This window comes from Amphiura filiformis, chromosome 11 (genome assembly GCF_039555335.1).
Source record: "Amphiura filiformis chromosome 11, Afil_fr2py, whole genome shotgun sequence".
NCBI lineage: Eukaryota > Metazoa > Echinodermata > Ophiuroidea > Amphilepidida > Amphiuridae > Amphiura > Amphiura filiformis.
Genome location: NC_092638.1, coordinates 24,590,355 through 24,646,825, shown reverse-complemented (window position 1 = coordinate 24,646,825; position 56,471 = coordinate 24,590,355). Strand labels below are relative to the sequence as shown.

The window sequence follows — 56,471 nt, the reverse complement described above, 5'->3', positions numbered from 1 at the left end:
TAGGTTTTATCATGCTAATCAATGGAAGCATGCTACTAGTTCTCTTGTTCGAGAACACTTTGTGTTCAAATCAGTAGGGCATGCAATGGAGCAAACTGCAACTTTTTAATTGGCATCTTCCTTGGATTTTTGGATCATTGTGCCTTTATTTCTTGAATGATTTCAACAAATGAGGTCTTACATTTGAGCTGAAAGATGCAGCTATTGGCTGCTGGTTACAATGATGACATATCTGTCTTTGTTTAGAAGATACAATAGGTGAACATAACTGGTACCTTTATTCTTTTGCTTACTGTAATTAAGCCGAACTTATGTTTAAACAACAGTTTTCTACTTGTACTTTTACTATAGCGGTCACCCGTCTTTCACGGTCACCGTCTTTCACAGTCACTGTCTTTTGCGGAACTGAAATTTGATATATATATTTTTTAAATGTTGCAGTAGTTTCAGTAATCCGTGTTTCAGTAATCCGTGTTCTATTTAATTATGGTAGTTTAAATGAAGTAAAGTAAATTGTCCTTCTACACTTAACATGTAAAAGTAAAAATTTCATCAGGTTGATGAAATTGTTATGTCAGCTTCAATTTTATGACAAAAAATAAATTTTTGTATGCACTATATTATGCACTCCTACCCGAAATCATTGTTATATGCACCAATATATTTTTGTACAATTTGTTTTAATAAGTAGCCCTATAGCTTCATATTATAACTTATATGTGATTTTTTACTTGAAATTTTAAATTTAAAGTAATTATAAGCCTGTCATCAAAATAAAGACCTTTGTGATAGTACCATAAACTAAAGGGATGCAGACCAATTATCAACAGGCAAAGACCCAGCATCATCTGTTAATGAGGGCCAATCATTCCATGAAGTGCAAAAGATGAAACTGATTCACATGCCGCATATTTGTACAGTCTTTCGCGTAAACGCAATCGCATATTACACAAAGGTATGTAATGCTGTCATGATTTGTTAGACGCACACATGATTGAACGATTAGCCCTCATGAATGTGTCTGTATATTTTTCGTCTATAGAATCCGTTGGTCGACATGACGTTGCTTGCGATAGATCGCTTCTTGCCATTGGTTACTTTTGCCGAGATTTGCTGTTCCATCTTGCCCCCTCAGACACGAAGGGAACACTTACTGTTGCACTCAATGGGGGTAATCACAAAATAAATACCTCTTGTCAGGGAAAACAACTTTAATAATTACCAAAGACAAGGCAAATTGGCATTTTCTGTGCTGAGAAAATTTACTTGAACTGAAAGGCCCTGTACAAACCAATAGGGATTTAGTGAAGGTGTCCCCTTTGTCAGATGTGAGAAGTGGGTAAGTGCAATAGATGGCACAACTGGACTGAGAGAATTGTATTGAGTCCTCAGGGAGGGGGTGTTCTTGATTTTGGAATGGCAGGGAATATATATATATATAGCTGGGTTTCAGAAAACGTACCCTTGACAATTTTAACAACAAAAAAAGGAACAGCAAATTCTAACCTCAATTATTTTTGTTCAAAATGTTACAAATTACAATGTTACGGCGACAAAAAGCAAAATTTTTCTTAAATTTGCAACCCAATCTAAACCTACTTGCCTGAAAATACAACCAGAATATGCCGCACATCACTGTACCTACGTTTCCACTAAGAACACCACCTCCCCTGGATACCGAGTGTTTCAGCAAGAGATTAAGAGCCAAAAGCGTGAAGCTCACATTTGACAAAGACATATTCCCACACCCTGCCCATGTTTGTATTTTAAAACCAGTTTCAGTAGTGTAGCCAGAACTTTTTCAGAGGGGGTAAGGGGGATGAGGGGAGCAAGGCAACTTTCAAGGCGGGGGGGTGGGGATTTGACCAAAATGGCAAAAAAGGCATGAAATAGTACATATCAGAACAGCCAGGAATCTCACAGGGGGAGCAAAAGAGGACAAGACTTTTAACAGGGGGAGCTGCTCCATCCCCCCCCCCCCGCTTTTTCAGAATGTGGTACAGATTTGCTACTATATGTAATGGTAATGCTTCATAAAATAGCAGTGGCACAACCATGAGGGGCACAGGTGGGGAGAACTGCCCCCTTTGAAATATTTTTAGGTAAAATTAGGGCAGAAAACATGAAGAATTGTATGAAATCAGCTCTTTCCCTTGTGATCTGGACCATTGGCATGCCAGGCTTTTACGTCTTAATAAGCTGAGGCTGATTAAATTATGTGCCTTAAAAGTAGTCAGCGACATATGCCCTATGATTTTTGACCCCTCGGTAAATGGATAAACTATGTCTTAAATGCACCAACCTTGCAGAGAACAAAGAGATTTTATTTAGTAATTATATGTTTGTGGGGATGTTTGAGTATGGGTATATGTTTTCAGTGATACAATGTTTTTGAGTGTTTGTTTTCAGTGATACAATATGTCATAAAGTTATATTTTTATAAGAAGAAACTAGATAAATGAATAAGACAAGTTTGAATAGTATTTGACTTTGTACGAGGGTTAGTCAGTATGTTTTAAGAGTTGACTTGTGACGTCATATGTGGATTTAATAGGCCCGCCTTTTTGCGTGATTTGGCAGTGTCCCTATAGTCTATTGATTTTATGCTAATGCTGTTACGTAATCATGTGCATGATATAATTTTTACATGTGTTGTTTGAAAGACAAAGGTACAGTGTTTATGTAATCATTGAGAAATGCCATAAAAACAATCCACATATGACGTCACAAGTCAACTCTTAAAACATACTGACTGACCTCGTATTTCTTATCACATATCTTGTATTCAAACCAAATGGAAACACAGGTGAAGTGTTGGTTAAAATGCACAAAATTGTTCTGATTTATCTATGTTAATTTGTTTGTATGTATGTCTGTTTTTATACTCTGTTATTCGAGCTAAAGTTTGTCCGGTTTATAATTGGTGACAATTATTTGGTTTTTGTTATTGCCCCGTCAATAAAGTCCAAAGTATAACTTACATTTGAGTAAATTAACATAAGCATGTGCCAGTTACGCATTATGCAATGCACAGCCAGCATATGTGCCCGAGCTCAACAGTGTGCACGCCATCTGTATCAATACACAATGTTCCGAGTCTCATTTTTTTGCCAATTATAAGCTGAACAAACTTTATATTACTGATATCATGAAAGGATATAAATTAATTCTGTAAGGCTAAAACAAATTATAAAATAAGGTATTGATAAAAACCATGATCTGAATCTCCCTCCCTCCCTGAAACATTGTGAAATATTGAAAATTCCAACCCAAAAGAATCAACTTTTGACTGATATTTTAACTAGCCTAGTTTTTGACAAACATGGTTGGAATTTCTTACCCCCCTCCCCCCTTAATAAAAGAACTTTCGTGTATAGGACATCATAAAACTTTTGGGTTATTTCCTAAACAAAGTTGATGAGAAAATATGTTGGAAATGTTCGTCTTATGGACTTTGTGCATGAAAAAAATAATTTTATTGGACTCTTTAAATAAATAAATGAAATGCAGTGAACAAACATTTTTTATTTTAGAGTAATTTGCAGACATTCCTTCATATAACTTGCAATATCTTTATCTTATAAAATATGAAATTTATGTGATTTTGATACTGGTTGTTATAAAATATTACATTTATGTGATTTTGATACGGGATTGTTTGTTTGTTGAATTCCATCGTCTCTATATTATTTTGTTATGCTGTAAACATAATGTGTACTTTAAGGGTTATTAACTGTCAACATCTTGTTGATTCATATATTTTAACATATCATAATATATATTAATTATATAAGGTTTATTAAAACAGTTTTATGTTTTATATTGTTACTGTTGAGATTAAATTCATATCATTAATTAACATCAAAAATCTGTAGTTTCATTTTTTCTCATTTATTCAATAATGAATTAATAGTGATTGAAATCATTCATTCATTCATTCATTCATTCATTAATCTATTCATCTTATTCTTCATGCATTAACTTATTCATTCATTCAAAAATTCATTCATTCAAATTCATTCATCCAAAAATCCATTAATTTAATTCTTTTATTCTTCATGCGTTAACTCATCCATTTGTTCGTTTGTTCATTCATTCAAAATTCATTCATTCAAAATTTATGGTCATGTTTTTTCTGATTTTCTGCACCTAACCAGGAACGTTGACCCCATTTTATACAAAAAACAATAGGGGATGCACTCTCATATCGCTCATTCTACAAAATCCGGTGCCAATGGCCTTTTTTCCATTCTTTGGTCCACAAACAATTTGTCGAGCATTTAGGGCATCAAATATGTTGTTTTTCTGGTAGAACTCAACGAGATCTACACGGACATATATAGTTTTCCATACTTTAAATGCTTTCTTCAGCCTGATTAACCCTTGCAAAGGCTAAAAAATTGCTAAAAATGCGTTTCCACTGCTCAAGTGTCACATCCAACCCTGAATATTTTCTTTGAATAAATGCGATTTCTTTACATATTTGTTGTTTTTTAATTAGATAACGCACCATCATATTGTTTATCAACATTATTTTTTAGTGATTAAAACGTCTTTGTGTAATTCTAAAATAAATTGCACTTTCCACCAAAACGCTGTGAGCTACGTTACCCCTTTTTAACACACGTTATTGGAAAGAAGTAAAACAGAGGTATCAATGTAATTTGCGGTTTTTGAAAGGAAACACTCATAGGTTTTTAAAAATCACAGTAAAAATTGTGATGCTGTAGCATTTTTGGCATAGAAATGTTGTAAACATTGAAATTTCGACCGACCATGTTAAGATTGGTGAGCTACGTTACCAGGATTCTATATGCACTTGTATTACATGTACTTCCTTAAATATGTGAAAGCTACCAGTGGTCGAACCCCATTTATATTAGAATTAACTGACATAACGTTCTACCGTTCGCAAATCACATTAAAAACATTCAAAACCAGTGAACTACGTTACTGTGAGCTACGTTACACACTCATTTACGCATCTTCAAAACTTCTATGAAATGGTGAAATCTGTTTTACATTTCACTCAAGTGATCTTTAGTTTGCTTTTTATGACCTTGGATTGAGTAAAACCAGCCCATTTTGTAGTCGGTAACGTACATGTAGCTCATATTACATTGAGTTTTAGTGTTAAAAAACATCATGACTTCTTGAAAGAAAAATATGCAAGTGGTGTTGGCAATTTTTTACATCTGAAAGTAGTGATACATTTACTCTTAAAAAACACAAAAAGCAGGTCTTTTTGAACAACTTTTATTTTTTCAATTTTTATAGTGGATTGGCACCGGATTTTGTAGAATGAGCGATATGCATTTTTAGGCTGTTTGCAATCAATTGCACATCTTAGCTAAAGGGGGACATTCCTCGGTTGCAGCAGTGTCCATGGCTGAAATGTGAAATTTCATAAAAATGTCCTCATTTGACGTCACACACACACCCCTACACAAAACAACATGTTGTCCTGCAAATCTAATGTGAAATTTCAGGAGTTCAACTTGCGAATTCCTCCCTCAGAATGCCCCCGCAGAAAAATAATGTGTATGCCTCCACTGGTTCTCCTTACATCCCAAGCCTGTTAACATGATTTCTCATTAGGTTAAGCGTGGTAGCAGCACCAGATATTTTTTCAGGGGCAGGGGAGGTGTGGTCACAATCAATGAATTTTGCACAAAATGTTGCAAAAAGTGAAAATTTTCATAATTTTGGGTTAAATGGTGGTAGGTGGAGTTCCGACTTGGGGAGCATTTACCCACCATTGCCCCCTTTTGCCGATACGCCAGAGGTACACTATATGATGTCCATGAGCGGCAATCCAAAATGGTGGATTTACCCCGGATTTACCATAGCACCGGCCATAGCAATATACATGTGGCAATTTTAAGTCATTATTCTTTGGGTATAACTCTTTGGTTTAATTCATTTAACCTTTTTCCTTTTTGGCATGCATGAATGACATGCAAAAGGCAAAGGAAACGCAATAGAATTTGACACACAATTTTTCTAAAACCATTTATTCGTAATGAAAACAATATGCATGCTGATATATATTAATTAAATTCACCTTGTTGGAATCAAACTGCGAGTCATAATTTACATTCATTACACGTTTGTTACCATGGTTATAACTACATTTTAGACAACAAAAAGAAGTGTGAAAATAGACATCTCACAAAAAAAGTAAATCATATTTTCAGGCAAGTATATAAAATACAATGGTGACTGGATTTGAACAAAAGAGACAAGGTCATTCTATAATCTAGTCCCCAGAAAGGCAAAGAGCTTCAAGTCCAAAGTCATTTGAAGTTATGAAGAAAAGTTTTGAAATTGGTAAGTACAAATTACCGTTTTTCCTATTTTTATGTATTGCTTTTTCACTAGAATCTGACCTGTAGGCTTAATAATATGGTGTGTACTCTTACTTGGTCCAAAGACATTTTTGTCTGTTTATGTGTGGGGGTGTCTGTGTGTCTGTATCTAGAATTGTTTGTAATGGTGCATGAAAAGCTATTTGTGTTTGTGTGTATTTATGCGTGAATTTGTGTGTACTGTCTGGATTTACCAGATACATATTGTACAAATGCATGCCTAACAAGAAATGGTGGGGGGTGGCAGAGGGCGCTACCCTTAGGGGGCGCCCAATTGACCAATTCAGCATCGATTCTGCACCCCTCCAAGCGATGAAAGTCAAAATTTTTGCGCGCTTCCCACGTATTTCAGCACAAAATCAATTGAAAGAACATTTTAAGACTGATTCAACTTCTACATGGTCTAGTAACCAAAATTAATTAGTGGTATAGGCCTTATTTGTCCACAATTTTTGGCGCCACAACCCCTAGCTACGCCACTGCCCGCTTTGAAGATATTATCGGGTGGGGGGTAGGAGTGGCCATTTTGTTTCTTGCCCCGGGCGCTATCAACCCTATTTACGCCACTGATATGAGATCAGGCCCGTAGCCAGGATTTTTTTTTTTTGGGGGAGATTGCTGATTTTGAAAAAGTGGACTTTTTTCCCAGGAGGGAGGCAATTTTGTGAAAAGTGTACTTTCTTTCCCAAATTTGGACCTTTTTTGACCAAAAAAGCTTTTAAAATCTGTACAACATTTTAACATTAAAATAAATGTCAAAGGTCTACTTTTAGACATATGAATTGCTGAACATTAATGGGAAGTTACATTTATGCCCAATATAATTCACATAATCATCATTTTCCCGATATCCATATCTTGATAAATTTGAGATCAACATCTGTCACTATGTAAAACATAACTATGTAAAAACGGTTTTGACACTTGCCACTGATAATATACACCCGACAAAATATTAGTTCTTCCTATAATTTTGGGGTTTAACTAGCGGGCATCTGATGGGTGTATAATTTCCAAGAAATCAGGAGATTATTGTTTCACCTTCAAAATTTGTGTGTTGACATATAATTCAAATATAAAATTGCATCAGAAATTGTTTTAATTTTATTTTTCATTTATACTTTTTTTTATAGCTTCCTGGCCACAAGACTAGTCGTAATGAAATATATTAACTACATCATAAATCCAAGTGTACTTTTTGGCGCCCTCTACGGAGGCGCCAACATATAGGCATGACTTTGTGATTCTTTGTGAAAAGCTTCTAATTTCACTCTTGCTAGATTGACTTCGCAATTGTTTTGCTAAAATTATGCCCAGCTCAGAAATAAAACCACAATTTGCTTGGATTTTATTTTATTATTGTTTTCTGATATGCACAGGATAAAATGGTGAGCGTATATTCTTTGTTTAAAATACAAAATTAGGATTTATAAAACACCAAATAAATCCTGACCTTTGTATGGGTTCAACCAGTTTACCGTGTGCCTTAGAAACCCGATAGACGGTGACATTTGACCATACACTAGCATCCACAACATGCTCATCTATCATGGGAACAGTTCTTAAGCCCTAATACATTTGTAGGCCTACTTTCATCCTTTGAAAATTTGGGTACACAAACTCATACTCTGCAACTTGAGGTCAAATTTTGCACTATGATTATGTAATTGAGGTTATTGGACTATGCCATTGGGATGAGACTATTGTGGTCCATAGTGATAAGATCAATTAACGAGGACTCTACTGATGGCTTTTGTTTGCTAATTACCATAGAATCTATATAGCGGTTATTGCCAAAGTTGCAATATGGTGGCACAATTGGGCGGAAAACTGTATGCAAACAACACGGCATATTAATTATACATGTTCTACATTGTTGTATTTTAAAACACTGAAGACCAAAATTGACGTTATTGCCATGATTGGATCATGGAGGTAGTAAGCCTACTACAACTCTGGCGGAAATTCGTTGCCACACCAGGGCCACACCAGCACGTTCTGGTGTTAAAAGCACCCAATCGAAGTTAAATATGGGATAGTTCCGTACTATTTTGTATAATAGTTGCAAATGCACATTCAGATTACACTTGCCCTTCCCCACCCCCCCACCCCCATTTTCCAATGTTGGGAGACTGTAATGTAGAAATGATGACGATTTTGTCCAAATCAACATTGCAATAGGGGAGCGGGAAGGATGTTGGCCAATTAACGCTCAGGTGTGGCAACATTTTTCGCCAAGGTTGTAGCTATACTACCTCCATGATTGGATTAAGTAAATAACTAAATCCTGTTATCTACCCAGCAATGCTTGCTTATCATAATAATTGTAACAAACTGTAGACAGAAAAGGCAAACAGACAGAAATTTAGAGTTTTAAATTAGAGAGTTGACAGGAAGTTGTAAGAGTTAAATTGTTATGGATATGATTGGTGTAAGAACGAAAAAGTTGAATGTCAGATCAAAGTCATCCGAGGTGAATTAAGTAATGTCAATCACAAATTGTTACAGGTCATTTGAGGTGGACTAAGTTTATATTTGGATTGTCAGAACACCTTCCCCAATCAGACACATTTCTCTTGTTTGGCTTGACTTTGCAAAGAGCGTCTAATTTCGGTCTTGCTAGATTTACTTCGCAACTGTTTTGCTTAAAAGTATGCCCAGCTTAGAAATAAAACCACAATTTGCTTGGATTTTATTTTATTATTGTTTTCTGATATGTTAGGGATAAAATGTTGTGCGTATATTCTTTGTTTAAAATACAAAATTAATGGACTTCTTTCTATGCTAATATTACATTATTGTTTTAAAGAGAAAAAAAAAGTATCCAAACAGTTGGGCGCCCATTCCTTTTTTAAAGGAATTTTTATTTGTTCTGTTTTGGTTTGCTTGGTTTGTTTTCTTTTTTCACATAGGGCCAAAACAGAATTCCATTTCTTTTGCATTCTATAAATGTTAATTATCTTTATAATGACAAGTTCAAATTATGATAATTTAACCTTTTTGTGGAAATTGTGTTGTTTTACCAGTGCCGCTGAGAGCCATTATGGGCCCGGGGGCAATGTGAACGCACGGGCCCTTTGATCAGTGATGACGGTGCAGGACTCCATAAGTGTGTGTGTGTGGGGGGGAGGTTGGTGTAAATTCCTTGAACATATGTTCTAGCGGAGCGAAAGTAGCATGTTTAGCTGCCAATAATCAAATATGAACATTGAAGGAGACAAATGCGTGCGAAGTGCGCACAAATTTGCAATTTGAACGGCATTTGCTCCCAGATTATTAGTTTCTCTTAAGGGGAATAATACCCTGATTTTCATCAGTACCCCTCTTCTTTTTTTTCTTGCAAATTTATGAACTACATAAATATGTTCATCATCTCATGTCCTAAACTTATAAAATATCTCTACCTACAAAGTGATTTTAAACCATTTTAGAAAATCATTTTAGCCCTATATATTTTTTTGTTTACTGTAACCTATTAACTGAGATGTGTGTTCATAACAAACCATAATTTATTCTATTGAACATGTCCAAGTAGAATACATGAATAGAATACATTAAATCCTTTGTTATACTATCTATAGAAATGTACTCACTGATTATAATACTGAATAAATTAAATAGGCCTAATCTCTTCCACATAGACAATTTAATACTACACAATGTATGTATCTTCCATAATATGTTGTTAGGAAAAGAGATTAAAAAAGGCTATAAGGTCATCAAAGGTCAGGTTATAGGTCAATTGGTTCAGGTCAAATTCAGGCATCAATTCTGAATACATGTGATAGTCTGTGATATCATACATGTCATAATGAGGCATCAATTTTGATATTTTGTATGTTACTGGATATATAATGGAAATGTGTGAGGTGGATATACTAAAATACCTTGGGATGTAAATGGTGAGTACAATTTAGATTGCCTAGTTGAGATGGATTGGGCAAATAAATATAAAATAGTTACCAAAATCACAACAATGAAGCTTACGGAAAACTACCTAATATGGTGGTATAGGTGACAAAATACAATCTTTTTCAACATTGCTGTAGTGTGGTTGTGATAACCTGTTACCTATGGCTTAATTAAGTTTCAGTGAAATAGTGTTGCAAGTTCAAAATACAAAATATAGCTCAACATTGAAAATAGAAGCATTTTAACCGGTTCGTTTTTTTGATAGTTGTGGAGCACCAAGTTCATGAAGTCATAAAAGAAATCAGGGACCACTTATTCCCATTTTACATATCAACATTATTTCCCTAATGTGTTAGCAACACATATCCACAATTTTAACGAAATCCGTTGATAGTAAGCTTTCCAAAATGAAGTGAATTTAAAACATCAGTGATGTACCACTTTGTGGCTTATACCATTAGAAGCATGTACGCGTCATTGATACTGATGCCACCAATTGAGCGAGAAGATTTGCCCCTTCATTTTGCATACCACTTTGTCCAATTTCTTTTTATCATTTCTTCTCAAAATGCAAAAAAATGCAAAAAAATGCAATGGGTGTAGTACCCCCTTAACAACTTCCACGCGAAGTGCAAATAATTTGCCAATTTAAAGCCAATTTGAAGCTGAAATGATCCAAGTATGAACCGTTGAATTGGAAAAATGCGTGCAAAGCATGCGAAAATTTGTGATTCGAACTTAGTGACTTTTGCTCCCAGACTGGACTTATTGAAACAAACTCCGTGCGAAGCTCGGAAAAAATTGCCAATTTTAAGGTAAATGATCAAAATTAATAATTTATTGAAGGGCACAATGCGCGTGAAGCGCACGCAAATTTGCAATTTGTATTTCCCACAATTAAGCTGCACTCCCCTGATTTCTCAAATATTTCATTATATCGAGGATGGTCGTTTTGGCAAAAGCAAACAGTAAATTCAAGTGAAATATTTATTAAGAGTGTGTGCTTCAAAGGCTATCTTGTATTGTTTGATAAAATGTACATCTTTTTTCTTTGTTTTTACGGGCCGCTACTTTTGTTTGCTTTTTATGGGCCGTAAAAGTGGAAAGAAAGCAGACCTTATAATGGACCCGTAAAGGAAAAGAAAAGAGACAGTAGCCCATAAAAAGCAAAGAAAAGATACCATAGGCCCATAAAGGAAAGAAAAGAGACCTAAGTGGGGATGATGTAAAAAAGCTCAATACCTTAATGGACCCATAAAAAGAAAAAAAGAGACATCGGAGGGCCCGTAAAAAGCAAAGAAGAGATATACCTTAAGCCTAATGGACAAGAAAAGAGACCTTTGTTGGTCCATACAGTAAAGCAAAGAAAATATGCCTTAATTGCAAGGTAACCTTTTACCATGTTTACGGGCCCCTGAGGTCCGTTTTCGTTACTTTTACTGCCCCATAATAAAGTATCTTTTCTTCACTTGTTATGGGCCCCCCTAGGACCCCGGGCCCCGGGGTAACGCCCCCGATTACTCCCCCTTGTTGGCGGCACTGTGTTTTACCCCCTAAAATTCACTTCCCCCTCATTCTCCCCTCCCTTTTGTGCTGCTCCCATTCATTGCTCTCACTATGGTCTTAGCTCTGCTACCATAGGCGTAGATCCCGGGGGGATGGGGGGATTTATCCCCCCAATATTTTGCCAGGGGGGATGCTCCATACAATCATCCCCCCCAATGTTGACGCCTGAATATAGGTTTCTGACCAAATGTATCTCATATTTGCCCATTTTAGCCCCCAAAGTGCAAATGTTATTCCACTTTTGCACCATATTACATCAGTTTAGCTTCAAAATAGCAAAATTTTTCGCGCGCATTTGTAACATCAACTTATTCTGTCGCCAAAAGGTGCTGGATTCACTTTATTTTTTTTTTTTTTTTTTTCACAATGATCCCCCCCAATGTCAAAAAGAAATCTACGCCACTGTCTGCTACCCAATAGTGAAAATTGTTTTTGTCACAATATGCTTGGAAATAATAAAAATATGTTGTTTGTTGACAAGCAGATTTCAATACATTTATTTGTTTATTTTTTGATGTGTTCATTTACAGATTCACAGCTGCAAAGAGATTTATTGCCTTTGAAATAGACCCAGCACAATATTAAAATAAAAATAAATATAAAAATAATTCATTGGCGATGCAATTAGGTTTTGATTTTGAATTTGCATGATGGATAATAGTACACAGGACAAGCGCATGTACACACAGCCATATGGGTTCAACAGTGATGAATCACTAACTCCAACACTAGGTGATGATATATATACCAGGAGCAGATGATGCAGTAGTGGTAGGGAGGACAGAACAGGAGGCAAGAGATGTAACAAGTGTCAAATTTCACCAAGAAAGGTAAGATCAGGGGCAGTGCTGCTGAGAGCCATTACTGGCACGGGGTATAATGGCCCGTGGGGGGGGGGCTCAACTGTAGAAGTAACAGGGACCGAGTCTGTGCCTATTCCAAAATAGGGGCCTATTGGAGCTTATTGGTACAAAACATTGTTTTAAAAAGGGGGGGGGGGCATTGAGTACAAACAAAAGGGGGTCATTGGGTATAAAATGTCAAAAATGGGTAATCGGGTACCAAAATTCTATTTCTTGTCTCAAATTCCCCAAATTTACAATATGAATTTGCTGAAATAAGAGAATTTGAAAGTTTCTGCATTATTTTGTGGCATTTTGATGATCAAATTTTAGAGAAAAAAGGACATTGTATAGCCGACCTAAAAAAAAGGGGAAAGGGGTCATTGGTTATGACTTTTAAAAAAGGGGTCATCGGGTATATTTGTCTTCAAAAAAGGGGGTTACATTGACAGGCATATACGTCACTTCAAAAGTTGAATCCTCTCCCCCGGCTCATGGCCACAGGGCCCTTTGATTAGCATTTATGTGCAGGATTTCATAAGTGGGTCAAAATGTCCAAGTCCCATCACTGCCGGCAGATTCTAAAAAGGTGGGGAGATTCTCCAAGGTCTCACCCCTAATCTTAGTCTCCTTATCATTTCAATGAGATACTGTGAGGGACTTTAATTTGTACCCATGGATGAAATTCCAGTCATCAAATATTCTGATACCTATAATTTTTAATGTATGTGTGGATGGCTGTAGACAGGCCCGTACGCAGGATTTTTTTTGGGGGGGGGTGCTGATTTTGTGAGAAGTGGACTTTCTTCCCCAAATTTGGACCTTTTTTGACCAAAAATGCGTAAAAAACCTGATTTTTATGCTCGCTTCGCTTGCAAATTCTGAAATTTTGGGACTTTTTGTATACTTTTTGCACCCCGCACCCCCCCTGCGTACGGGCCTGGCTGTAGATTATAACATTCCATTCTTTTGAGAATTCAAATTCAATTGGTATGATTCACCATAGAAGTGATGATGTAACAGGATTAACTACCATAGCAATAGGTTAAAACAAGTTTTGGCACATGAGTACATTCACATAGTACCTCTGCATTGAACCATATCATGTTGATCACTCCCACCTGTAGGATTAGTATCTTTGAAAAGAGCAGTATTGTATTCAATCTATGATTGCAGGCATACTCATGTGATGAGTGCAACCTGCTTGTGACATCAAAAGGATTTCTCTGCTGCTTCATCTAAGGCCCTTGGAACTCGATTTCTTGTTTCCCGTCACCCGCTATGAAATCTCGCCCGCGTTTATGAACCAAGAATCCAAACAAATTCATTATTTAGTAAAATTGCGCACTTTGTGTATTTCATTTGTGTTTATGTCTTATTAATTTGTCTCTGCATGAAGCTTTGTAAAGCTCTATTAAATAACGGTCAGCAGATGACATGCATTAGTAATAAATATCATCATCATCAGTCGGCTGCGGAGCAGGCAAATACAAGCTTTCTCAAACTATTGCGATCTTGGGCAAGCGAAACAATTTTGTTTGGCTGCAGCATGCCTTCAGTATCTCCCAGGATGTGCTGGACATATTGTAAGTACAGTGTATGCAGCCGTCCCAGTTTTCCTCTTCCCGTGTGGTATATTCTTTCACAGGCTCGTCATCTTCAAGACGCAGTATATGGCCGACAAATTTGAGTTGATGAATCTTGACTCTGGCAACCAGTGGAGTGGTGTTGGTCAGATTGTAGATGGTTTCATTTGGAATCCGATCCACACGCTTGATGTTTAACATGACATAATAAGGCTCTGAATGTAGTAGCAATTTTCCTTGTTTTTCCTCATTCATTTGTTTGGCTCAAAATTAAAAGGGGAAATCTGATAGTGCAAACCAACAGTTTGTGGAAACATTTAAAAATCAAATTAGAAATCATACATAATTACTTTTATCATATTACAGAAATGGACATATGATTACCATGGTAACACCTGATGATAAAATGATTGGAATGACTGAAATAAATAGTGGCAGTAGTGATGGTAAGATACATACTATTATTCAACCTTCTGTTGATTGATTGTTTGATTGATTCATTCATCCGTCCATGATGCTGTCCAGCCCCGTTCATTCATTCATTCATTCATTCATTCATTCCAGGGTTTGTACCGGTCATGGAAAACCTGGAAAGTCAGGGAATTTGGAGTTTGCCTATTCCTGGCCTTGAAAGTCAGGGAATTCCATAAAACTTCGGGGAAAATCAGGGAATTTTTTAATGTCCTATATTATTTTTCCTGTGGTTAAAATGTTTGTAAAACTTTTAAACTTTCCGACTTAAACAATGTTTGGCATAATACGTTCAACGCCATGATTCATGGAACGATAGGTGTTTGTCATTTGAAACTCATGTTGAATCTTTTGATGAAAAGATCTGCTTTAAAAATAACAGGAAATGCCATTTCAATGATTTAAGGAGCATGTATGGTGAATGGATCATAACGGCATAATTAGGCTATTTAATAGGCCTACAGATGGTGACTTTCAGATGGTGCATGCACATTAATATTTTTCATTAACCATCTAAACGGTACCCCTTCTGAAGGTATTTAGTTAACTATAAATACAGACCTGTCAACTGTTCTGCCTTTTGCGTGATTCCGAAGTTAAAACCCTGAAAATGTGCAATGTCCCATATTTCTGTCCATCATCCTTTTGCACCAATAGAGCTAAATAGTTAACATAGCATACGTAGCAGTTAGATGGTTAATAAAAAAATTTAGCATTCACAATCCGAAAGGCAGGAGGAATTATATCTGAAACCATCTTAATATTTTTCACAAAAACCATCTAACTGCTATGCTGTATCTTCTGAAGGTATTAAGTTAACTATTTAGCTCTATTGGTGCATGTAAAAGAATAAGCCTACAAGATTGTTTCTGACATTGTTTTCTCCCGACTGATATTAATATTTTCTCCTCACTAACATTAAATATTCTTCTTTAACCATTTATGCAGTGCATGATAGGCCGACAATATGGTTCAGGACATTATTTTACTTGCATGTAACTGCTATACATACCCAGTACAGAGTCTTCTATCTAACATTGGCACTAAACTTTTTTTTATTTTTAAACATGCCCTTAGACACCAAAACCCGATGTTAGGCCCATGTATAACAGCAGCGGACTGGTACGATAATGATGTTAATGATGTATCGATCAATGATTTTCTGAACTGCTTTATGCATGATTTGAGATGTTTTCCAAGGGTATTTTACCCCCTTTTGATGTAGAGTTCGCCCCAACCTCAGATTGGCTCTTAGTCGACCTGATAACCGACTAGCAGTGTTTCCTCATCAAGCCATTACCTTACATATCTATTAATTATTTTTTATTTATATTGCATACGTTTGCATTTTTATATTTGGATAAAATAAAACTGAATTAAACTACATGTAGGCACTACCTTTTGAATTCATGAATTAAATGTTATCATTGTGTTTATTATAGTTCAATCAATCAAATCTGTTCACAGATGAATTTACTTTACTATTCACAGATAAATTTACTGTAGAACAAGCCATTGATCAAATAGGATTTGGACGATTCCAAGTGAGAATATCTCTTATCACTGCTGCACTGTCGGTAAGTTACAAAATATAAACCAGCATAAATTATAATGACTGCTGCATAAAAATGTGATTAGTTACAAATATAGACTTGCAAAAAATGGCAATAATAAGGCTTATTAATTGTATTGTGTTATTCACAATCAGCCAGATGTGTTGGGGTCAGTGAATGTGGAGCTGACTATTCCAATCACTGTTAAAGCCATAATGTACAATTTCTGTCATATTTTGATTTTATTATTCTTTACTCAAAATGCTGAAATGATATTAGTAATAACTGCCAGGAAGGGTTTCTGTCCATATGAAGCTGAAATGAGGCAAAGTGAAAGGCGCTTTATAAATCAAAAATTTAATTTAATTTTAATATTGTATCGAAAGCTTTGTGCATAACTCTAAACCTGTGGCCTGTTAAACCTTGCTGGAACTTATATATTTACTTGTATCTCACACGAGATCCAGGCGCTCTCTCCGGCTTGTTGATGTTGCAGTGCATCTGTTGTTCGCGTGAAAAGTGACCTGATTAGCATAATCTGAAAAGTGACCTGGTTAGCATAATCTGAAAAGTGACCTGGTTAGCATAATCTGAAAAGTGACTGGGTTAGCATAATCTGAAAAGTGACTGGGTTAGCATAATCTGAACATGACCTGGTTAGCATACTTTGAAAAGTGACCTAGTTAGCATATTTGAAAAGTGACCTGGTTAGCATAATTTGAAGTGACCGGGTTAACATAATCAGACAGTGATGTGAACTGAGATATTTAAGTTTAAGAGTACAATTCTATAATTTTCTCCAATTTGTACCCAGAAAGCTATAATTTTTCTGATTATGTATACAAATTTTTAATATATAGTTAATCAAAACAGCTGAAGATAGTGCTCGATACTATTAGATTGTAGAGCGTGTAATAAAATACATAAAACAGCGTAATTATGTTATAACAGCATGATCATCAGATAAATAGCTGAACACTGAACTGTAACAAATTTTTACATATAATTGCTGTGGTGTGTTATCTTCACGAGATATTTGGTTGAAAATTTATTTATTATTTGGCGACTTTGTCCATTCTTGACCCAAAATAATTTTTTCACACGATGTAAAAAATTACCAGTAGTTATATGGTTGCATTTAAGAATTTTTTGCCTCTTTCTGCAACAACCATGATCACATGCATTGATTTGTTTGCTCTGATTTGATTTGATTTGATTTGATTTGATTTGATTTGATTTCATATGATTTGATTTGTTTTGTTTCTCACTTCAGATGACAGATGCAGGGGAATTGATGTTGCTAAGTATTCTCAGCCCGGAACTACAGTGCAAGTGGCATCTAGCAAAATGGCAACAAGCCCTCATAACCACGATAGTCACAGGGGTTGATGTACGTAGACCGCTTGATCACTTGTTCAAAAAAGTTCAAAAAAAGATAACTAAGTCGAAGCCAACCAATTTGCATGTACTATATGAACGATAATTGTACAAGGATTACTTGGCGACTTCAAAATTTGAAGAAAAAATTCGCCTCGACTTAAAAATCCGGTAAAACTTGAAAATTTATGCAAATTCAGCCCAAAATCCAAGATGGCGGCCGTAAAGTGAAAATTGTCAGAAGAAGAAAACTAAATCGAAGCCAAGCCATTAACATGTCTCACATGATAGGTAATTGCATACAGATTAATTGGGGACTTTAAAAAATGAAGAAAAAATTGGTCTTTGGTTTCAAAATGCACAAAATGGCAAAAATCCAAAATGGCGGATATACGAACAAATGATCAGGGCCAACACCTGTGTAGTGTTTGTTGGATATCTTATCGGCTCACCGCTGTGGGGCAAATTTGCTGATGTTTATGGAAGGAAAACGGTAGGTCTTTAGGAAATTTATGTATTTCTGTAAAAATTGAATTCTGTTCTATTAAAAATCAAAGTGGTAAAGGTATTTAAATGCATCCATGCAGTTTATTGTATCAATTATATATGGACCAAAATATTACACTTTCAGCCCAGTAGCCCTTGTAGCTCTTCAGAAAGGAAAATAATGAACTGAGGCACTGGAGCATGCTATTTTGAGGTAGAAAATAGTTTTGTATAAGCTTAACGCTCTGCATGATTCAACATAATAAGGGAGCGATCGTTATTTATGGCAGGGGGGAATGGGTAAATTTAGGGGGAACACGAAATTTTTAGTGGTCTTGAGGGGGAACCTGAAATTTTTAGTTGAACCAGGAGGGGGGATTGTTAAATTTTAAATGGAGAAAACTTGGGAAAACAAGGGGGAACGCGAAAATTTTGAGCGGATGCGAGGGGGGAACGCGAAATTTGTTGTCGATATTTTTGCCAAAACACCCATTCCCCCCCCTGCCGTAAATAACGATCGGTCCCTAAGTTCAAGTTTTGACATATTTTCTCAAATTATCAAGAGCTATCTCAAGAGCCATCTCAAGAGTCATTTTAATGTATTTTCATGCTGATTCCAAATATGGTCATGATAATTTACAATTTTGAAATTTCTGAATTAAAAAAAAAAATATTGAAACTTGTCATCTGCAGTTAATATCCACATGGAGAGAGATAAACATTCCTGCGAAGCTATGTCTCTATGCCCCCATCAGAGCTGCTAAAACAAGCCTGTATAACCCATGCTGTTTGGTTTTTGGCTCTTAGCGGAGCTAATGGGCCTAAGGAGTCCAGCTCGATGGTAGCCATATTTTACCTCATTTTTCGGCAACTTCCGGCGCTGCTTTTTTATACTAAGGCTTTTTTTGTGTGTGATATTTAGATATCAAATTGGGTTCTAAGCTTTGCCGAGTTATTTTTCAATCGATTGCACTCCTTTAGAGGTGAATTTGGGGTGAGGAAAGTACTTATTTTGAAGTGAGAAAAGTCAAAAGTCGTCACGAGAAACAAGTCATTTCTATCTTTTGCTTGGTTCCCTGTATGCGCTAGAGATTATTTTGGTCTGAGTAATTTAAGTTGCGAGATCATGGCGGGAATTGACGGATTGCACTATTTTTCTTTGGGAAAGTGACCTTTTATGAATTTTTGCGGTGATCTCACGTGGCTAGAAACGTGATTGGATGATTCCTTTGTCCAGATTGTTTATTGAGTTCTCGGGAGTTTCGTCACCATGGGACAACACTTCAAAATATTTAGAGACCAGTGGCGTAGTAATTTAGTTAAATTAACGCTAAATAACCAGGGTTGCCAAAAAAAATTCAGCCCAAATCAAATAATCGAAAAGTCGCCCAATTTTTTTCTTTACCCTTTGTATTCTATGGGGCAGGAAATTGTCCCGGTTAAAATCTTCAAAAGTCGCCCAATTGGGTTACCAAATCGCGGGTTTGACAACCCTGAAAACAACGTCTCGCCAGCGAAGGTCACAGCTGGCATTGTTTGTGCGGCACGCTTTCTACCAGCGTGGGGTTGGGAATTCTGAAAATCTGTAAAAAGGGTGGGGGTTAAAATTTTGTGGAATAAATGGTGGGTTTCTAAAAAGCGTGGGAGCAATATATAAAGCGTGTGGGTAACGCTACCAATTGAAAAAATATATATAATAAAGTAATTTGATGATCTGTTGAAAAACATTCATATTTTCTTCATAAATCTCGAAAGAAAATCTTGGAAATTAATTTGCTGCTGTTTTCAATTCGTACGACGTCACCCATATAGTAGAATCGACGCGCCGTGAATTTTATGAATGAATCAGGAATGAATATAATTTTCAGTCTCTACACCAGCCGCTTTGGTCCGCTCGCTCCACACTAGAAGTGAAGGGACCGGAACCACAGCGGCTGTGTAGAGAGTGATGAGCATGACGTAATGCAATTAATTCAGGATGTCAGCCCTCTACCATTCGCACATGTGTTCACAATAAACAATTCTAATGGCGAAAGTCGTAGTTTTTGGAAAGATTAAATTGCAGTGATTCAGTTGTGCAAATAATGTCGCAAATGTTTCAGATGAAGAAGAAAATCATGAGTATTTGTTAGATGAGGATAAATTCTGCATCAATTCGGATTCTGAAATGGATCAATGGTGCAGATATTGATAAAATGGACCCGGAAGTGACTGTTCAGTCTTCCGAATTTGATTAAAGTAATGTTGTAAATGTAAGCATAAGCTTTGGATACAAACACTGCAAAAGAGTGAGGGTTTGATTTTTGTCTCGTCTGAACTATGTTTATATCTGGTCTCATGTACCGATACCTCGTTCAGGATGGGCCTTAGTAATCACTATTTCTGTCTGTCCGTGTGTGTGGGGGGAGGGGGGTGTGTGTCCGTCCGGAGCTGTATCTGGGGAACCGTAAGACCTGCGGGGGCGTTACTTGGTGGGAGGAAGCATATCCAAGTTTGCTCCGTAACCGTATGTTTTCGGTGAATGCGAAAATCAGCATAAATTGATAGCAAGATCTGAAGATCCGTTGGGCGCATGGTAACGAAACCTGGTGGCAGGAACGATCAGGGGTATATAGCGCTAGGTTGCTTTTTGGGGTCCCGGACCCACCAAAATAGAGTTCGGACCACCTATTTTTACATTTTCTGCAAGATCAGGGGTCCCTGCAGATCCCCAGTTTTTTCAATCTAGCGCTATTGCAGGCATATTTATGCTGCATTTGTGCAAATCGGACTCGCCAAACTCTACCTCCGGACCCCTACTTTTAATTTTCTGCAAGTTCGGGGTCCCTGCGACACTGGAGTGTTTAGTTCTAGCGCTACCCCTGGGAGCGATACACACCTGCTGATCACCTGGTTAGTTTTTTGGCAAAGATTATGCGCATTTAGTTGTTAATTTGCATAATTTATGCGGAACACTTCTATAAATATGGTTGGAAATCTGAAGAAATCCGCCTTGTGGAGCTGTATATGGGGATCCATAAGAACCCTTAGCGATATGATGATGTAACTTGATAGGGGTAGCATGACTAGAGGGTCTCGACCTGATTCGATTTTGAGCACAAAGTATGGTTATGAAATACTTAATTTGCATAATTTGTGCATTACAGGCGAAAACCTATTTTCTCAGAGACTGGGGGTCACACATTCTTCAAACTTGGTTGGTGGGTGCATCTTGACCCCAGACAAAACAAGTGTGTATTGTTTCGTGGGTTAAGGTCACCCGAGGTCATCCAGGGGTCATCTGAGGTCAAATTACTAAAAACTGCCGTATGGGCATGAAACTTGGTGGGTACAGTCAACATTTAGAGTCACATTTTTGGAAAGTCATTTCGGGGTCAACCAAGGTCATCCAGGGGTCATCTGAGGTCAAATTTCTAAAAACTGTCGTATGGGCATGAAACTTGGTGGGTACAGTCAACATTAAGAGGCAAATTTTCGGAAGGTCATTTCAGGGTCATCCGAGGTCACCAAAGGGTCATCTGAGGTCAAATCACTAAAAACTTGTATATGGGCATGAAACTTGGTGGGTACAGTCAACATTTAGAGTCAAATTTTCAGAAGGTCATTTCAGGGTCATTCAAGGTCACCCATGGGTCATCTGAAGTCAAATTGCTAAAAACTGTTATATTGCCATGAAACTTGTTGGGTACAGTCAACATTTAGAGTCAAATTTATGGAAGGTCATCCAAGGTCACCCAGGGGTTATCTGAGGTCAAATTACTAAAAACTGTCATATGGCCATGAAACTTGGTAGGTACAGTCAACATTTAGAGTTAAATTTTCGGATGCTCATTTCGGGGTCATTCGAGGTCACCCAGGGGTCATCTGAGGTCAAATTACTAAAAACTGTCGTATGGACATGAAACTGGGTACAGTCAACATTTGGAGCCAAATTTTGTGGGGTAGCAATACCGTAGCATGTTCCTCAAACTTGGTGGGTGCAAGAACAATTAAGTTTGTATTGGTTAGTGGGTCAAGGTCAACTGAGGTCATCCAGGGGTTATCTGAGGTCAAATGAGCAAAAACTGTCGTATGGGCATGAAACTTGGTGGGTACAGTCAACATTTGGGGTCAAATTTTTGGAAGGTCATTTCGGGGTCATCTGGTGTCACCTAGGGGTCAGCTACCAACCTGTTGCGCATTCGACTTCAAGAACAATCGCTTTCCCACCAAAGAAGCGTAGAGCCACAGTACCATTGGTGCTCTTGTTGATTTTGATTTTAAAATATATTCACTTTGAGGAAGGAGTCATGACTTTTTTACATCCAAACAATGAGGCTGACTACACACACCCCTGAGAAGCTCTGATATATAAATATTTTGAATGTTTGCAGTGATTTCATTTTGTGGTCATATTCCCCATTCCATACAGGCTCTGATCATGATAGGACTTTGGCTTTTTGTGTTTGGTCTTCTCAGCAGTTTCTCACCCAACTATATATGGATGCTGTTGTTGCGAGGTCTGGTAGGATTTGGGATTGGAGGTACAGCGCAAACGTAAGCTTTTCTATCCATGTGATTCTAATTTTCCAGAATTTGACCATGCATTGGTATCACTTTTCAGTTCTTTTTGATGACTGTAAAACACACTAGCGACCAAAACATGCCATGAAGACCTTAAACAGGGCCTTATTGACAAAACATGGCATGTCGAGTGCATGCAGAAATCGTAGACTCCAAGTGTATAGCAGGACCCCGCCCCAGTAAGAATAGCTCCAAAATAAGGCTGGATTTGCATGTTTTAGGCATAGATCCTGGGACACACACCCTTTGCACCCCTGATGGACCTTACACACAGTCAGTACTTGAATATTATCCTCAAGTTGCACTGGGAAACTAAACATATTGGGGTGTGTGTGTGTGTGTTAATTAAGGGAAAAATATACCAGAGTTTGATCCGGGCTCTACAATTTGGGCTTATCCATTTATCCTAACAATGCATTAAAAACAATATAAATATTGAATTTGATGTAATTGCTGTAAATTCATTTTATTTACAGAGTTGTCCTCTACTCCGAGTTTCTACCTTCCACAGTGCGTGGATTTTGGATGACTCTTGTTTCGGTAAGACTCAATTTTATTATTGTATTGTATTCTATTGTTATGTTATGTTCTTTTCTTCCATTGTATTGTTCTGATATGTTCCAGGCGCGTGCCGGGGGAGGGGCTTTGGGGGCTGCAGCCCCGGTCTTCAAAAAAGGAAACAAAAAGAGAAAGAGGAAAGAGAAGGAGAAGGAAGAGAGAGGGAGGGAGAGGGAGTGAGAGTGGCATATCCAGTGGGGGAAGGGGGGTGTAGTACCTCCTAAAATCAAAAGGGGGAGAAAAAGGCACCCAAAAGTGGATCCATAGGCCTATTTCACAAATTTTGAATGGAATTTGAACGCATTTTATACCCACTTTTTCAGTCAAATTCTCATTCAAAAATCCTATAAATAGATGCATATAAAAGGCCTATGCTCCAAAATAACCAATAATATTAAATGTAAAAATGTTGCACCAAATGCCTTCATTGAGGCTTGATTGCGAGTTATTGAGCATGCATGTTCATATTAAACTAAAATTTGCGGCTCAGTTGGAATTCTGGTAAAATATATGCTCCGAAAATAACCTACAAATGTGTAAAAATGTTGCATCAAATGGCTCCATTGGGGCTTTCACTTTCAAAAATTTTCTAATTCACCCCCTGTCGCGCATGCGCGTCTGCGGCGCTGACGCGCTGATGTTAAACCTTTCAACATTTTGCGTTCAGACTTCAGCCCCCCGGGTCCCGGTTTCTGGGCATGCCCCTGTGTTCCATATTCTGTTCATTAATGTGACCCACACGCATAAACCAGGAATATAGTTACCAGCAGGTATAGGTTTATACAGATAACAGAGCCATCAAAAATGTTTCAATTCTAATTTCACGGTATGCAACTGAGGGACTAAGTGGATGTTTCAAATCCTTGAAAGTACTTATTAAAGAGAGGAATCTGTAATTCACAGTTGTGCCATGTTAAGGGATGTGGTTATAGGAATAAAGACCAAACAAACAAATTCTTGTTTAAGCCTAATATTGTAGTCTTTCAACCCTTTCACAACTTCAGCTGTGTAACTTACGAAAAATCCAGCTAAAAAGTGGTTCTTTTAATTTTAGAAAATACATTAAAAATCGCATTGGACTTTTTGTACTGATCGTACTATCAATAACCACCAGCCTATAATGTTCTGATCACACATAGACTGGGATTACATGTGACGTCATTGCCAGACAATTGGTCTCTATTGTTCCTTGCCCAGAAATATGCCCACGCAGTCATCTTGTGTTCAGGGACCGTGCTTTTAAAACGCCCGCCAGATCACAATAAAGCCATTGAACTGTGTATTGTAAAAAAGTGCGTGGGCGGAAATGACCATGAACTTGGGTCACCGAAACAAATGTTTATATTGGTGTCAGGCCTTTCATAGTGATACAACAATTAGCCCCCAATATTGGCTTTCATTTGAACCGTTATTTGTTAAACTGCGATTTTTACTTTTTGAGAAATCAATGAACGTATCAAAAAACTTTTCGCAACTCGATTTTAAATTGCCCGTACCGTTAATACCTATTCGACCTTGTGTAAAGCAGGAAAGTAATTGGTCCATTTCTCAGAATATCAATGCAGCAAAAATATCCAAGGGATCATTTACAAAATAAACTGCACTTAGTAAATACATTTGGGACTTAAAAGACAAGAAAGTAAAATTCAGCATAAAGTGGTCAATACAAAAGAAAACCAACTCATACACCAATGTTTCTAAAAGGTGCCATCTCTGCTTATGGGAAAAGTATTTTATCATCACTGCGGACAAATCCACTGCATTAAATTCTAAATCGGAACTCATCAGCAAATGTAGACATGCCAACAAGTTTCTCTTGAACAATGTTGCCTAATTATAATTTTATGTTTATATTAAAAAGCGTTAAACATGTTTAAGGAGAATTAAAATATATATATATAAGCGACACCGTAAGCGACACGCAAGAAAGCGACCAGAGCGTTAAACATGTTTAAGGAAAAGCATAAGCGAAGCGTATAAAAATCATCGCGTTAAACATGTTTAAGCTACGCGATAAACGCATGACTCTAAGTTTGTTCTACATTTCTCTCCTTCACCTGAGGAGCCTTCGCGCGAAACGACTCGTAGTGAAAATGGAGTAAATTTGTTTCTTTTAATGTTATGTATCTTGTAAAATATTCATGTATTTAAAGCATTCGTGTAGTGCTTACATTTATATTAAAATATATTCTGTTTTGTTTTATTCTATTCTGTTAGTTAATTTTTATTGCTTTACTCTATCTTGCTCTATGCTACTTTGTATTGTTCTATTCTATTCTATTTGGTTCTATTCCATGCTATTCAGTATCGAAGTTACGTAATGTTACTATGCCAACGGGATCACGCGCCAGAGTAATGAACTACGATCGAAACAATCACCACACAAAGTATATGGTACTCGAAGGATATCAAAATAGCGTGATCCGGTAACCAAGAGAATTACGTAACCACTTCGATGCTGAATTCTATTCTATTCTATTCTAGTTTATTCTATTTTATTCTATTCTATTCTATTCTATTCTATTCTATTCTATTCTATTCTATTCTATTCTATTCTATTCTATTCTACTTTATGCTATTATGTCTGTATTTTTCTATTATATTCTATTTTATTCTCTTCTATTCTATTTTGAAAATATTTCATTCATGATTACTTTTATCAGTTTTCCTGGATTCTTGGTGTGGTATGGGTAGTAGCCGTTGGATATTTTGTCATGCCAACTCTAGGCTGGAGATGGTTACTGGTGATATCAGCAATGCCACTGATTATATTCATTGCCTGCTGTTATGTAAGTATGGGAATGTATAGGGACACACCTCAAACTAAACTCCTCAAAAAAAGTTTGGAAACTTACCAAAACGGCTTTATATCAGAAAAATTTGAAATCTATTTCCATATTATTTCATATCAATACAAGCGTTGTTCTTTCCTGTCAAAAATGATATCAAATTTGTAACCATAACTTATTTTATTGTTGAGGAACTGTCTTTGAAAGACAAGGAGGTCTCAAACAAAATGTGCCAAATCTGTCATTGTCTGCGCCATTTGCATCAGTAAACATGAGTAAGGAATACCCCACTGTTTTATTAAAAATGGTTTTTGTACTGTCAGTCTCACGTACCGGTCTTCTGCAGCCGTTGTTTTTCTTGGATGGAAACTTCTTGGTTTGTCTTTGACATCTCCGGTCTGACGAAACTTGACTTTTAGCTTGGAGATCATACTGCAGGAAAATCCAAATGTTGCCGTGATTCTGAGGTATGCCAGCCTCAAGCTGACCAATAGCGCGAGCCTTATCCAGGTCTGGTAATCGAACCAAGTTTGCTTAGAAATTTCTTGCAAATGACCACTATGAAGAAGTGACCAGCAAGATAGGTTGACTTGTGTTGATCTGTTTGAATCCACAAGTAGTAGAACTGCTAATCCCATCCTAGCACTTTTCATTCAACATGATGTACTGCAAACAACTTTTCATTCATTCTTTTATTCATGCATTAAACCACTCTTTCATTCATTTAGAGCAACAAGATGGCGAAGATAATGGTCAGTTTAGCACATTTTCTTTGAGACCTCTGTCTTTCAAAGCAAGTTACGCAGCCGTGCAATAAGCCATCGTCACAAATGAGTTATCATTGTTGACAGAAAAGAACAATAATTTCGCTGGTATGAAACAATATGGAGATAGATTTCAAAATTTTCTGATATACAACCGTTTTTGAAAGTTTCCAAACTTTTTTTGAGGAGTTTATATACTGGTTTTAACTCCATGTTACACGGTTTGAGAAAATTTCACTTTTAGTCAAGGGCATTCAGTTATTTTGAGTTTCAACAGTGTTGCATAATTTATTTTTACACAGAGACACTACATGGCTTTTTTTTACTGTATTTTATTTGTATTAAATTGGACTGTAACCTATGGTTTAGGCTCTTAAAATACAGGCTTTTGCCAAAAATGCTGAAGTACTCTATTTCGGTCCCATCATGACAATCCAATAGTACATATGTCCTAAAGCATTATTGCACACGGCTAAAGACTCTCCAACATCTCTTTATTATCATTGCAGTTTTTACCAGAGAGTGCCTATTACCATGTTGCCTGTGGGAATAAAGAAGCTGCCTTGGATACCTTGAAACTTGTAGCCAAAACAAATGGAAAGTCATTGCCACCAGGAGATCTCAAAGTAGGCAGTGGGTCGGTAAGTACACACCCAAGACCTTTTTTATAAGGTGAATAGGAACTTGGTATACACTTTCTTGCTTGACCTGCATGTAGCCATCTTGACAATTAAGTGGTGTATTAATTAATTAGCTACTTCATCAACACCAATATCAGCAGTAGATAGCTACTTCATCAACACCAATATCAGTAGTAGATAGCTACTTCATCAACACCAATATCAGTAGTAGATAGCTACTTCATCAACACCAATATCAGCAGTAGATAGCTACTTCATCAACACCAATACCAGCAGTAGATAGCTACTTCATCAATACCAATATCAGTAGTAGATAGCTACTTCATCAACACCATTATCAACAGTAGATAGCTGCTTCATCAACACCAATATCAGCAGCAGATAGCTACTTCAACAAAACCAATATCAGCAGTAGATAGCAACTTCATCAATACCAATATCAGCAGTAGATAGCTACTTCATCAACACCAATATCAGCAGTAGATAGCTACTTCATCAGTACCAATATCAGCAGTAGATAGCTGCTTCATCAACACCAATATCAGCAGTAGATAGCTACTTCATCAGTACCACTATCCGCAGATGATAGCCCCTCATCAACACCAATAATGGCAGTAGATAGCTACCTCATCAACACCAATATCAGCAGTAGATAGCTACTTCATCAACACCAATATCAGGAGTAGATAGCTACTTCATCAACACCAATGTCAGCAGTAGATAGCTGCTTCATTAATGCCAGTATCAGCAGTAGATAGCTACTTCATCAACACCAATATCAGCAGTAGATGACTACTTCATCAATGTCAGTATCAACAGTAGATACCACCTGTTGATAACTAACTCAGTTAGAATTCAGGAATCCATATGATTGTGTCTGAGTTTGAACAATGGGATTCTGGTATTATATGTATTATTTATGATGCATATCACTCTCAAATTCCTTTATGGAATTGCAGCATACAAATGTGTGAGTTCAAATCAATATTTAATACATTGTAAATGTTAGTAATATCTTTTGCATCCATAATCTCAATATCTGCTGAATTGACTGAATCAGCAAGGAATGTGTAACTAGAGCGATACGTTTTCCGTGTTCTACTTTTCAAATTCTGTTTTATCAATTTTATGTGTTTTGCCCGTTTTACTATGTTTTGTCTATTTTACATTTTACAATAAAGATATATTACCAGCTTTTCCCTTTTTATACACCTTTATTGTATTGAAAACAACAACAGACACACATTTTGTTATTTTCTTTTTCTTTGTATTCTATTCACTCTTTTCTTTGTATTTTATTCATTTTGTTTTATTCACTAAAATTATATCAATTTAATTTTTCCAACTACATGAAATCATATTTTCAGTTTTCTATCTCTGATTCTGTGAAATTCATCCATTTTCTGCATTACGGAAAACATATGGCTCTTATTAGAATGTGACTCATTAATGTATTTTCATGTGTTTTCCCCGCAGGGTGATCGAGGAACATTTGTTGAATTGTACAGCGATAGAAAAACTACCATAACAACATCACTGCTTCTGTTTATATGGTATGTAGTTTTGACATTTCTATAAAATATAAAAATTCACTTTTGTTTTCCACTTAAAGGCCCATTCAGCGATTTTCTGTTTGAGATATTTTGTCATCTATACCGACAAACAAGCAACTCTTATATTCTTGATCACAATATATAATTTGAAAGGGGACCCATCAATATACCAACTTTTCAAGAAATTTGGATCCATTGACATACCAAAATTTCAAATTTTAAGCAAAATTGAACTTATATTAAATTGTCTTAATTTTTACAAATTTCCCTGAATTTTGGGGAAATTTCACAGATTTTGACTAAGGCCTAAAAAAGTAAATTTAAAAATAATTTTAAAAAAAGAAGTAAAATGGATCCAAGGCTTTTATCAAATGCATTGGTAACTTTGGTAACTTTTTATCACAAAGAATGTCCTTGAATATACTAAAAATCCCTTCCTACCTACCCTAAATGTTTCGCCAATCAAACAATTATTTTAGGCCTAAGTGAGGCAAAATTGGGCTATTTTCCAGAAAAAAAGGGACCCATCCATATACCAAAATTGGCCTAAAATGGCCAAAAATGCTACCATGTTTGCGGCTCGTGTCCGTATGGTCATTTGTACTTAGTACCCCCTCCCTCGGGCTTGTACGATGTGCAAGAAATGCTTTTTGAAAAAACAAAGTAGGATGTTTTTGAACTTCATTATTTGTTGTGCTTCTTGAGACATGAGTCAGCAATTTAAACTTTAAATTAATAGCTAATTGTCATGAGATTGACTACAAGTTTGATGCTTGTCTTGCATGTTAAATTGTCAAAATATGATGTTTTTTACTCCCAGGTTTGCAATGGCTTTTGTATATTACGGTATAGTTTTACTTACAACAGAACTGTTTGCAAAAGGACACTCATGTGCAGGTAAGAGTGTGATGGTATTATGTGTTAGGTACCTCCCTCCCAGGTTTACAATGGCTTTTGTATATTATGGTATAAACAAGGGAAGCTCATGTGTAATTATGCTAGTGTGTGATGCGTAATTCATCTTTCCCCTGTATATTATGGTATAGTTTTACTGACAACAGAACTATATTTTGCTAATGGGCACTCATGTGCAGGTAATTTTGTGTTAGATACCTCAACATTATTGACCTAAAATATTGTTTCTTAACTAAAGCAGACCAAAAAAAGTAGCTATGTGAGTATTTTTCTTCCAGAAGTTCATACTGCAGTTACTGTCCGTTTTCCTATACACAATACACAGTGCTCTTTCCTATTGACGTGTGACCTCTACAAATAGCCCTACGTTAAAAGTATGGGGATATGACTAGTTAACGTCGCTGTGTGAAAAATAACCTGCCAATATTAAAAGTACTCTTCTAAAGTTCTAGAAAATATAGTTTTTTAACATGTCCTAAATTTTAGCTAATTTAGATGTTTGGAAATATTCGTACTTTGGTGTTTTAGTTAATGTTATAGGTAATAGTACATTGCCTAGTTAACGTCGCTGTGTGAAAAATAACCAGCCAATATTAAAAGTACTCTTCTAAAATTCTAGACAATATAGTTTTGTAACATGTCCTAAATTTTTAGCTAATTTAGGTGTTTGGAGAGGGTCGTACTTTTGTGTTTTAGGAAGGATATGTAAATGACAGATAACACCAAAAATATGAAGAAATTATTTCCAAACCGTGTTAAGTCAACAATCATTATGTTGCTCATTTTCAAGAATGCTGGTTTACAAAAAGCACGCCATTGTCTCATTTCGTGAACAAAAGTACACATACCATTGTTTCCTTTCGTTTCCTTTATAATCGGTTACCCAACTGAAGCTATAATACAAACTTTATTGCGATATCGCACATGAAAACAGTCACATGTGCACAGCCAGAGAAGATCCGATTTAATCAGTTGAGCTGTTTCAATGAGTGTTATCTTGGTTTAATAGCTTTTAATGGGGTTAAGTCCTGCAAAGGTCGAGATGAATTCTACTGTAGACATGACTGCATCATGTATTATAAGCAGGGTTTACTTTAACGCACAAAACACGTGTATTTACGCTTTCAGGCACTTTGCGGACCCCTTCAAATCCAAAGTCCAAAGTCAAACGCCTACAAAATCTTGAAAACGTTCAAATATTGCAAGATTTGAATAGAGAAACACCCGATATTGTGCATTTATTCTCAGCTTTTGGCATTAAGGACCTACTCCCGATATGTAGGGCCCGCCACATTTTGTCAGCATCGATCCATGCATGTTTTAGTAATTGCTAGTTTCAAGACTTATACGGTGGACCTGTGTAACATTTGAAATTTTGCAAATTGAGTTTGGGTCCTTTTTTTCTGTTTAATGCGATTTAAATAGTGTAAAAATGATGCACCAAATGACTCCAATTGGACCTTCATTTTGCAAACTTTTCCCTCTCATGGCGGAACATCCCCCTCAGACAACCCCTGCGTAGTGGATAAACAAGTGGCCATTTTAGCTTCTGCCAATGTAGGCCCTATGTTTAACCCAATTTATAGGCCTACAATAACAGGGAAAATGTGCCCATGAAAGGGCTTGATGGACCGTCATTTCACAAATATTCGGCTCTTTCAACTGTTGACTGTTGAAACGTTATTTTTACACAGTAATAGTGCCAAAAATGGTCCACCAAATCACTTCAATTATAAGGTCTTCATTTTGCAAAATGTTCCAAGTTCTGAGGGGGAATTTCCCCTGTGTAGTGGACAAATAAATGGCCACTTTCACTTCTGCTTTCGACATTTGCCAATGTATGTTTAACATTTATAGGCCTACCATAATAGGGAAAATTTGCCGTCCACGATGGACTGCAAATTTTCGGCTTTTTAAACTAAAATTTTACACATTAATAGTGCCAAAATGGCAGTTAGGTCCTCATTTTGCAAAGTTTCTTACTTCTCAAAGTTTCTTACTTCTCATTTTTTACATTTTATTATTTTCTTCTAAAACTGCCCCCCCCCCCTCCGCCACTGCTCAAAAAACACACACATTGTTAAAAAATGTCGCAAAAATAATATTATAAAAATACCCCTTGGGCAATATTTTTGACTCCTTCAGAGGAAAATTCACAATTGAAAGGGTCCAAAAAATTTGAAAATACCCCTTCAGCAAAATGCTTAAAGAAAACCCTGATTATAAGTGACTACAAGTTTCTGCTATTGGATGTTACTGTGAAGAAACTTAACATGATGCAATATTATTATGTGTTCATAAGAATACAGTTGATTGGAGGAAACTTGTTTTCCCTGAAATTGGGAAGATATTAACATTCTTCTTTGCATGTCATAACCCTCATTTTTAGGATATAACCATATAGCATCATGGTTAAAACAATATAGATACATTTATTAATCTTTCTTTTTATATGAATTATGACTGATTAGATGCACATGGCCAGTGGAGTTGATAGCCAAAATATTAAATTTAGCTAAGAAATTGAGCCAGACAAATATCACATTAGGGTGATTATGTGAATGTCCTGATGAAAAAAATTAACTGATACTCAAAGCGGATATTTACTTCCTTGAATCAATTCAGAATGTAACTCTTCCTTGTTCACCTGGTTGATGGATTCATGAAATGATGCTTGTTGCTGGTCAGATACCGCCATATCTTGGCATAAGTCATGTGGCATACTCTGACGCAGTAAGGCATTATGAGCTCAAAGTTTATAGCAGCCCTGGTCCTTGTTCAAATCAATTCTATTTGTCTTGATGTGAATGGATTCCTTTATGCCTGTTTGGAACCAATCCATTTCTTTATTAAGGATTTTGACACCCTCCTTTCTGTGTCAGTGTATGTCACTTCACTAAATGTTACATACAGTCCAACGTTTTCTGACCAGTAACAAGCATCATTCACTTGTCCATTCTTCCTCTCATTACTTTAAAAGCACACACTAAACCGAGGACATGGCCAACAAACCAGTGCAAACCAGCAGCATGGACCAATGCAGGGAAAACAAAGCAAAAACAGACAAGTACATAAAAGAAATACATAAAAAAAATCATTTAAAAGAGCCAACAAACATGATCAAACAATGTTTTTATCATTTGAGTGAACATTATTAGGTGAACAAGGAATAGTACTATATTCTGATGGTCTCAAGTGAGCTAATTTCTGCTTTGAGTATCAGTTTAAATCGGCTAAGTCTATATTAACGACATAATAACGTATTTGTGTATATGTAAGCTTTTTGAATTGTACATTGTACTAGTCATGTCGCTTGTTTCTGATATATGTGTCACTGTCATATTCAATATATGATTTTCTTCTTACAGCAACCCCAGCAAATATAGATGAAACTTGTTTTGACAGTTGCCAATTACTAACCAAAAAGGATTACACTAAAATCATCATCACAACACTGGCTGAATTTCCTGGTAAGTATATGTACATAGTTCTCTAGGGGAAAACTGAGTTATAAGCAAAGAGGTTATTGGATTGTGCAACAATCCAATAACCTCTTTGCTGATGGTGACTAAAAGAGTATGCCTTGTGCATCTATCAGCAAAGTCCAAAAATTGAACTGGTTCCTTGAGTATGATCATTTCAAAGGAGTAACATAATTGGTATTGTTAAAGTAGCTATATCGGTAATAATGAAGTAGCTATATACTACTGATATTAGTAATGATGAAGTAGCTATCTACTACTGATATCTCTATTGATGAAGTAGCTAACTACTATTCATAACCTCCGCGTATTACGCCATATGTGCGTTCCAATCAAATTGCTCTTTAGATGATATGTGACCCATCACATCGAAACACGGCAGTTGTCGTCAAAAATGAACTTGTAGATTTCTTTACCAAACTAAAGGACTGTTTTTAAGCTTTAAAATTACACCTCTTCCATTAATATCACATTTAGAATGGCGATTTTATGTGACAAATACAGTTCAAATTTCTTATTATTTTCTTTATTTTTTGGGGCACATTTTCTTTATTATCTTTAAATGTGGGTTTCCGACAACTGCCGTGTTTCAATGTGATGGGTCACATATACGTACACCGGCGCGGAGGTTATTGATATCCATCAATGACCTCAGCGTATGCTTCTGTGTACAATGACTTCAGCGTGTTAGCATCTGTTGCGCCGAACACTTCAGCGCACACAACTACCATATTTGCACATGGCGTGATGGCGCAGTGCTGTAATTGGTAAGTCCGTTTTAGCCTGTTCGACTTTTTGAAGGGCGAAATATAAAAGTTTAGATGAAAATTGTTTATTTCAACAAATTTCGGAGAATAAAATCTTGATATTTGGTTGAGTGATGAGTTAAAAATGACGGTTATGAATTTGGTTAATAACTTTGCATCAGTTATATGTCGCCCCTCGGGATATTCCTCGGTTCCAAAGGCAAAATATTTAGATTTTTCACAATGCCCTCCAAATAACTAATGCGCAGTTATTAACCTATAACTGATATTGGTAATGATGAAATAGCTATCTACTACTGATATTGGTATTGATGAAGTAGCTATCTACTACTGATATCTCTATTGGTGAAATAGCTATCTACTACCGATATTGGTATTGATGAAGTAGCTATCTACTACTGATATCTCTATTGATGAAATAGCTATCTACTACCGATATTGGTATTGATGAAGTAGCTATCTACTACTGATATCTCTATTGATGAAATAGCTATCTACTACCGATATTGGTATTGATGGAGTAGTGATCTACTACTGATATTAGTATTGATGAAGTATATGTCTACTACTGATATTGGTAATGATGATGTAGTTATCTACTGCTGATATTGGCATTGATGATGTAGTTATCTACTACTGATATTAGTTTTGATGAAATAGCTATGTACTACTGATATTGGTGATGATGAAATAGCTATCAGCTATCTACTACCAATATTGGCATTGATGGTAATGATGATGTAGTTATCTACTGCTGATATGCATTGATGATGTAGTTATCTACTACTTATATTTTTATTGTTGAAGTAGCTATGTACTACTGATATTCATTCATTCATTCATTTGGTAATGGTGAAGTAGCTATCAGCTATCTACTACCAATATTGGTATTGATGAAATAGCTATCTACTGCTGATATTGGTATTGATGATGTAATTACCTATTGTGATATTGGTATTGATAAAGTAGTGATCTACTACTGATATCTTTATTGATGAAGTAGATATCTACTGCTGATATTGGTAATGATGAAATAGCTATCTACTACTGATATCTCTATTGATGAAATAGCTATCTACTACCGATATTGGTATTGATGAAGTAGCTATCTACTTCTAATATCTCTATTGATGAAATAGCTATCTACTACCGATATTGGTATTGATGAAGTAGTGATCTACTACTGATATTAGTATTGATGAAGTATCTGTCTACTACTGATATTGGTAATGATGATATAGTTATCAGCTATCTACTACTAATATTGGTATTGATGAAATAGCTATCTACTGCTGATATTGGCATTGATGGTGTAATTACCTATTGTGATATTGGTATTGATAAAATAGTGATCTACTACTGATATCTTTATTGATGAAGTAGATTTATTTATTTATTTATTTATTTCATTCTTATTTAACCTGGGTTAACCTTTCAATGCACTGGCATTGTTCTCCCAAGGTGCCCAGGTGGCACAAGGCCAACATTAAAATACACAAGATACAACATATAAAAATACAGATGGAACAATAATTAATATACATAGTAAAAAACTAGCACACAGATTTAAAAAGGTAATCGGCAAGAAGAGTGGATCAGGGTCAGGCGGGACACCCAGAGCAGACCCCCAGCCACATGCAGGCCGCAGGACCCCAACCCCGACCAAGGCACTGGTAGGGGCACAGGCTGGTCAGGGAGCAGGGAGACAACAACAGAAATTGATCCTATCAAGCCCCTACCCAGCCACAGTCCCCAGCAGCACCCCATCCAAGGAGAAAGGTCCAGCGATCCACATGCGCCCAGGACACCAACCGGCTGTCCGTCCATACCCGAACACCCATAGATTGCCCTGAGAGAGACATTAAAAAAACAACAACACATTAATATACATTGCTATAAAAGACAATATTGCACTAGTGTCGAACTATGGGCAAGTCCATACGTGTTAGCAGAAAGTCCAGACTTCCACCCACCCAGCCACAGTCCCCAGCAGCACCCCATCCAAGGAGAAAGGTCCAGCGATCCACATGCGCCCAGGACACCAACCGGCTGTCCGTCCATACCCGAACACCCATAAATTGCCCTGAGAGAGACATTAAAAAAACCAAAAAAACATTAATATACATTGCTATAAAAGACAATATTGCACTAGTGTCGAACTATGGGCAAGTCCATACGTGTTAGCAGAATGTCCAGACTTCCACCCACCGGGAATGCCGGTGCCGAAGTCGGGGTCCCGGTCCCCGCCGGTCGGACAGACGCCCATGGCCCAGTAGCCATCGCCCCAGGTAAGCCACATTGGGAAACTAGGCCTCCAGGGCGAAAAACGGACAACGCCAAGACCGTCAGCCACCGGGCAAGAACCGAAGACCCCCCTCAACAACACCGACACCCCAGCAGAATGTAGCAAGGACTTTCGGTCAACACAAATGGGCACACCCATAGTAAGGCCACATGAGAGAGATGCATGTTGAAGAACAGTTGCATAGTACATAATCACATAATTAATTAAGTCAGATTTTTCATTGCACCTTTAAACAGTTTTGTAGTGAGAGGAACCGGGGATTTACACTATTTACAAGTGATGTTGAGTTTGTTCCACGACACTGATCCTCTGTATCTGAAAGTTCTTTTTCCTGATTACCCTGCTTGCTTCCCCTTGTTTGATAGGTGGAGTAGTCATTGATTTTGTGAAATATATTGCACAGGTACATTAGCAATACATTTGTACACCATGACATTGAGATGTCTAGCCCGTCTTGTATCTAGGTCAGTCCACCCTAGACATCCTAACATATCTTTGGTGGGGAAACGCCTGTTAACTTTTAAAATGGTTTTACCAGCTCTATTTTGGAGCTTTGTCAATTTGTTGAGATGTTTTTTAGCAGCATTACCCCACACCACATCGCAGTAGTCCAGGGATGGAAGAATTAATGATTGGTACATTGTGTTCAGGGTGTCCTCTTTCAAGAAAGACCTGGTTCTGTATAAAACCCCGATTTTTCTATTCACTGAGTTTCTGACATGATTAAGGTGACCTTCCCAAGAAAGAGTGGGATCCAGATAAACACCAAGGTACTTGAAGAGTTTGACCTCTTCAAGGACATGATCTTGGATTTTAACTTCAAATTTGTCAGGGTTCTTTGCACGTTTGATGTTACTTCCAAAAAGCATGGCTTTAGTTTTTTTAACATTAAGGGTGAGTTTATTCTTATGTAACCATTTGGTCACCTTGTACATTTCCTGAGTTAATGTTGTAGCAACCTGAGATACACTTTGATTTTTAGTAAAAATTGCTGTGTCATCAGCAGAGAGACACACCTTAGCCTTGTCCCTGTTTATATGGGATGGAAGATCATTAACATAAAGGCTAAACAACAGGATATCTACTGCTGATATTGATATTGATGAAGTAGTGATCTGTAACTGATGTTGGTATGAAGTAGCTATCTATTACTGATATTGGTATTAATAAAGTAGTGATCAACTGATGATGTTAGTATGTAGGAAGTAGCCATCTACTTTTGATACTAGTGATAAAGTAGTTATCTGCCCTTTTCTTTTCAGGTCACTTGATCACATTGGGCATCATAGACTATGCTGGGCGTAAATTGACAATTTCAATACAGAACATGCTATGTGCAGGGTCAATACTGCTATTATTTATTTGCACAAAAAGGTACGTCTTTTACATAAAATGTCATTGTAATGTTCCTTCAATATCAATCCCAAGACTGTTCATGTTTGTCACATTAAAAACAGTAGGGAGGGAGGGATGACTCTTGTTAATATTTGAAATTGAAAATGTACAGTCAAATTTATGCTTGATAGCTTTATACTAAGGCATTTTTTGCACAGTCTTGTTTCAAAAGAAATCAATGTTATTTTCTGAGTTGAAAAATTGTCAACTCCTGATCAATGTTGCTTATAAATTATCAACTAGAAGTTGTTTTTCTTGTTGTTTAATTAAAGCCATGTTGTAACATTTCCATAAAAAATAGATTAGTATTCCTTTTCATAAAATGTTAGCTTTTACTGTAAGATATGTCGTCTTGTTCATACGTTTTTTTCAAAATCTCTACAGCACTTAAAGTCTTGATTTTTTGCAAAGTATGTTAGTTTACTAAATTACATTACAATCGTGTAAAAACCTGAATTTTGAAAAATATTAAGGACGTCTTCATCAGCAAATGTTACAATATGGCTTTAATTAACTGTTCCCAATTTATATGTATTTGGGTTTTTTTGGTGGGGGCTTCCAAATCCTTGAGAGAAAAAGGTCCAAAAAGAAAAAAAAACTAAACTTTTGCAAAAGCAATGAGTTTTGATCTTTTAGACTAATACTCTGAAAATAAGGTACTAAAAGGCATGTATGAAAATTACTTTTACAAAAAGTGATCTAGTATAAAGTCAGCTTGAGAGGTATTGAATAACTTCATTATTTGTAACTAAGTTGAGATTTGTGATTTTAATTAAACAAACATTTTTTTACCTCCTGAACTCACCAAAACTGTAAGATTACAAACAAATCAAACATAGAATATGGGACAAGATGAGTGCTTGAATTGGGAATTAACATATGCATAGGCCTACACACATTTCATGTTATTCTTCTTTTTTTTCTCTACAGTCAAATAACATTGACAGTGTTTCTATTTCTTGCAAGGGGACTCATATCCGGTGCATTTCAAGCCATATATATCTATACACCTGAGGTAGGTGGATTAAGCTGAATGGGTGATTCTATTTGAAATCTACACCCCCCTATGTGGAAGATTAAGGTCATGTATTCCATAGGGGGTGTATGAATTTCAGTTGGAATAGCCTAACTGAGATATCAAGGATATTAATTTTGAATTGATTGGATTGGCATTTCAATGATCAGAAAATGAAGATGGGTGTGTCTCCAGGGTCAGGGCAGATACAGGATTTAGAATATAGTCAAATTACTGGCTAAAATGGACTGATTTGTGAAGATTTGAGGGGGGAGGGACTGGTGCATCTTCAGCACACCCTGCATCCGCACCTGTCTTCAAAAATGACATCATGAAAATACAGCAACTAGAAATCATAAGCCCGAGGCATGTCACGTTTGAGTACTCAGTGTTAGGATCAAATTGGCTTGTCTCAATAATCTGTACACTAAGTAGGATACAGATAAAGGGTTCATGCCTGTGTTTACAAGCCAGAGTGTCTATCTCTCTCTCAAGATGGGGCTGTATAAAAATGGCTGTATACAGGCTGTATAAAAATGATTCTTCTTCCTCTGTTCACCATCTGTTTTTGGTATTTTTGAAATGCTTGCATCTTCCAAACGTACCATTGGTTCAACTTGTAACAGGCGCGTATCCAGGGGTGGGGCAAAGGGGGCATGCGCCCCCGGGTAAAAAAGGAGAAGGAGAAAAAGGGATGGGGAGAGAGGGGAAGAAAAGAGAGAAGGAGAAAGAGAGGAAAGAGAAAGAGAGAGGGGGGGTAAACATCATGAGTATACATAGGCTATGGTTATTTTTCAGCTTACATGTAGTCCCGATAATAGTAGGCTACTGCATGTGATTTTATAGAAGATTGTATATCAAAACACTAGGCCTATTATTGATTGATGGTGAGTCCTCGGCCCAAAAGCTTGTGAAAATTACTGCTGCGGGCCCACTGATATGCAGGGCCTGTCACATTTGTTCACCAATGTCAGTAAATAAGACGGACTCACTGATGCTCAACATCAACATGATCTATCCATGCATGATTTAGTAATTGTGAGTCTCAAATAGGTCTAAAGTGTCAGTGGACCAGTGTAACATTTACAATTTTGCAAATTTAGTTCGGGCCCTTTTTTTGTTGAAAGCAATAATATAAATAGTGTAAAAATGATGCACCAAAATGGCTTCAATTTGACCTTCATTTTGCAAAATTCACAAGTTCTGAGGGGGGAACACCCCTCAAACCCCGGGTCTGGCTAAACAACTCTACTGTATTAGAGGCGCGTATGTTTTTGGCAATAACCCTGGACCAAAACAAGCAAATATGCTTTCTAAACAACACTCCCATGTGCGACATTTGGAACGACAATAAAGTACATTTAAAGTACAAATAAAGCACAATGACCAGAAAAGTACATTTAAAGCATACTGAAAAAAGCACATTTAAAGTACTGTACTTTAATTGTACTTTATACCAAACAAGCATATTTAAAGTACTGTGCTTTAATGATACTTTATACCAAAACAAGTATATTTAAAGCACTGTACTTTAAATATGCTTTCTAAATAACACTCCAATGTGCGACATTTGGAACGATGATAAAGTACCTTTAAAGTACAAATAAAGCACAATTACCAGAAAAGTACATTTAAAGCATACTGAAAAAAGCACATTTAAAGTACTGTACTTTAATTGTACTTTATACCAAACAAGCATATTTAAAGTACTGTATACTTTATACCAAAACAAGTATATTCAGTATACATCATAAGCTTTATAAGCTAATTCTCAAAGTGTTGGTAACACAATTGTGTTCACAAGCATACATTACCATGCCAGTAACTATCTCCTGTAATCAAGCCTGTATTTGTAAGTCCATTAAGTCCTTCGTTTTGTATAAATATGACTAGTTTTATACATCCATTGCAATATACAACCTTAGCACAACTGCCACAAGATGGCCGTTGGTATTTTTCAAATCTAGAATGTAGTCATGTGACTTGTACATGTAAACATCACATGACCACATTAAAGTACATTTAAAGTACACTGAAAAGCACATTTTCAGTACTCTTACACTGCTGACAATACCACCAGGAAAATCAGTCCAGGTAAAGTATACATAAAGTACTGATAAAGTATATTTAAAGTACACACCGATGTTCAAAATTTGGTTAAGTCCAAAATAAGTACAATTAAAGTATACTCACTGACACTGGGAAAAAAAGTCCAAATAAAGTATAGTTAAAGCATAAAAAATTTCACATATTTATCAAAATATTCATAAAGCATAATTAAAGTCATATAAAGCACATTTAAAGTACCTTTAAAGTATAATGTTTTTTCCAGGATATGAAAAATAAGCACATTTAAAGTACACTTTATATGTTCTTATTACCTATAAAGTATAGTTAAAGTACCCATAAAGTACAGATAAAGTACATTTCTAATGTGCTTTATTTGGTCCAGGGAACTTAATAATACGGCCTACAGTAATAGTAAATAATGTAACCTTTTGTAACTAAAATTGTACACAATAATAGTATCAAAATCACCCACCAAATGGCTTCAATTGGGCCTTCATTTTGCAAAATTTATAAAGTAGGCCTAATAATTTACACAATAACAGTGAAAACTTGACCATGAATTGGCCCGTCATTTCACAAATTCTCAACTTTTTTAAACTAAAATTTTACATAATAATAGTGCCAAAATGGTCCACCAGACCACCAAATGGCTTGAATTAGGTCTTCATTTTGTAAAAGTTTCTCACTTCTCAGGGGGGCACACCCCCCACCTCAGACATCCCCCTGCGTCGCGCAAGTGCTCCGGGATGTCCGCTTCGCGGCCATGTTGTATTTTGACAAAGATACAATTTGCCTGCGTAATGACCAGAATTTTAAATATAATGTAAAAGTATACAGGCTGGTGGTTGGTTATTTCAAGTGTATCCAATATGGTGGATTTGAGAGAGGCAGGCTTTACAGATACCAGAGAAGATGAGCCGATACCAACAAACGAATGAAGAATAATCATTTTGATACAGGCTGTAGATTTCCAGGGTCTGTGCTTGGGCCCAGACTATGTATACTATGGGTGGTCCATTACTCCTTTCACACAACAAGTCTGTTACCTTCTCAGCTATAAGCTGGTATCCATTCACACCTGGGTAAAGTGATGCAAACTGGATTAAGTGCCTTGTCTCTGGGACACAAGTTGGCAGGGATGTGACTCAAACTCATCTTTAGCACTCTCCACGCGGTGTTGACTGCAGACGTTAAGTTTCAAATTTTCGTTAAAAATGCAAAAAATTTCAGAATTGTACATATTCATGACCATATTTGGAATCAGCATGATAAATGCATAAGAATGAGTACAAACAAGCCTGGTATTGGTTCAGTGGTTCTTGTGATAGCTATTTTGAGAAAATATCTCAGAACTTGAGGACTTTTTTATGTTGAAGGCTATGGTAGCACGCAGAGCATTAAGGGAGCATGGTGGCCTAGCGGCTTAGTGATGAGCTTGTGATCTCATACATATACATTAATTATTATCTGTAAATCTATAGCTTTATAGTGTATTCAAGCGGAACGAGAGTTGCTAAGTAACCTAAGTAACTGCTATCCAAACCATAAACACATGGATGATCAGACAACGAGTGTTCAATTTCCCCATAGCTTCCCACGTTGTACACACGTCAGTCGAGTTTGGCGGTGTTGGTTTGTTTGCCCTTGTGTTGAACATTGTATGTGGGCCTCACTGTAATAACATAAAGATCACTGTGATATCATTTCAAGAGGTCACTTTCCCGATTAAGCTAAACAGCCTATGTGGAGGAATTGTATGCATGAGCAATCACATCAATGACGTAGTAATGAATACCCTCTATAGAGACTATTTCATAGTTATAGTCCAATAAAAACAGCACTTACTGTGGATGTTTCGAAATCTGTCAGATTTCTTTATCAACACTGATGTTGTTGTGACAACCTTCTGTATACAACTCATTGTTGCTTAGCAACGCGGTTGCCAGTTGGTTTCTACCTCAGGAGATCATCAAACATGTGAGTTAGGTTGTATTGCTCCTCGTCTCTATTCATGGTAGTGCCCCGGGGGGATCACTCACATAAATGGTCTGTACGCATGCGTGACCAAAAAACAAGTAAAAGGTTTTTTTTTAGGCAAGGCAAGTTACGCGCGTGACGTGTTTAGGGTCTAAAAAACAGTGATTTTCAAGAATAAGGGTAGTTTTCTGAAACTGGACAACTTGTTTAGGGTACCTTTTCAAAAAGGGTACAGTTGTTGCATTTTCACCAGCCAAAAACTCATTAGGGGGTAAATTCTACACTAAATTACCTTATTAAGGGGCTAAATTTGCTGGTAGAGTAAAACTCGTTTAGGGGGTGTTATAGTAATCTATAGCTTTATTTTGTCCTCCTATCAGGTATACCCTACCCATGTTAGAGGTATGGGACTTGGAACATGTGGCTCTATTGCTAGAATTGGGTGCATTATAACTCCCTTTGTAGCTCAGGTAAGTACTGGTATAATGATACTAATGTTTGATCTGTTACGATTATAGGTTAATAACTGGGCATTAGTTATTTGGAGCCTGAGGGCACTGTGAATAAAAATTCCCTTTAAAAGGGAAGGCCAGCCTCAATGCAGAAGAGGTCTTGTAAATAGTTTGGGTTACCGTGAAAGGCATTTTTTAGGATCACGCTTACATCCATGTTACATGACAGTTCACCAAACCATCAATAGTGAGACCATGCACACTGAAACAGCAAAAAGCATTAACTCCTATAACTCCTGTCAACTCTTTAATTCATTACTCCAAATTGTTCTGTATTTTTGTCTTTACGGCTTTTTACCCATGCTTATTATTAAAATCAAGAAATACACTGCAGTTGTTAGTTAATTCCCTATGTAAACTCAACTTACATGCACATTTTATTTTAAAATGATTTTATATTATTTCGCAATGTATAGTTTACTATAAAGTAGATAGTGGCAAGCACATGATAAAAGGACTGATCATTCACTACAATCTTCACTTTTAAACTGTATTTTTTGAATGTGTTGATTGTTAGTCCGAAACTCCTGCAAAGCTATGGACATGGCATCTTACCTACACCATTCTGTAATAGTCTGCATTGTGTGTTTTCTCAGTCTTCAATCATTTTGTTGAATGTAATTTTATGAATCAAATAAAAAAGATAGAAAGTGGCCTCACTTTAGTTATGTGTCATTTTACAGTATTTATAATTTATAAAGTAAGACAATAATTTATTTATTTTCTATAAGTGCATGCCAAAATATGGGATATATTGTTCACTATTAGAGCTAACCCCTAAAAACTGTATTTTCCATCGGATTTTTCATGTTGAAAAGACAAAACTAATGTTAAATATAGCAATAATATCATTAATAACATTTTGAGTCAATTTTATCCATAAAACGATACAGGATAGGATAGATAATTACTTTGACCTCAATGTGGTCCATATAATGAAGATTTTGATTCTACAACATTATTAGATCTGTTATCAACATCAATTATGCACTCACAGGCAACCAAACATCATGCTATGCTCAGTAGTCCACTGATATGACCTTGTTCCAGTGATCATTCCCGCTAATTACTAATTGTTGACCATGTCATTTTTTTTGATATGCTGATTGCTGAACAAGTTTATGTTTATATGTGTAGGCCTAACCTATGATAACTTTTTAAGTCATAATTAATTCAAACATAACTTTGGCAATACTCAATCGTTTTCGTTCGTTGAAACGGCAAAACATACTTTCTTTTCCTTGCAAATCGAATTGGCAGACATCAAAAACATTTCCACCACAAGAAATAAAAAAAATAATTCATACCAATAGAAGAAGGCTATAATCTTAGCTAATCTTTAGTGTACACAAATCCCATCTCAGAATTAGGTACCAGCCCTATGGGCTGGCGAAAATCTAAACATTTTGCCGTGGTATATTCCAAGGTTCAAAGCAAAATGTTTAGATTTTTCACAATGCCCGACATATAACTGATGCAAAGTTATTAACCGAATTCATACCGTAACCGTCATTTTTAACTCATCACTCAACCAAATCTCAAGATTTTATTCTCTGAAATTTGTTGAAATAAATTTTTTTTATCACAACTTATATTTCGCCCTTCAAAAAGTTGAAACGGACTTACCAATTACAGCACTGCACAATCACGCCATGTGCAAATATGGTAGTTGCGCTTGGCGTGAAGTGTTCGGCGCAACAGATGCGCATTACGCAGAAGTCATTGTACAGCGTAAGTACACACAGAGGTCATTGATGGATATCAATAACCTCCGCGCCGGTGTGCATATATCATCTAACAAGTAATTTGATTGGGACGCACATATGGTGTGATACGCGGAGGTTATGAAAGTGTCTAACAAGGGTGTCATTTTTATGAAGGAGTATTTTGAGAAGGCATCTCCTTTGACCTAAAGATTCTACCAAAATTTGTTTGACTGTTTCCACAATATCCATGACACTGTGTTTTTATTTTGATAGGTATTTCTAGATAAATCTCCTACAGCCACCATAGCTCTGTATGCATTTGTTTGCTTTCTGGCTGCTGTGGCTATTATATTCCTTCCTATTGAGACTAAAGGCAGAAATCTTGTGGTGAGTAGTTACTTTCAGATGACCAAATTTAAATTTGGGAAAATATTTATAATCATTTAAATTGTGACATGATCTGCTCCATGGGGGCCAAAGGAGGCATATTTGACAATTGAGTTACTGTAATTATTACCGTATTAGGGTATATTACGATATATATCATATAGGCCTATACTGAAAATACCAATGGTCTAGCATACTTGGTTCTTAAAGTTCTGAAGGTTGTTTTTTTATGTCTATTTTCTTACATATTTTATTGTTTTTACATTTTTTGTCTTTATCTCAATTTCAAATTTGCTGCCTTTGGCCCCCATAGACCAGTTTATGTCACAATTTGATTGTTATAACCAAACCTTCATCATTATCATTGTCATCACTTCATCATGGTTGTCATCATTATCCTCCCCCTCCTCCTCCTCCTCCTCCTCCTCCTCCTCCTCTCTCATCATCATCATCATCATCATCATCATCATCATCATCATCATCATCATCATCATCATCATCATCATCATCATCATCATCATCATCATCATTATCATCATTATCATCATCATCAACTTCATGCTCATTGTCATCATCATCATTGTCATCATCATCGTCATCATCATCATCACCATCATTATCATCATCATCATCACCATCATCATTTTCATCATCATCATCATCACCATCATTAACATCATCAACTTCATGCTCATTGTCATCATCATTTTCATCATCATCATCATCACCATCATAATCATCATCATCATCACCACCATCATTATCATCATCATCATCATCATTAACATCATCATCAACTTCATGCTCATTGTCATCATCATCATTGTCATCATCATCATCATCATTGTCATCATCACCATCATTATCATCACCATCATTATCATCACCATCATTATCATCACCATCATTATCATCACCATCATTATCATCAACTTCATGCTCATTGTCATCATCATCATTGTCATCATCATCATCATCATTGTCATCATCACCATCATTATCATCACCATCATTATCATCACCATCATTATCATCACCATCATTATCATCATCATCAACTTCATGCTCATTGTCATCATCATCATTGTCATCATCATCACCATCATTATCATCACCATCATCATCATCACCATCATTATCATCATCATCAACTTTGTCATCATCATTGTCATCATCATCATCATCATCATCATTGTCATCATCATCACCATTATCATCATCAACTTCATGCTCATTGTCATCATCATTGTCATCATCATCATCATCATCATCATCATCATCACCATCATTAACATCATCATCAACTTCATGCTCATTGTCATCATCATCATTGTCATCATCATCATCATCATCATTGTCATCATCATCACCATCATTATCATCACCATCATTATCATCACCATCATTATCATCATCAACTTCATGCTCATTGTCATCATCATCATTGTCATCATCATCATCATTGTCATCATCATCACCATCATTATCATTATCATCACCATCATTATCATCATCATCAACTTCATGCTCATTGTCATCATCATCATTGTCATCATCACCATCATTATCATCACCATTCTCATCATCACCATCATTATCATCATCATCAACTTCATGCTCATTGTCATCATCATCGTCATTTTCGTCATTGCCATCTTAATCATCTGTATCATAATCATTATCATCAACATTGTTGTCATCACCATCGTCATCACCATTGTTATCGTCATCATCATCACCATTATCATCAACCTGATGCTCATTGTCATCATCATCATTTTAGTCCATATAAGACTGTCAACATCATTTTGTCATCTTAATCATTCTGTATCATCATCATTTGCATCAGCATTGTCATCAGCATTGTCATCATCTTCATCAGTATCATCAACATTGTCATCATCATCATCAACTTCATGCTCATTGTCATCATCATCAGCAGCATCATCTTCATCATCATTGTTTGTCAATGAAAGACTGTCAACATAGTTTTTTGTCATTGTCATCTTGATCAACATCAGTCAGTGTCATCATTTCATGATCAACATCATCATTATCAGCATGATCATCATCATTATCATCATTTTTTCATCATTTTCATTTTTTATTTTTCCAGTCACAATTGAAGGAAACCAAATCTGCATTGAAATCATCATGAGAGCCACACCAATCATTTACATCATATCATGATGATGCTGTACCTGTAACACTGCAGACATTTTAAAAGAAACTATACCTTATTAAATTTGAACTTGGTTATAATGGCTCAAAATAACTGAAAAAGCTTAGCAGCTATACTGAAACATCTGTGTTTATAATGTGACCAACTCCAACAAAACCCGGAACAAGTCACCAGGCATGTTTTTGAGTTATAGGCCTTTAAAGATGACATTCCCATTTAAAAAAATCAAATTTTGGAATTTTTAATTCCATGGTATTTGACTGTGGGATAAGTGGGCTTTCAAATCCCTGAAAGTACTTACTAAAACAAGGTTAATTTAATCAATAATTAACAATTGAACTATGATATCCCCTATTCAATCCTGTGTTAGGGTCGGTTCATAGTGCATATTCGAAGGCGAATATTCGGCTTCGAATACTTTTTGTGACGTCAAAATATATACGGCAACGAATACACGCCGAGTTGAATCGGATTAAATATCGCGCAACTGATAGCGAGATACTATTGATTTATATGAAAGGCTCGAGGTCACCTGAATATCGTTCGACGAACCATGATTTCAAAAATCCCCAATGAAAATCAAGGGATCTGGAATGAGCGTTTTGAGCGTTTCGACAGTATTTTTGTGGGACATGAGAGCACATCAAACATATTGAATTACATTATGAATACGAAGAATGTCTTTCTGATATCAAATAATTTTCATTTTTTGAAATTCACGATATAATACAAACTTTATGACAAATTATTAAAATTTGATATTTTTCACATATTGATATAACAGTCCTCGAAGTAAATATTATAAATCTAATATTTTTCTTAAAAGTGTATGTAGCTGGGAGGAAAAGCCGACGATCAATTGAAAATTTTGCCCTTTCATATTGAAGATATGGATTTTTTCCCCAAAAGACCTAATTTTTTTGGTGTTTTGGGGAAAAAATCCATATCTTCAGTACGAAAGGTCAAAATTGTCAATTGATTGTCGGCGTTTCATCCCACCTACATACACTATAAGTATAATGCGGACCTATTTTCTCAATAATTATAAAATGCGACATTTTTGGTGACTCAAATTTATGTGTATAGGCTTTCCACTTTTATTTAAGCTATAATTCGCCACTCTTTCTGATTAATAAGTCCAGCCCAGCCCAAAATACCTCAAATAGTTTCTGTATTTTACCGGAACTCATTAGGGTTACACAAATGGCGCATTCATTTAGTGGTGTGCCCCCTTATTAGTGCGGTACAAGCGTACCCATTTTTATATGATATGAAAGTAAAGGAAAATGCCTGGCAGGCAATAGCATTCCAATGCTGTAGTGATGGTAAGTAATGTTTTATGCAAATAATATGATATTTAGGCTTACAAACATAACCTAAAGAATGTTTCCATATTTTAAATCGACTGATGCAGAAAAAAATCCAAATTCAGATTTATGCCTCCACCCCGGTTTTACATAAATAATGTTTGGCCCCAGTTCTAGGTCCCCATATCATGGCCATAATTATGCATCTGCCCATGGCAGACGATGTGTGAGGGTCTGGCGTGGTAAATCATTGGTTATTGATATAAAAATGCGTTTGCCATGGAGGTTCAACCATTTTTGTCATCTTTTCCGCACTAGCGGAATTCTTGGCGATTTTTGGCCCCGATAAGCGATGTTCTTTTTGGGCGGAATAAAGATGTAATGCGTTGTTATCAGTCAAATTCATAATTATAATTAATAATTAAGAGGGCAAAATAAGTAATATGTAGGAATGGATATATAGCGCTTTGCAATGAATATCTTCATAAACTATGCAGAACAACCAAAACCACAAGCGTTGGTATCCTATCATTGCGTGTTCTTTTAAAATAAATTCTTGTTTATTTCTATAATTTGTGAATCAGGCATTAAAACACACTTAGGCCCTAGCAATGTAGGCCTACACAAGTTCGAACGAGACTTTTTATCTTTTGACGCGTATTTCGGTCAAATGCCAAAATTGATTGCTCAATGAATCATGAAATGAGAGCAGTACTACTTTGATGATACCGATCTCAAGTGGATATCAGCCAATGAAAAAAGTATTGACCTGAAATATATTTGTGGGAGTTGAATTTTGTTGAACTCGACAGATATATATTTGGTGGGTCACCGTGGGTGGTCTCATATATAACACTTGTGAGGGCTGTCATATTAGTCGTCGCTTCAATCATATCTTATGATATTTATATATTTATTTATTTATTTATTTATTTATTTATTTATTTATTTATTTATTTATTTATTTATTTATTTATTTATTTTTTTTTTTATTTTTATTTTTTTTTTATTTATTTATATTTATTTATGAATTTATTGACTTATTTATTGACTTATTTATTTATTTTTATTTATTTACTTATTTATCTATTGACTCATTCATTTCTTGATTTGTTTTGCAGTTGAAACCTACAAGAAGGTATGGGTCAACCTCCGCGCCTGTTACAGGCAGGTCGTAAATGCCCCCAAAAGCAAATCTTTTTGACTCCTATTCAGGTCAGGGGCGTAACCAGACCTGACCTTCCGGGGGCAAGATTGAAAAATTTCCCAATTTCTGATCAAAGAGGTGGAGTCGGTGGGGTCCAGGGGTCCAGGCGGGATCAAGGGGCTGAGCGCCATGAAGCTCCTGTTTTTGGCATATTAGAAAATATCAGTGTTTCAGGAACAAATTTCACAATGAAAGTAGTAGGCCTATAGATCTTCCTCTTTCTTTCCTTTTTCTCTTCTCCTTCCCTTTTTCTCTTCTTTCCCCTTTCTCTTCCATCTGTTTTCTTCCTTCTTTTTCTCTCTTTCCCCCTTCCCCCCCGGCCCCCACTGGTTACGCCACTGCTCCTATTTAGACCCATTTATACAGACATTAAATCATGACAATAGTTCAATGGAGAATAAGATTTTATTAACTTTGTTAAAGAAATTCTCTAAATTTTGATTACCTTGGTCAGCGGGCAATACTTGTTAACAGTCGGACAACGCTGTAAATTGTAGAAATATATCTTTCTCCGGTTCATAGTTTTATATTGAAGCCGCATATATTTTGACGCCTAAAACGTATTCGAAGCCGAATATTCGACGAATATTCACTTTGAACCAGCCTTTAGGCAGGAAACTAATTCGCCCATTACTCAGATTATCAATTGGCAAAAATATCAAGGTATCAATAATACAAAATTATCTGTATCTTGAAAAGTATGGATGGTATGTATATAATTTTGGTATCATTTTAAAGCTTATTGTCTAGTGCTTACATTTTTATTCAAATAATGAAATGTCAAAAATGCGACTTGTTCCTGATTTTGTCATAACGGGTCACATTATGTGACACGATCTGGTCCATGGGGGGCCAAAGGTGACAAATTTGAAACTGAGATAAAGGTAAAAATATGGAGTAAAAAAACAATAAAATACATAAGAAAATAGACATCAAAAAACTTAGAACTAGAACCAAGTATGCTAGACCTTTGGGGCGAGTTTCCCGACAGGAGTCTTATTAAGCCGTAGTCTTAAGGTGGCCTTGAGGCTACTAAGCCTAGCCCGCTCTCGAAGCCCGAGTCTTAACTCTAGCCGGATTTCTTCAACGCAAATTCAACCTAGTCTTAGTGGCCTTGCAGGCTTAACGCTTGACAACCTCGTCCCTTTCAACCAGCGGCTTAATTGTATAGGCTGTTGGAGGTAGATGTACATAAGCTGTGGTCCTCACGGTTTACCGTACTAACAAGATTGCCGTCTCATTATCGCAATGTTCCCGGCGCAAAGACTAGCCTGGACCCGCGGTCTTGTGCTTGGGCTTATACCGTACACAACTTGATGCAAGAATATGGTCTATTGCCATTTGGTCTAATAACATTTGGTCTAATTCCCGTTTAGTCTATATTCAATTGGTCTATATAAAGGCTAATTGCCACTTAGTCTAATAATCATATAGTCTAATGTCCATTTAGTCTAATATTGTTTGGTCTAATAACCGGTATGTCTACTAACCATTTGGTCTAATATTTCTTTAATAACCATTTGGTCTAATAACTGTTTGGTCTAATAACCGTTAGGTCTAATACTCGTATGGTCTAATACCCAGTTAGTCTAATACCATTTTGTCTATTTATTAATAAACTAAATGCCTGTAAGACTAAATGGTGTGTAGACCAAATGGGTATTAGACCAAATGGCTATTAGACCAATTGGTTATAGACCAAATAAGTATTAGACTAAATGGTTGTTAGACCAAATGGTTTTAGACTTATTGGTTATTAGACTAAATGGTTATCGGACCAAATGGTTATCGGACCAAATGGTTAAAGGACCAAATGATTATTGGACGTAGTGGACATAGACCTAATGGGTTTAGACAAAATGGATGTAGACGAAATGGATATTAGACCAAATGACATTAGACCAAATGGCAAATCCCCAAGAATATTGTGTCTGTTTTTGTGTCTTTTATTTATTATTTTATTTCCACTTGACTTTTTATGAGTCCAACTTGTATGAATGATACACCTATGCTTTATACTCTTTGCATCCCAAAAAGGGTAAAACTGTAAGCCTATATGGAAAGGAATCTGTGATTCCCGTAAAAAGGAAAGCAACCAAGAAACGTGCTATCTACTGCTGATAACAGTAGTCTTCTCAGATCTCACATGAAGTTATCTGTTGGTACAATATTTATAATTATTTAAGTAGAAGATATAGCAATATTATATGCATCTTATCCGTAAATTCAGTTTTAATACTGCATGCATTATTGTTTCGTGTCAAATATTTACTATATCTTTACCAATTTTGTCCTATATTGGTATAATATAGGCACTCCAAAATAATATTGTAATAGGCCTACGTATGAAAAGTACGAGTATCAAACTATTAAGGCTTGGATAGGGACAGGTGGTATGATGATGATGATGATGATGATGATGATGATGATGATGATGATGATGATATGATGATATGATGATAATGATGATATGATGATATGATGATATGATGATATGATGATATGATGAGATGATGAGATGATGAGATGATGAGATGATGAGATGATGATATTGATGATATTGATGATATTGATGATATTGATGATGATGATGATATTGATGATGATATTGATGATGATATTGATGATGATGATGATGATGATGATGATGATGATGATGATGATGATGATGATGATAAAAGAATTTGTTTAAAATTATATCGTTATTAAAAAAAACATCATTCAAAATGAGTAGGTTTTATGATAGGAACAGCTACTTAAAAAAATTCAACTAACTCAAATGAACACTAAAATAAAATGCTGAAATGTTCAACTAAATCGAACAATTACTAACCCACAGTGGCGTAACTCGACATTTTCATTTGGGCTGGGGTGGGGGAAAGCGGTGGCAAACATAATAAATGAGGGGCATGCATCGTTCATGCTGTTTGGGTTTGTAAGGGGAGGAGTGGGTCTGAGGAGTTATGGGATCTGCTTGGAATGTGTCCCAGGAACATTGGCGTAGATTTCTTTTTGACATGGGGTGGAGGTGGGATTGAAAAAAAAATATGGTACAAATGCCATATTTAAGGTATTAAAGCTGGTGACATATCTGCCAATGGTACAAAAGTGGGATAAATGCCATTTATTTAACCTTAAAAATTGAGTTTTTAAGGTTAAAATTACCAAATAATGAGGTTAATTAATAACTGTCAGAAGTAGGCCTAATTTACCTTTTTTTTTTTTTTGTGCAGGGGGAAAGAGCTCCGCCCCCCCTAGACGCGACTGCTTACTCATGTTAATTGAAAGACCGTCAAAAATATGAAAGATAAACTTTGCGTTACAATTTAAATATTTGTAAATTGAAATAGACCAAGGCTTACGACCTAAGACCTGCTCTGAGGCAGGGCCAAGAAAAGCCGCTGTAAGCCTGGTCTAACAGGCTTGCGTAGACTACGGCTACAGAAGACTGATTTCGAGAAATGCAAATTTTACTGAAGCCTGGGGCTAATCCTACAAGCCTGGCACACGGGCTAACTTGAAGCCTCGAGGCTATGGTAGCCGTGCTTCGGGAAATACGTTTTCAGTTAAGCCTGGTCTTACGACCTCTTAAGCCTTGAGGCTAGACAAGCCAATTGCTAAGCCACCCGTCGAGAAATTCGCCCTTGGTGTTTTCAGTAAATGATAGCCTATTGTATGAATAATGTAATAATTACAGTAACTCAATTTTCAGAAATGCCTCCTTTGGCCCCCATGGACCAGATCGTGTCACATATTCCAGTAGCCCTTAGAGGTTGTGAAGTTGGATCACATTACAAAAATACAAAAACAATGCTATGCCAATTTATACATTGGGACAATGCACTATAAATCAAGAGCATTGACAATGCAGTAGTCTGTGGTAGTCACAACAAAAGATGTTTTGTACCAGAAACCGGTACACATAGCTATGTGAAGTTGGATTTGTTCCATGATACTGTGCTCAGCCAACTGGGTCTTTGCTGTGCATCTGAAAATCACTTCGAATTTAAAGGGGAATGCAAGAAAAGTAGAATACAGACCACATCTTTAAATACAAGTAAGAACTAGTGGCAAATGGTGGTCATAGACCACAAACCTAGCTGGGGCATGTTGGTGTTTTATCTGTCCCTGCAAAATGTTCCAAAAATGTTCCCCTGGTCATGAGGTTTGTTGTCACTGAGTTTGAGCCCCACACGAGTTACAGATGTCCAGATAATACAATTCTAAGATTTAACCCCAGATGACCTTTGACCTTTGACCTGACCCCTGCATGATGTTCCTTAATGTTCCCCTGGTCTTGAGGTTTGTTGTCACCAAGTTTGAGTTCCGTACCTCTTACAGATGTCCAAAAATGAAAGTGTAAGATTTGACCCCAGATAACCTTTGACCTGCCCCCTGCAGTGTTTAAAAATGTTCCTCTGATCATTAAGTTTGTTGTCATGGAGTTTGAGCCCGTACCCCTTACAGATGTCCAGAAAATGCATTTTGAAAATTTGACCTCTGCATGACCTTTGATCTGACCCCTGCAAAATGTTCCCCTGTCATGAGATATGTTGTCACTGAGTTTGAGCTCCATACCCCTTACATATATATCCAGCAAATGAAATTATAAGATTTGACCCCAGTTAACCTTTGACCTGACCCCTGCAAAGTGTTCCAAAATGTTCCCTTGATCATTAAGTTTGTTGTCACCAAGTTTAAGCCCAGTACCCCTTACAGTTGTCCAGGAAATGCATTTTTAAAATTTGACCTCTGCATGACCTTTGACCTGACCCCTGCAAAATGTTCTCCTGGTCATGACATTTTTGTCACTGACTTTAAGCCCCATACCCCATACAGATGTCCAGATAATGCAATTGTAAGATTTTACCCCTTAATGACCTTTGACCCCAATTCTGTGTGCAAGTTATAGGCGTGTGGTGTAGCCGATGCATATGTGCAAGTGACGTCATTGTGCTATGTAATATGTGGCAGAAGAAGCATTTTGAAGATATTTGGTTAAATACCAAAAATGCCCCTTTAATGACCTTTGATCCCAATTCTGTTTGCACCCTATGGGCACTGGATATAGCCGATACATATGTGCAAGTTACGTAATTGTAGGGCGTAACATGTAGGAGGAGAAGCATTTTGAAGTTTTGTTGCCAGAAAGAAGAAAGAAAGCGGAATCGGATAGCATTAGAGTACCTAGCTGGGGTGAACCCCCCAGCTAGGTAAAAAAGCCAATATTTTGAGTGTATTTTTCAATTCCAAACTTTCAAGTGCATTTTTCAAGGCCAATTTTTTAAGTGCATTTTTAAAGTGTAACATTTTGAGTGCATTTTAAGGTCAACATTTTGAGTGCATTTTTCAAGGCTTATATTTTGAGCTCATTTTTCAAAGCCAATATTTTGAGTGCATTTGTCAAGGCTAAAACTGTGAGTGCATTTTCCAAGACTAATATTTGGAGTGCATTTTTCCTATTAATTTACAACAGTCAATTTTGTCAAATTTTTGTGATTCAAAAAGTCACTTTCCCACAGCGGCAAAATGTTGAGGAAAAGAAATAACAGTGAAAAACTGAATATTGCTTTGGAGAAACTCTTAAATAAAAACAAAAGTGGACTACAGTAAAACCTACCTTATCAGGACCTCTTTTGCACTGTGTTTTGAATACTTTGACACCTTAATAAATGCTCAGAAGCATTTAGAAGGATATGTTGCATAAAAGTTTGTTTGCCTTACAATTGGCAAAAATTATTTGGTTTTTGTTACTGCACACATCAATAAAGTCCCACCTTAAGCTCACATAAATTCACATTAGGCCTAAAAAATTGTTTGATTGGCGTAACGTCTTTTTGCAACAAAAAATAAAGAAAGAAAAAAAGAAAGAAAGAAACAACTGAAAGAAAGAAAGAAAGAACATAATTGGCAGCTTTAAAATTAAATAAAAAAATCCCTACCTACCTACCCTAATTTTTTTTATGTTATGCCAATCAAACAATTTTTTTAGGCCTAAGTGTGTACCAGCAGTCTTGCATTGTGCAACACGCAACTAGCATAAGCACTGCATCCAACTCCATGCATGCCATGCTCTATCAATACACAATGTTATTAATTTTTTTCACCAATTCGGAAGCCGAACAAACTTAAGTAATTTTTTTTGTACAGTTTTGGTCATTCAATGCAAAATGAATGCACTTAATTAGCCGGATTTTTAGAGGTTTGACTCTACT

At 36.3% G+C, this 56,471-nt stretch overlaps 2 protein-coding genes across 4 annotated transcripts; both read left to right on the top strand.

The window, feature by feature from the left end:
• The first annotated feature begins 12,395 nt into the window (after positions 1-12,395).
• Positions 12,396-17,737, top strand: LOC140163575 (synaptic vesicle 2-related protein-like). Its single transcript, XM_072186889.1, has 5 exons — positions 12,396-12,676; positions 14,641-14,720; positions 16,237-16,322; positions 17,572-17,688; positions 17,723-17,737. Exons 1-5 carry the CDS (start codon positions 12,582-12,584, stop codon positions 17,735-17,737), a joined length of 393 nt encoding a protein of 130 aa, XP_072042990.1. The 5' UTR covers positions 12,396-12,581.
• A 103-nt stretch (positions 17,738-17,840) lies between these two features.
• On the top strand, positions 17,841-48,107 carry LOC140164611 (synaptic vesicle 2-related protein-like). Of its 3 annotated transcripts, none has more exons than XM_072187937.1 (13): positions 17,841-18,168; positions 22,573-22,697; positions 23,201-23,264; positions 25,946-26,071; positions 27,345-27,476; positions 28,953-29,029; positions 29,850-29,926; positions 33,313-33,414; positions 37,761-37,872; positions 38,860-38,908; positions 43,336-43,425; positions 45,447-45,560; positions 47,677-48,107. In XM_072187937.1, exons 1-13 carry the CDS (start codon positions 18,076-18,078, stop codon positions 47,716-47,718), a joined length of 1,203 nt encoding a protein of 400 aa, XP_072044038.1. In that variant the 5' UTR covers positions 17,841-18,075; the 3' UTR covers positions 47,719-48,107. The 3 variants fall into 3 exon arrangements, with proteins under 3 accessions (XP_072044038.1, XP_072044037.1, XP_072044039.1); XM_072187936.1 differs by having other exon boundaries at positions 38,824-38,908; XM_072187938.1 differs by having other exon boundaries at positions 18,091-18,168; positions 22,623-22,697; positions 38,824-38,908.
• Positions 48,108-56,471: the final 8,364 nt, after the last annotated feature.

Coding starts and splice junctions, on each gene's coding strand:
- LOC140163575 (XM_072186889.1), top strand. CDS start 12,582: ATGATATATATACCAGGAGCAGATGATGCAGTAGTGGTAGGGAGGACA. Junction 14,721..16,236: donor AAATAGTGGCAGTAGTGATG/GTAAGATACATA, acceptor TACTATTCACAG/ATAAATTTACTGTAGAACAA. Junction 16,323..17,571: donor TTATCACTGCTGCACTGTCG/GTAAGTTACAAA, acceptor TTCTCACTTCAG/ATGACAGATGCAGGGGAATT.
- LOC140164611 (XM_072187936.1), top strand. CDS start 18,076: ATGATCAGGGCCAACACCTGTGTAGTGTTTGTTGGATATCTTATCGGC. Junction 23,265..25,945: donor TTTGGATGACTCTTGTTTCG/GTAAGACTCAAT, acceptor TACTTTTATCAG/TTTTCCTGGATTCTTGGTGT. Junction 26,072..27,344: donor TATTCATTGCCTGCTGTTAT/GTAAGTATGGGA, acceptor TTATCATTGCAG/TTTTTACCAGAGAGTGCCTA.